Raw genomic sequence first — 72,089 nt, forward strand, 5'->3', positions numbered from 1 at the left:
CTTCCTCCTCGTTCCTCTGCTGCTTGGTCCTGGTTTGGTGGGGAATTCTGTCACAGATTATGTCGTGGTGTTGCAGGGAAGACCAAAATGCAGCGGGTATCTGGATACTCATTCTTTTAATGAAAAAATGTGAAGCATCCACAGAACAAAACACAAAACAATAAACAGTACTCACGATTCACAACAGTGCAGCAGGCTCAATAACGCAGTGCTCACAAACAATTCCCCACAAACACACCCAACTAATATAGGACTTCCAATCAAAGGCAACACCACACAGCTGCCTTCAATTGGAAGTCCACCCCAATTAACACTACATAGAAACACCCAACCTAGACAGAACATAGAAAACACAACTTCTTCTGCCACGCCCTGACCAAAACGTATACACCTACTCCACCTGCTAGTCAGGACGTGACAGTACAGAAGTAGTCTGAATCACAGACATTTGATACATCAGAAAAGATGGTGGCATCTGCAGTTGCATTTCTTACCATGGCAATACTCTCAGGTGAGACTTTATCTGCTGCACTCAATAAAATACAGCCACATATAGGTTAACCCTAAAAGCACCAACAAGGGACAATTTTAAACCCAAGGGGTGAAACATGTCATCATTTCTAAACCCTTTTTTGATCCTTATGACATTTTAGGACTATGATTTCTGTGTTAATGTAATACATTCTTCCCTGTTCCCATCACAGTAGGAATGGTTCTTCAATCAATAGCAGGTTCTTTGTCAATATTCATAGACGTAGTTTCAATGATGTTCATGTCCGTCTCTAAGGTCATACACATTCAATTAAATGTTTAACGGATTGGTGTCAGACCTTGTCAATAGATGGCTTACATGGTATTCTACTAGTCACAATGACTTCCACAGTGGCTTCCAAAATTGTCTTGATTAAATAATAATAATTATTAATAATTATAATAATTATGTTATAAGAGTGTATAAGAACTCATAAAAACTGTCTTTGGTTACAGTATTTTGTTTTTGTTTTGGAGACATGATAATCAAGCCCTGGTATTGTTTCCTCAGTTTATTGTGCTGGTCTAGAAGTGCTTCCACCTGGACCTGTGAATGGTACATTGGGAGGAAATGTGTTTTTCAAAACCAACACCAATCCAACAACACTTAGTGCAATCGCCTGGACTTTTGGTGATCCCCCTGTCATCATTGTTGACTTTCTCAGTTCTGAAGGTTCTGTGACCTGAGTGGGATATGTTGGCAGGATCAGTCTGGACAATAGCACTGGATCTCTGGAGCTCAGGAAACTGACCATTGCTGACAGTGGAGAATACAGAGTGATCCTAAGAGAGTCTGATTTGATGTATTTGTCAAATACTTCACTGAATGTCTATGGTGAGTACCCCCTGAGTTCCAAAAGATGTCACTTAATGTTAAATGTGCATAGATATTGTATTGAGTTATCAACTAATGTGAATTGAATGTACTTCCATACATAAAAACAATACAAAACAAAAAACAGAATGTGCTTGTTGAAATGCAGTTACTCTAGTTTTTTGATGGTGCAGTTATAATTGATTTCATGGATATCTCTTGACACTCTATTACATACATGATCCATGGTCAGAAGCAGAGCTAGTGTGAGGACCAAGGGTGCGACCACCAGTGTTGGGGTCAATTCCATTTAAATTCCAGTCAATTCAAACAGTTAGCCAAACTCCAATTCAAATTTTTACTAATTGAAAACCATGGAAGATAATTGGAATTGGAAATTAAGTGTACTTCCAGAATTTACTGGAATTGAAATTGAATTAACCCCAACCCTGGTGATCACCCCAGGGACCACACACCTAGGGGCACCCTGATCCTGGAGATAAAAGAAAAAAAGAAAGAAAAAATAACCTTTTCGACGATGATGTACCACAAACCAAAGAAAAAACATTTTTGACATTGTAAAACATGGCAAAATGTATATATAATACAATATATAATACAATTTCATTAAATCCTGGAATTGGTCTGAGCTGGTGTTGCTTATTTTATAAAGCAATGTACAGCTGTCTGTCGCTGTACTCCCTTGAGGGCCTGGGACTGGCAGGTGCCTGGGAGGGACCAGGGTCTTCAAACTGATTATTCCTTTATTTATAAGTTTGTTAGTTTAAAACTACTAATAGTCTACTTCATACAGCACCAATACAACATGAAAATTATTTTCCTGAAAATTATTCGACAATAGTATTAAATGAAAACAGATTGTTTAGCCAAGCCTTTTCAATGTTCATATTACATTTTTTTCAATCGTTTCACAACCAAGAGACTATAGGCCATTATTGAACATGCAGCTACTGTAATGAAGCAGGCAATGTATTAGGCTACATCATTTTCAAACATTTTCCAAAATGCAATTAGCAGGAAAACACCTTTCTAAAGGGCAACTGATGCCAGCGGTTTCATGTGACAGAGGTAAAAAATCTCTGTTAGAAACGTAGAATGAGTGGAAATCTAAAGATGCAGGATGGGTTGCTAATATGACTAGACTTATAAAAAAAGTGGCTATCTAAAACCTAATAGGGTAGGATTGTGCCTTTGGCTTCTGGACAATGAAAGAAAGTTGATATAAAAATGGATAGAACAAGAGAGAAATGCTGGTTTCAATGACATGAGGAATATTTCTAAAATGATTCCCTAAACGTTTCTATGGTCGGATTTTTGCTACAGGCTACTTCGAAGCAAGGTTAAACATGCGTCATAATAGGCTATGAAGTAAAACTCTGTTTTCACACGCGATTGTATGTAGAAATGTTGCACAATGACTGGGATTTTAAGAACACATGATCAACGAGCTGTGATCTCTCGCTTTGCTCAAACTAAGCTCTGTATGCGGTGTGCAGTAGCGCGTCTTATAAATAAGTTAGATGACAAAATAACCTACTAACAGCCTAATTTTCTTTTATGATGGGACATATCAGCTATTAATTTTAAAAGATTTGCTAAGGACTTGTCATGTCAAATAGTGTCCCCTGGCCAAATAGTGTCCCCCTCTACGTTATTGATGGGATTCGATCAGTTCTAGCTTCTGTTTCTAGGGCTGTTGCTAGAACTTCAGGTTGGTTTTCACAGCTGTTTCACAAGGTGTTCAATATTGTAAGTTGTAAGGTATCCTTTGATGGTATTTATTTGTTCCACATTATTCATTGTTGTAGCCTAGGACCTACAATAGATACATATACATTCAACCACAAGGGTGCACTAATGAGCTATGTGAGTAAAAAGACAAGCCAGTATATGAATCAAAAGGATTTGCACATGAATGGAGTGGAATTAGCTGACTTCGTGATCTGTAAGGTAAGTCATTTTAATGTCAAGCAGATCACACGTTTTCTTTGCAATTCCCGAAACGTAGCAATGTTTAAGACATGGATTTCTTGTTGTAATGTTAACAAGGTATCCAAAAGTAGTTCTAATAAATTGTTTCATTTTATTAGCTAAACCAAACTTGTCACGGAAATCAACCTCGTTTGCATAGCGATGATGAAAAGAACGTCATTTAGAATGTAACGATCTCCATTTTTTTATCATTAGGTCATCGCACCGTTGATATAGCAATAGACGCTAATAGTTTATCGAATCCCATTGTGACGTAGAGGGGGACACTATTTGGCCGGGAGACATTATTTGGCATGACAGTCCCCTCGAGAGCGCACTACCCCGTCTGTGCTGATACTCAAGCTCCGTGCCTGTCCATGGTAATGTGACACCAGTGGTGTATGTTTTTTAAGTACAAATACTTTAAGTACTACTTACACAGTTTTTTGGAGGTATCTGTACTTTACTTTACTATTTATATTTTTGAGAACTTTTACTTCACTACATTCCTAAATAAAATAATATAATAATAATAAATACTTTTTACTCCCTACATTTTCCCTGGCACCCAAAAGTATGCGTTACATTTCCAATGCTTAGCAGGACAGGAAAATGGTCCAACTCACGCACTTATCAAGAGAACATCCCTAGTAATCCCTACTGCCTCTGACCTGGCAGACTCACTAAACACAAATACTTTGTTTGTAAATTATGTTTGAGTATTGGAGTATGTCTCTGGATATCCGCTAATTAAAATAACAACAAAATCGTGCCGTCTGGTTTGCTTAATATAAGGAATGGGAAATTATGTACTTTTACTTTTGATACATAAGTATATTTTAGCAATTACATCTACTTTTGATATTTAAGTATATTTAACCCCGAAAACTTTTAGACTTTTACTCAAGTAGTATTTTACTGTGACTTTCACTTTTACTTGAGTCATTTTCTACTTCTTCTACCACTGTGCAACATGAAAATAAAACTAACATGTTTCCCCTATTCTTTTTCCCAAACCACAATAATTAGTATTATCTCATCTTGTACTAATTTCACAGAAGCAGTATTTGGTGCTACTATCACAATTACCCCAAACCCACCAATCATCGAGGGGGGCTCTGTCACTTTAACCTGTGATGCAGCTGGCTTCAACATCACCAGAGACTGGATGAAGGATGGTCATCCTGTGTCTTCTGGTGACAATATCATCTTATCTGAGGATAAGAGAGTGCTGTCCATAAAGAAGAGAACAGACAGTGGAGAATACCTGTGTAGAGTCAGCAACCCTGTCAGCTCTGAAAATGTCAGTGACACTGTGAATGTAATCTGTAAGTACTTCCCTATAAACCTGGGGATAAATGTACCAGATAAATGTACCAACAACAGATGCACGTAAAAAGAATATAACAATGAATGAACACACACTTTACACCAACCATTATGACTCTACCATCACACTGATTACAAACTAATAAACTTGTAGCTATGACTAACTGGTGATCTCTGTGTTACAGATGGACCTGATGGTATGGAAATCAAGGGTCCAACTGAAATAGAAGTAGGACAGAAGTTTATATTGACCTGCTCCGCTGACTCCACCCCCCTGCTAGTTACACCTGGATGCTCAATGGAACAGAGATACCTGGACATTCACCTGAGTTCACTAAAGAGAAGAGTGAATACTCTGAAAGTGGGGATTACACCTGTACAGCAACAAATTATGTCACTGGGAACAAAACATCTGTGGTCCATAAACTGTCTGTAAAAGGTCAAGTTAGAAGTTTTAAGGACAATATGAACATAGGAAGTAGATAAAAGTTACATCTAGTCATTTAGCAGATGCTCTTATCCAGAGATACTTACAGTTAGTGCATTAAGATAGCTATGTGGGACAACCAAATATCTCAGTCATAGTAAGGACATTTTTCCTCAATAAAGTAATTATCAGAAAAGTCAGTGCAAGTAGAAGAAAAGTTATACTTATGAAGTTTTGCATCCCAAACTTGTTTTGAAATAGTGCCTTTAGTTGTGTTTGTTGTATTGTAATTGTCACCTAGATGCACTGTAATGTGCAGTACTGCTTGTTCACTGTTTGTAGCCTTTCTCTCATCTCTGTATGGTTCTCTCTCTGGTCTCGGCAGCGGAGGGCTCTCTAACTCCAGATGGGCTGTCTGCTGTTGCCATCACTGGGATTGTGATTATAGTGTTGCTGGTTGTGGAAGTGGTGGTTAGTGTTGCAGTCTATTTCATCAAGAAAATGGGTGAGTTAAGAAACTTTTCATTCAAACAAGTGTATTTTCTATCACTGCAGGCAGTAGACAATATAGGCTCTGTTTTCACATTGATCTAAACTGGTCAGAAAAGGGCCTGATATATTTCAAAAGCACCCTAAACTTTTAAAAACATTGTAAAATTATGATCTTATAACTTCACTGTAAACTGTTAAAAGCAGTGTAATATTATGTTCTTATACATTTTAATGTTTATTTCTTCTTTCATATAGAAGCAATGCTGACTCAATCCATCGAGGAGGTAAGTATACGCTTTATCTCCAATCTCATTATTAATTATGTTTTTCAAACATTTGTTTTCCCTATTTACATTAAAATGGTTATTTAGCAGACACTCTTATCCAGAGTGATTTGCAGTTTCCATGGAAAAATTAAATGGATTCAGACAAATTACATGATAATGTACAGCACCACTATGACGATGCCTAATACTGTAACAATGCTTATGCAGACAAATGCAGACAAGATATCAGAAACTATACAACCACCTCTATTTGTGTATCTCTTAAAGGCTCGCAACAACAACATGTATATGAGAACCCATCACCTGTGTATGAGAACCCATCACCTGTGTATGAGAACCCATCACCTGTGTATGAGAACCCATCACCTGTGCGTGACAACACACAACACAATCAATCTCCACCTCTGCCCCTGACAGTAAGTAAAACATGGCCACCCCTGGGATGTGTCTGTGCACGTCTGTATTCTACTACAGTCTTACTGTAATAAAGAAGATTACTTTGCTTAACAGGATGTACAGTGTGAAAAATAATAAATGCAAAGACTATTTGCCTATTATATTATATAAGTTTACTTTGACTTAATGACAACTATTCAGTCTCGGTCCCTTTCATGTTATTCATTAACATATGTAATAGTTTGTTTAAGACTTTGAGGTTATATATTTTGTCATGGCAACTGTTTACTTGTGCTTTTATCCCAAATTATGAAATGCAGGACTTCAAGAATACCTACAACACTAAGATAATGATAAGTTTGTTCTAGACCACATAGCACCATGTGACTGTAATGCTATAAAAACAATAGATTTCTGTGTTAGGTGTTAAATGGTATTAATGCCCTATTATAGCTGATCATGGAAGTTAATGTTCCTTTCTTTTCTCCCTTACTTTCCTTCTAGCAGTAAGAGGTCAGGAAGAGATCTCCATTCAACCACCATTCTCCAGTGAGTTCCACAATCAACACATAGAAAACCTGCATGATAACACACACCCAGTGTGGATCTGAAATGTAATGTACATAATAAATACATTTATGCTATGTTTTTCTGCTTTATTGTGTAATTTAGTAAAATTGAAAAGAAAATCTTGTTAACGAAAGTAGATAACGCATTACTGTACTGTAATTATATAAATTAGAGCATAATTCATGGCAGTTAATTAAATAAAGGCAAAAATAAATAAAATAATAATCATGATAAAGGTGTCCTCTGGTGGTAGGGTTGGGGACTGTACTGTAAATAACAACTACAATAATTTTGTGTGTACTGTATTGTCAATTGTGGTGTCAAAAAGGCACAGAAGCTGGATACCCAAATTATTTCAATGATGTAAAAACATAATGACTGTCATAAGCGTCATTGAAGGGGGACCAAAACGCAGCGGGTAAAGTGCTCATCTTCTTATTTTATTAAAGAAAAACCACTTAACTTCTCTAGGGTAGGGGACAGTATTTTCACGGCCGGATGAAAAACATACCCAAATTAAACGGCCTACTACTCGGGCCCAGGAACTAGAATATGTATATTTGGATAGAAAACACTCTGAAGTTTCTAAAACTGTTTGAATGATGTCTGTCAGTATAACAGAACTCATATGGCAGGCAAAAACCTGAGAAAAATCTAACCAGGAAATGAGAATTCTGGTGCTTGTAGTCCTTTCAAGTCATTGCCAATCGAACACACAGTGAGTTAGGGTTCATTTTGCACTTCCTAAGGCTTCCACTAGATGTCAACAGTCTTTAGAAAGTTGTTTGAGGCTCCTAGAATGAACAGAGAGCGAACAAGAAGGTGGGAAAGTTGTTGACCCAGGGAAGGACATCAGTTCATTAGCGCACATTTACGTGAGAGTTAGCTGTGTTCCAAAACGTTTTTCAAGACACTGGAATCATCCGGTTGGAATATTACTGAAGTTTCACGTTATAAAGGCCCTAAAGATTGATGCTTTACAACGTTTGACATGTTTGAACGAACGTAAATATAACTTTTTTTTACTTTTCGTCGTGACATTTTCCGCGCTTTCCTACTTGGAGTAGCTAACTGAACGCGCTAACAACAAGGAGCTATTTGGACATAAATGATGGACTTTATCGAACAAAGCAACATTTATTGTGGACCTGGGACCCCTGGAAGTGCCTTCTGATGAAGATCATCAAAGGTAAGTGAATATTTCTAATGCTATTTAATATTTTAGATGACTCCAAAATGGCGGGTATCTGTATTGCCTAGTGTATTTTTCGGAGCGCAGTACTCAGATTATTGCAAAGTGTGCTTTTCTCTTGAAGCTTTTTTGAAATCTGTCACAGCATTAGCATAAAGGAGATGTTCATCTATAATTCTTTGAATGACAGTTTAATATTTTATCAACGTTTATGACGAGTATTTTTGTAAATTGTTTTGCTGGTTCACCGACAGTATTGGAGGCAAAATATTTTCTGAACGTCACGCGCCGATGTAAAATGGGGTTTATGGATATAAATATGAACTTGATCGAACAACAAATGCATGTATTGTGTAACATGATGTCCTAGCATTGTCATTTGATGAAGATCGTCAAAGGTTAGTGCTTCATTTAGCTGTGTTGCTTGGAAAATGGCTGTGTGGTTATTTTTGTCTATGTACTCTCCCAACATAATCTAATGTTTTGCTTTCGCTGTAAAGCCTTTTTGAAATCGGACAACGTGGTTCGATTCAGGAGAAGTGTATCTATAAAATGGTGTAAAATAGTCCTATGTTTGAGAACTTTGAATTATGATATTTTGTGGTGTCACGTCCTGACCAGCAGAGGGCGTAATGGTGTTAGTTTTGGTCAGGATGTGGCAAGGGTTTTGTGTGTGTGAATGGTTGTGTTGGTGATTGGGACTCCCAATTGAAGGCAGGTGTGTTGAGTTGCCTTTGATTGGGAGTCCTATATAGGAGTGTGTGTTTTTCTTTGGGGTTGTGGGTAGTTGTTTGTGAGCACTGCGTTTGTGAGCCTGCTACACTGTTGCCGTCGTGAGTATTGTTTATTGTTTTGACTGTGGATGCTTTACCTAAGTTTATTAACATCTCTAGGGTCGGCGGGACGAAATCATCCCACCTAGTCAACAGCCAGTTGAATCCCGTGGCGCGTTATTCAAATACCTTAGAAATGCTATTACTTCAATTTCTCAAACATATGACCATTTTACACCATTTTAAAGACAAGACTCTCATTAATCTAACCACACTGTCCGATTTCAAAGGCTTTACAACGAAAGCAAAACATTAGATTATGTCAGAAGAGTACCCAGCCAGAAATAATCAGACACCCATTTTTCAAGCTAGCATATAATGTCACATAAACCCAAACCACAGCTAAATGCAGCACTAACCTTTGATCTTCATCAGATGACAACCCTAGGACATTATGTTATACAATACATGCATGTTTTGTTCAATCAAGTTCATATTTATATCAAAAAACAGCTTTTTACATTAGCATGTGACGTTCAGAACTAGCATACCCCCCGCAAACTTCCGGTGAATTTACTAAATTACTCACGATGAACGTTCACAAAAAACATAACAATTATTTTAAGAATTATAGATACAGAACTCCTCTATGCACTCGCTATGTCCGATTTTAAAATAGCTTTTCGGTGAAAGCACATATTGCAATATTCTCAGTAGATAACCCAGCCATCACGGCTAGCTATTTAGACACCCACCAAGTTTAGCACTCACCAAAGTCAGATTTACTATAAGAAAAATGTTATTACCTTTGTTGTTCTTCGTCAGAATGCACTCCCAGGACTTCTACTTCAATAACAAATGTTGGTTTGGTTCAAAATAATCCATAGTTATGTTCAAATATCCTCTGTTTTGTTCGTGCGTTCAAGACACTATCCGAATGGTAAAGAAGGGTGACGCGCACGACGCATTTCGTGACAAACAATTTCTAAATATTCCATTACCGTACTTCGAAGCATGTCAACCGCTGTTTAAAATCCATTTTTATGCCATTTTTCTCGTAAAAAAGCGATAATATTCCGACCGGGGAAGCGTGTTTACGTTCAAAGAGAGAGAAAATAAAAACATGGGATCCCCTCGTGCACGAGCCTCAGTCTGATGGTCCCCTGATAGAGCACTTACCAAAGGCGCTAATGTTTTTCAGCCAGTGGCTGGAATTACATCATTCAGCTTTTTCCCGGGTTCTGAGAGCCTATGGGAGCCGTATGAAGTGTCACGTTACAGAAAAGATCCTCAGTTGTCATTAAAGAGAGCCAAGAAGAACAAGATCTTGTCAGAGAGGTCACTTCCTGTAAGGAATCTTCTCAGGTTTTTGCCTGCCATATGAGTTCTGTTATACTCACAGACACCATTCAAACAGTTTTAGAAACTTTAGGTTGTTTTCTATCCAAAGCCAATAATTATATGCATATTCTAGTTTCTGGGCAGTAGTAATAACCAGATTAAATCGGGTACGTTTTTTATCCGGCCGTGTAAATACTGCCCCCTAGCCCTAACAGGTTAAAATAAACTATGAGTATCCACATTCCCGCTGCGCCTTGGTCCATTCTTGACGACGGTTGTTATATGTGGTTTTGAATTTGGCGCTCTGATTTTTCACTGGCTGTTGAATAGTGTGAACCGTCGGTGGGACGATAGCGTCCCACCTGCCCGAGAGAGGTTAAACAACAAAAATGACGAAAACAGTCCAGTAAGGTGCACAGACTATACTAGAAACAACCACCCACAAACACAAGTGAAAACAAACACAACTAAATATGGCATTAAACAAAAACTCCACAAAACAACCCCAAACTTAAAGGGAGGGAAGGGAGGGTGGCCACCGTCAACGACGGTTCCTGTGCTACACCCCCCCTTCCCAATCCTCCCCCCACGGAGGTGGCTCTTGCTCTGGCCGTAGCTCCCGTTCAGCAAACTCTAGGCTGCAGACCACCGCTGAAGGCTCTGGGTTGCAGACCACCGCTGAAGGCTCTGGGTTGCAGACCACCGCTGAAGGCTCTGGGTTGCAGACCACCGCTGAAGGCTCTGGGTTGCAGACCACCGCTGGAGGCTCTGGGTTGAGAGGCGTCGCTGGAGGCTCTGGGTTGAGAGGCGTCGCTGGAGGCTCCTGGCTGAGGAGCGTCGCTGGAGGCTCCTGGCTGAGGAGCGTCGCTGGAGGTGCGGGGAGCAGGCACAGGACGTACTGGGCTGGGCAGGCGCACTGGAGGCCTGATGCGTGGGGCTGGCTTTGGAGGTGCCAGACCAGTAACATGCACCTCAAGGCTAGTGCGGAGAGCAGGAACAGGACGTACTGGACTGGGCTGACGCACTGGAGGAAGAGTACGATGAGCAGGAACAGGATACACTGGGCCATCTGATGCTTGCTACTTGCATCACCGGTCCTGGCTCGATGCTGGCTCTAGCATGACACCTGTGAGGAGCTTTCACCAAGCGCACCGGGCTGTAGCTGCGCACTGGCGACACCGTGCGTATCTCCGCATAACATGGTGCTTGCTTGATCCGTCGCTCCCCATAGTAAGCACAGGTACTCCTTCGTGCCCTTTCCGCCAGTACCTCTCTCCGGAATCTCGCGTCAAGCTCCTCGCTTGATTCCTTGACTGGCTCCTTTTTTCTCCACGACTCTCTCCTGTACGCCCAGGAAGTAAGGTCAGGGCTCCCCCCTGACTTAGCCCAACTCCCCGTATGCCCCCCCAAAATGTTTTTTTGGGGCTGCCTCCTCACCTCCTGAAATGGAGGATATAATGCCTCATACCTCCGTCGTTCCCTCTTCGCTTCCTCCAGCTCCTCCTTCGGGCGCTGGTACTCCACAGCCTGGCTCCATGGACCCTTGCCATCGAGGATCTCCTCCCATGTCCATGACTCCAAATAGCTCTCCTGCTGCTCCTTCCTCCGCTGCTTGGTCCTGTTGTGGTGGGTGGTTCTGTCATAAGCGTTGTTGAAGGGGGACCAAAACGCAGTGGGTAAAGTGCTCATCTTCTTATTTTATTAAAGAAAAACCACTTAAACAAAAAAAAATACGAAAACAGTCCAGTTAGGGGCACAGACTATACTAGAAACAACCACCCACAAACACAAGTGAAAACAAACACAACTAAATATGGCCTCCAATTAGAGACAACAACAACCAGCTGCCTCTAATTGGAGGCCATATTTAGTTGTGTTTGTTTTCACTTGTGTTTGTGGGTGGTTGTTTCTAGTATAGTCTGTGCACCTAACTGGACTGTTTTCGTATGTTTTTGTTTAACCTGTTGGGTCTAGGGGGCAGCATTTGCACGTCTGGATAAAAAAAATGTACCCGATTTTAATCTGGTTACTAATCCTACCCAGTAACTAGAATATGCATATACTTATTATATATGGATAGAAAACACTCTAAAGTTTCCAAAACTGTTTGAATGGTGTCTGTGAGTATAACAGAACTCATTTGGCAGGCAAAACCCTGAGACATTTTCTGACAGGAAGTGGATACCTGATGTGTTGTATTGACTTTAAACCTCTCCCATTGAAAAACACAGGGGTTTAGGAATATTTTGGCACTTCCTATTGCTTCCACTAGATGTCACCAGCCTTTACAAAGTGTTTTGAGTCTTCTGGAGGGAGATCTGACCGAACAAGAGCCATGGAACGATGATGTCCCATTAGACACCTGGCGCGCGAGTTCATGTTGGGTACCCTCGTTCCAATACGTTATAAAAGAGTATGCATTCGTCCACCTTGAATATTATTCATGTTCTGGTTAAAAAAGGCCCTAATGATTTATGCTATACAACGTTTGACATGTTTGAACGAACGGAAATATATTTTTTCCCCTCGTTCATGACGAGAAGTCCGGCTGGCTTACATCATGTGCTAACGAGACGGAGATTTTTGGACATAAATGATGAGCTTTTTTGAACAAAACTACATTCGTTATGGACCTGTGATACCTGGAAGTGACATCTGATGAAGAGAATCAAAGGTAATGGATTATTTACATAGTATTTTCGATTTTAGATCTCCCCAACATGACGTCTAGTCTGTATCGCAATGCGTATTTTTCTGGGCGCAGTGCTCAGATTATTGCAAAGTGTGATTTCCCAGTAAGGTTATTTTTAAATCTGGCAAGCTGATTGCGTTCAAGAGATGTAAATCTATAATTCTTTAAATGACAATATAATATTTTACCAATGTTTTCTAATTTTAATTATTTAATTTGTCACGCTGACTTGACTGCCGGTTATTGGAGGGAAACGATTTCCTCAACATCAATGCCATAGTAAAACGCTGTTTTTGGATATAAATATGAACTTGATAGAACTAAAAATGCATGCATTGTCTAACATAATGTCCTAGGAGTGTCATCTGATGGAGATTGTAAAAGGTTAGTGCATCATTTTAGCTGGTTTTATGGTTTTGGTGACCCTGTCTTTGACTTGACAAAACATTACACACAACTCTTGTAAATGTACTGTCCTAACATACTCTAAATTTATGCTTTCGCCGTAAAACCTTTTTGAAATCGTAAAACGTGGTTAGATTAAGGAGATGTTTATCTTTCAAATGGTGTAAAATAGTTGTATTTTTGAAAAATTTGAATTTTGACATTTATTTGGATTCAAATTTGCCGCTCTTGAAATGCACCTGCTGTTGATGGAGTGCACCACGGGTGGCACGCTAGCGTCCCACCTAGCCCCAAGAGGTTAAGTGGTTTTTCTTTAATAAAATAAGAAGATGAGCCCCTTTTACTGGTCAGGACGTGACATTGACTAATAAATATTGCCTGCTATTTTCCAACTACTCTGTTGTTCTTTGTGTCAGACCAGTAATTATCAGTTTATAAGATATACAATTGAAGTCGGAGGTTCATATACACTTACGTTGGAGTCATTAAAACTTGTTTTTCAACCACTCCACAAATTTCTTGTTAACAAACTATAGTTTTGGCAAGTCGGTTAGGACATCTACTTTCTACATGACACAAGTAATTTTTCCATCAATTGTTTACAGATAATTTCACATAAGTCACTGTATCACAATTCCAGTGGGTCAGAAGTTTACATGCACTAAGTTGACTGTGCCTTTAAACAGCTTGGAAAATTCCAGAAAATTATGCCATGGCTTTATAAGCTTCTGATAGGCTAATTGACATCATTTGAGTCAATTGGAGGTCTACCTGTGGATGTATTTCAAGGTCTACCTTCAAATTCAGTGCCTCTTTGCTTGACATCATGGGAAAATCAAAATAAATCAGCCAAGACCTCAAAAAAGAAATTGTAAAACCTCCACAAGTCTAGTTCATTCTTTGGAGCAATTTCCAAACGCCTGAAGGTACCACGTTCATCTGTACAAACAATAGTACGCAAGTATAAACACTATGGGACCACGCAGCCGTCATACCGCTCAGGAGAGACGCGTTCTGTCTCCTAGAGATGAACGTACTTTGGTGTGACAAGTGCAAATCAATCCCAGAACAACAGCAATGGACCTTGTGAAGATGCTGGAGGAAACAGGTATTTATATCCACAGTAAAACGAGTCCTATATCGACATAACCTGAAAGTTCGCTCAGCAAGGAAGAAGCCACTGCTCCGAAACCGCCATAAAAAAGCCAGACTACGGTTTGCAATTGCACATGGGGACAAAGATCGTACTTTTTGGAGAAATGTCCTCTGGTCTGATGAAACAAAAATAGAACTGTTTGGCCATAATGACCATCGTTATGTTTGGAGGAAAAAGGGGGAGGCTTGCAAGGCAAAGAACACCATCCCAACCGTGAAGCACAGGGGTGGCAGCATCATGTTGTAGGGTTGCTTTGCTGCAGGAGGGACTGGTGCACTTAACAAAATAGATGGCATCATGAGGTAGGAAAATTATGTGGATATATTGAAGCAACATCTCAAGACATAAGTCAGGAAGTTAAAGCTTGGTCGCAAATGGGTCTTCCAAATGGACAATGACCCCAAGCATATTTCCAAAGTTGTGGCAAAATGGCTTAAGGACAACAAAGTCAAGGTATTGGAGTGGCCAACACAAAGCCCTGACCTCAATCCCATAGAAAATTTGTGGGCAGAACTGAAAAAGCATGTACGAGCAAGGAGGCCTACAAACCTGACTCAGTTACACCAGCTCTGTCAGGAGTAATGGTTCAAAATTCACCCAACTTATTGTGGGAAGCTTGTGGAAGGCTACCTGAAACGTTTGACCCAAATTAAACAATTTAAAGGCAATGTTACCAAATACTAATTGAGTGTATGTTAACTTCTGACCCACTGGGAATGTGATGAAAGAAATAAAAGCTGAAATAAACCATTCTCTCTACTATTATTCTGACATTTCACATTCTTAACATAAAGTGGTGATCCTAACTGACCTAAGACAGGGAATTTTTTCTAGGATTAAATGTCAGTAATTGTAAAAACTGAGTTTAAATGTATTTGGCAAAGGTGTATGTAAACTTCTGACTTCAACTGTATGTACTGAACAAAAATATAAAAGCAACATGTAAAGTGTTGGTCCCATGTTTCATGAGCTTAAATACAAGATCCCAGAAAATGTCCATACACAAAAAAATATGTATCTCAAATTTTGTGCACAAATATGTTTACTTCCCTGTTAGTGAGCATTTCTCTTTGCCAAGATAACCCATCCACCTGACAGGTGTGGCATATTAAGAAGCTGATTAAACAGCATGATTAAAAGGCCACTCTGAAATGTGCAGTTTTGTCACACAACACAATGCCACAAGTTTGGAGGGAGCGTGCAATTGGCAAGCTGACTGCATAAATGTTCACCAGTGCTGCTGCCAGAAAATGTAATGTTAATTTCTCTACCATTTCAGCAGACCACAAGTAACCAAGCCAGCTCAGGACCTCCACATCCATCTTCTTCCCCTGCGGGATCATCTGAGACCAGCCACTCAGATAGCTGATGAAACTGTAGGTTTGCACAACAGAAGAATTTCTGCACAAACTGCCAGAAACCGTCTCAGGGAAGATCATCTGTGTGCTCGTCATCCTCACAAGGGTCTTGACCTGACTGCAGTTAGGTGTCGTAACTGACTTCAGTGGGCAAATGCTCACCTTCGATGGCCACTGGCACGCTGGAGAAGTGTGCTCTTCACGGATGAATCCCGGTTGTATGGCGTTGTGTGGGCAAGCGGTTTGCTGATGTCAACGTTGTGAACAGAGTGCCCCATGTTGGGAGTGGGGTTATGGTATGGACTGGCATAAGCTACGGACATTGAACACAATTACATTTTATCGATGGCAGTTTGAATGCACAGAGATACCGTGACGAAATCCTGGAGGCCCATTGTCATGCCATTCATCCACTGCCATCACCTCATGTTTCACCATGATAATGCACAGCCCCATGTCGCAAGGATCTGTACACAATTCCTGGAAGCTGAAAATGCCCCAGTCATTCCATGGCCTGCATAATCACCAGACATGTCACCCATTGAGCATGTTTGGGATGTTCTGGATCAATGTGTACGACAGCGTGTTCCAGTTCCAGCCAATATCCAGAAACGTTGCCCAGCCATTGAAGAGGAGTGGGACAACATTCCACAGGCCACAATCAACAGCCTGATCAACTCGAATGAGATGGGTCACGCTGCATGAGGCAAACTGTGGTCACACCAGATACTGACAGTTTTTTTTAATCCACGCACCTACCTTTGTTTTTATTGTATCTGTGACCAACAGACACATATCTGTATTCCCAGTCATGTGAAATACATAGATTAGTACCTAATGAATTTATTTTGATTGACTAATTTCTTTATATGAATTGTAACTCAGTAAAATCTTTAAAATTGTTTCATTTTGCATTTATATTTTTGTTCAGTGTACTTTAGTTATACGATTCAGTATTACCATGAAAATGAATATATTATCAACACTTTAGTCATGAATACCTACAATTCTGACAATGTAGATGCATGAGGCTCCTAAACTATTCATGTTTTTTGTTTCTAATATCCAGCTTTTTCTGATATGGTTAATCCTATAATTCTGGATATGCGGTATTACCTACTGACCTTCAGTATTATAAATTCCTACAAAGCTGGGTGTTGGTTCTAAGTGATCATAAAGTGATTATGGCATAGGTTATGGTCATCAAATAACCCAACTCTATATGAGTCCCTGTACTGAACGACACTCCAAGACACAGGACCTTTGGCCCCGCCATGGTAAACTATGGGCAGATTCACTCTTTTTTTCAGACACTTGACACATGAGGAGGCATGAAAGCAGCTGCAGTATTCGTTTTCACCATGGCAGTACTCTCAGGTGAGCTTTTACCTGGTGTTCTCAGCGAATTACAGAGACAAGGAAGTCAAAGAGGGACATTGATTTGTCTTCATAAGGAGGACAATAATCTAAGTCTTCGATGAATTTTCTGTTTCAACTATTGATAAGTGTGATCTTACAATTTGCTTCTGGGTAATGTAATCTTTTAATTGACTTACTTTATGGACTGCTGTTTGAGTCAAATTGTAAAAAGGACACTCTAAGATATTGATATTGTCACACCCTGATCTGTTTCACCTGTCTTTGTGATTGTCTCCACCCCCCCTCCCAGTTGTCACCCATGTTCCCCATTATCCCCTGTGTATTTATACCTGTGTTCTCTGTTTGTCTGTTGCCAGTTTGTTTTGTTTTTTCAAGCCTACCAGCGGTTTTCCCTCTGTTTCTGTAACTCGATTGTTCCTGTTTTCTAGTTTTCCGGGTTTTGACATTTTCTGCCAGCCCTGACCCAGAGCCTGCCTGCCGTCCTGTACCTTTCCCCACCTATCTGGATTACTGACCTCTGCCTGCCCTGAGCCTGTCTGCCATCCTGTACCTTTGCCCCACCTACCTGGATTACTGACCCCTGCCTGCCCTTGACCTGTCTTTTGCCTGCCCCTGTTGGATTAATAAACTGTTGTTACTTCAACGTTGTCTGCATCTGGGTCTTACCTGAAACGTGATAGATCCAATGATTAATATTCATAATTGCCATCATTCAGGCCAGCAGGTCAACATGTGTTTCCCTCTGAACCTGTACACTGAGCTGTAGGAAAGAATGTAAACCACATATCTCATCCATTTACATCAGTAGCCTTGAAAGTTAATGGTACCAATGTAATAACCTGTCCTCTGACACAATTGATCTAGGATACAATGACAGGATTACTCCTGTCATCTACATGTAACATACATTATGAAGAGATACCCAAATCGGTTCTGTTGTTGCCTCTCCAGGGTCTTGTTAGGGATTAGGTGTGTTACCAGACGGCCCCCTAGTTGCGGCGGGAAGGAGGAAATGTGACATTCACCACAACGGTTGATCCAGCAGTCAACATGTCCACAATATTCTGGCGTGCAAATGGCCTCCATATAATCATCGCTACCATCACTCGTGACAGCATCCGGCCTGGATATGAAGACAGGGTCACTCTGGACAGAACCACTGGATCCCTGGAGCTCAGGGACCTGGCCTAGTGGGACGGTGCAAAATACAAAGTATCCCTTTTCCTTAAAGAAGGATCACCACTGAGTGTGGAAACAAGGCTGGAGGTGTATGTTAAGTACTGTTGTTGCAGCACTTCTGATCGAGATTTAGTAAATGGTTTTGCCATAAAGTTAACTTTTCCCTCTGTGGTGAACTCAGAAACATCTATAGAGTAGATGGTATATTTTCAAATCAAATAAATGTTTATTTGTCACATGCTCCTAATACAACCGTCAAATGCTTACTTACGAGCCCTTTGTCACGTCCTGACCAGTAAAGGGGTTATTTGTTATTGTAGTTTGGTCAGGACGTGGCAGGGGGGTGTTTGTTTTATGTGGTTCGGGGTTTGTTGGTATATGTGTTTATGTAGAGTGGTGTTTGTTTAGAGTATTCCGGGGTTTTTGGTTATGTTCTATGTTTGTATTTCTATGCTCCATCTATGTTGTGTATTTCTTTGTGTTGGCCTGGTATGGCTCTCAATCAAGAAAGGCTGTATATCGTTGTTGCTGATTGGGAGTCATATTTAGGTAGCCCTGTTTTCACCTGTCCTTTGTGGGAAGTTGTTTTTTGCACTGCTGTGTGTGTAGCCTGCATTACCGCGCGTTCGTTCGTTCGTTCGTTCGTTCGTTCGCTCGCTCGCTCTCTTGTTTTGTTATTAAGTGTTCTAATAAAAGTTAAAATGAGCACTCAACCCGCTGTGCCTTGGTCCACTGTATATGACGACCGTTACACCCTTTCCCATCAATGCAGAGTTAAAAAGTAAGACAATTAGCAAATAAAAATAGATAGCTGTTCCACAAATGCAGTCAGTTGTCTGGGCACAGTGCCATTTCTCCACTTCATTTGTTTCTAATGATCTCATGAATTTTTGTTAGTAGTGTATGATGAAACAAGATGTTCAGAAGTGGTACATTCTTCAGAAATTGTCATCTAAACAAAATAAAAAGTAGTTATTCTGTTTTTAACCCACAGAGCCAGTATCTAATGTGGTGATAACTCCCAACAACACAGACTTAGTGGAATTCAACAGCTCTGTCAGTCTGTTGTCGTGTCTTTGGCTATGCCGGATTAAGTGATATGACATGCTATTCTATAAAATAATTTCTCTGTAATTAATATTACCTGATTAAGCTAATCAGGTTAATGTAATTAACTACAAAGTCAGGGCACCACTAAATATTGTTTATAGAGCTGTTATCTTCCGAATAAACTCTTAAAGACCTGGTAATCTTTTACATCAATAGCAGTCAATATTTAATCGTCACTTTATTCAGTCTCATCTGAAAGTTGTAAATTCTTGGTTATCTTCACGAACCCTGGCTAACAAGTTGAATCAGCAATACAACATTTGGTTTAATTATTTATTTACTAAATATATAAATATTCACACAGAATTACATCTACACAGAATGGATCATACATTGATTACAAATTATGTCATAAAGAAAACGTCCCTGGTGGACGGAGCCGACATGACGGCTGGTTACACAAAGGAAAGGGGGTTGGGTTTGAATGAAAGCGCGGGAAGACTGAGGAACAAAGGGAGAAGCTATGTCTCTATCGGGCCGTAGGCAGCTATTATATCGTAAATACAGAATCTTATGCAGTCTAAATAACCTCCCATTTGGAAAAGGAAAATGCAATAAATTTACATAAAATAAAGTTTACTCTGAGCTGCGCTTTGATCGGTTGGTACTAGATGGGAGGCCGGGTTGTCCAGCATGGATCTCTGGTCCTCTGAAGACTGTCTAGTGGTGAACTGGAGCGTGGTAGAATGGATACTCTGTCCGTCCTCTCCTAGCCACGTTTAGTGGGCGGAGGGGGTAGCACTTCTTTATGAATAAGAGTTCAAAGTTCATACCAAGTTGCCATACCTTAAGCTCAAGCTATATTCTGGCTGGTATAGTCGAAATTCATCCTTCCGGCATGTAGGTCATCACCTTCACATTGAAATTCGGTGCCAATTTCGTTAGGTTCTTGCTGAGGTTGACTTAGTTCTGTAGGTGGTCTTTGTCCTTTCAAAGTGGGGATGGTAAGTCCTCACGTCCTTGGAACAGAAAGTTACATTTTCGTCAAGGGGCTTATATAGGATTGGGAGAGAGGGCCGTGTTTCATAGTTTCAACCCATGTTTGTTCACTTGGGCGGGGCCGCTGAGTGAGCAGAGTGGTGTTCTTCTGACAAACCGTTCTCTCATTAAGAAGCTCAAAATTACATTTCATCTTTTCACAAATAGTTTCATATTTAAACATTTAAATTGAACAACAATTCCATGTGAATCTGATAACTAGAATGTGTAGATTTTCCAAGATACAGTTTATGTCGTCCTATCATCAGTAATCATGTCTCAGACGCCAACTGAACTGACATCATATTCATTATTAAGTACCAACGCATATTTTCAACTGGTTGGATTACCAAAATATGGTTCCGTTTCCCACCTTTTGATGTCTCCAGAATCTCTATGTTAACAAAGGGCTTTTTCAAGAGTCAACTCTATAGAGTAGATAGAGAGAAATGGGGGGGAGGTATTTCTGGGGGACATAAACCTCCCCATCAAGCCAACGTCATTACACTGTCCTGCTCCTCCTCAGGCTCCTCCCCCTTCTCTTACCGCTGGCTGAATGGCAGCTCTGAAGTCACAGCCAGTGATTGAGTTCAGTTTGGTGATGGGAAAAGCACTCTCACCATAGTCAACGTGACGCGGGGGGTCGTTTAGCTGTAATGTGTTCAACCCCATCAGTAATGGAACCAGCCAGCCTCTAACCCTCACCATCAGCTGTGAGTCCATTTTCATTAAAAAAACTGTATGCATCTGTATGTTTTATCCAATGACTTGTTATTTTTGGCTTTGCAGATAATCCTCAAGTATATTCTACTGGCTCTATGACTTACACTTGTTGACCACTCTAGCTGCTTGACTTTTGCCTCTTGGTCTTGACCATGACATTGATTGGACACTGTTTTACTGGGCTTACAATGGTTTTCAAATATGTTGCAGATGGTCCAGAAAACACAGCAATGAAAGTGACCCCTCTAGATGTACTGTATGGATCAGGGTCAGACCTCACTCTGTCCTGCTCAGCTGAGTCCAGTCCTCCTGCCCAGTTTCAGTGGGCTATGAATAGAACACTGCTGTCCAATATGGGACCAGAACTCAGGCTGGAGAACATCCAGGCCAGTCAGAGTGGTAGCTACAGCTGCTGGGCCCATAATACCAGAACCCTGAGGTACCAGACATCTGAGCTGTCTGACATCACTGTGCTGGGTAAGTGGTAGAGAGGAAATGGAGACAGTCATGGGAGGAGAGAGAGTGGTTCTTAAGGTTTCACAGATCTTAAGGGGTCACAGCTGAACTGGGATGTTGGGTCTCTGGTCCATGTATCGTAAGGTTTCTTTGAACTCCTTTCACAGAATCAATATCTGGTGCTACCTTCAATACTTCCCCAAACCCTCCAATCATCGAGGGTAGTTTTGTCACCTTAACCTATGACGCTTCTGGCTTCAACATCACCAGAGACCGGATGAAGGATGGTCAGCATCTATCTGCTGGTGTCAACATAACCATCTCTGAGGGTAAGAAGACAGCATCTATCAATCCTGTGAATAAAGGTGACGCTGGAAAATACCTATGTAAACTCACCAACCCAGTCAGCTCTGCTGAGGTTGAATACAGTCTGACTGTACACCGTAAGTAGTGTAGTGTTATGATGTCCATACAATGTTTTCACTCCTTTTGTATTCAAATCAAACAAGCACAGAATAAATAGCATGAGTGGTTATGAATGAACAATCTGGCAACACTTCAACATTTCCTGGTTAGTATGTGTAGTCTTTCTGTCATCTCTGGTTCTCTCCCTGGTATCTGCAGCGGAGGGGTATGTGCACCAGGTGAACTGTCTGCTGGTGCCATTGCTGGGATTGTGATTGAAGGGTTGGTGGTTGGGGGAGGGGCAATTGGTGGGGCAGTCTTCATCATCAAGAAAAAGTGGTGAGTAAAATGATGGAACCTAGAACTTTTAATATGTTAATATTTTGTCAACTTTAATCTTTTAAAATTGTATTGTATTAGATAAAGTTTCCATCCTGAACCTTCTTTCAGCTGTATGGGCTCTGCAGTAGCCCTGTATGAGAACAGGCCAGAGACATGGCACAATCTCCACATCTACCCGACTAGGAGATGAAAGTCATTACCGTTCATCTATGTCTATCTATCTTTATCTATATTTCATATAAATGTACTGTATGTGTATCTATGTTTTTTTAATTTAATACACAAAGGTTTATCTTTGTTGTTATATTTTGTTATTACAACTGTTGTAGCTGTTGCCTTATAAATATGCTCTTTATGCTGTATCATTGCTCAAGTATGAAAGTCAAGATTATTTTATTTTCTACCTCCACTTAAATCTACTGTAACAGCAAGAGAAGGAAAGTGGAAAGGAGCCTGTAAAGTGGGAGCAGAAAGGGGACAGCAGTTAGAGTACTCTAATTCTGTTAATAATGTTGTTAAAACTAAATAAGAATTCTTAAAGTTTGCCTTCTATTTTATGATCAACTGTGTCTTTTGTGTCAGACCAGCAATAAATAATAATACATCATTTGGTGGGTGCTTATATTTCTCCTATTTCAAGTGTGTATTGATAGGCATAATGTGAATTGAAAATGTTATTTTTGCACATCCCAACTCTCCCTTTATCAATAGAAGACTGAGGTATGACCAGCCTGTCACACAAACTTTAGTTGTCAGACCCATATACAACTCAAAGTGTTTGGCCTTTCCCCAGACGCTACATATTATCCCCTTCATCAACATTAATGTAGGTGTTATAGCCTCCTAACAGTCTAGATTTTCACACGTCACTGATCTGCACTTGGAGACAGATAGAGGACCTTTGGTCCCTCCATGATGGACTTTGAGCAGATCACCTTCTAGTGGCTTCACAGCTCCTCTGCACGCAGGACTTAGTCTGGGGCTCTGTTCGCAGTCGCTAACTGAGTTCACAGTTTAAGAAGAGAAATAAACAATAACATTTTACTTTCAGGCATACTTGAAAAGTATTTAAAGGGTGTATACGTAATTTATAAGCTATGTGTTTCGACCTCGTATCCCAACCAACTACTCTCCCTGGAGTCCACCCAAAACACAACACAAAACAGTCATACACAGACAGAAGCAACAGCATAGATACGCTAACATTATGACATATTGACCCTAATAAACCAGATAAACTCTACTGTAGATGATTCACTTTAATCAAGCAGCAGACAATGCCTCCTCCACTGGCCAGGAGGGAGTAAGACAGGGGTCAGAGAGGAAGATTTGCCCTGATGGAACGCACCAAGATGTATAGTAAACCTTGTATTGACGTGTCAAGCTTTATATCTTATTCAGTTCCATTATCTACACTTATCAAATTAATGAGGTTGAAAAACAGCCACATATTAAATTCAAACCTCATAATGATGAGAATGAATAGACTGTAAATGGAACATGGCTCCACAAGCTTGGCCAGATACAGTTAAGTTTTTATTTAATTTAAGCCATTTAGCAGACACTCTTAACCAGAGTGACTTACAGGAGAAATTAGGGTTAAGTGCCTTGCTCAAGAGCACATCAACAGACTTTTCACCTAATCTGCTTGGGGATTCGAACCAGCAACCTTTCAGTTACTGGCCCAATGCTTGTAACCGCTAGGCTACCTGCCACCTGCCACCAGTACTGCCTTTACACAAACATACTTCCATACAAAGGATTCAGCCACATTGAACTCACTGTCTGAAGTTGGCAAGTTGTGTGTGTGTGCGTGTGCGTGCGTGCGTGCGTGTGTGTGTGTGTTTAAGGAATGGGCACTAAAAGAAAGATTTTGTTGGTCAGTCCCATTAGACATAGAGTTCTCTGGCCCCATGCTTCCTGTCTATAAAGCTATGTGTGTTGACTTGGTGTGGCCAGTTTCAGTACAGATACACACCTCAGAGTATGTATAGTGACATCAGGGTGGCGCCAAGCCCCCACATAAACCCATGTCAGGAATTAGAGAACCAGCTGACACAGATTACCTGGACAATTTAGACAATGTGTAATTGTGCATTTCTATACAATCACACCTGTTTTGTACCTACATTGCATTCGGAAATTATTCAGACCGCTTGACTTTTTCCACATTTTGTTACATTACAGCCTTATTCTAAAATGGATTAAATAAAAAATGTCCTCCTCAGTCTACACACAATACCCCATCATGACAAAGTTCAGGTGCATCCTGTTTCCATTGATCATCCAGTCGTAAATTCAATTGATTGGGCATGATTTGGAAAGGAACATACCTGTCTATATAAGCTCCCACAGTTGACAATGCACGTCAGAGCAAAACCAAGCAATGAGGTAAAAGTAATTGTCTGTAGAACTCCGAGACAGGATTGTGTTGAGGCACAGATAGATCTGAGGAAGGGTACCAAAAAATGTCTGCATTATTGAAGGTCCCCAAGAAGAGAGTGGCCTCCATCACTCTTAAAATGGAGGAAGTTTGGAACCGCCAAGACTCTTCCTAGAGCTTGCCGCCTGGCCAAACTGAGCAATCGGGAGAGAAGGGCCTTCATCAGAGATGTGACCAAGAACCCGATGGTCACTCTGACAGAGCTCCAGAGTTACTCTGTGGAGATGGGGGAACCTTCCAGAAGGACAACCATCTCTGCAGCACTTCACCAATCAGGCCTTTATGGTAGAGTGGTCGGACGGAAACCACTCCTCAGTAAAAGGAACATGACAGCTTACTTGGAGTTTGCCAAAAGGCACCTAAAGGACTCTCAGACCATGAGAAACAAGATTGTCTGGTCTGATGAAACCAAGATTGGACTCTTTGGCCTGAATGCCAAGCGTCACATCTGGATTAAACCTGGCACCATCCCTACGGTGAAGCATGGTGGTGGCAGCATCATGCTGTAGGGATGTTTTTTAGCGTCAGGGATTGGGAGATTATTCAGGATTGAGGGAAAGATGAAAGGAGCAAAGTACATAGAGATCCTTAATGAAAAACTGCTCCAGAGCGCTCACAACCTCAGACTGGGGTGAAGGTTCACCTTCCATCAGGACAATGACCCTAAGCACACAGCCAAGTCAATGCAGGAGTGGCATCGAGACAAGTTTCTGAATGTGCTTGAGTGACCTAGCCTGTTTTTTATTTTTAGTCAATTTGCAAACATTTCTAAAAACTTTGCTTTGTCATTATGGGGTATTGTGTGTAGATTGATGAGGGCAAAACATTTTTTTAATCAATTTTAGAATAAGGCTGTAATGTAACAAAATGTGGAAAAAGTAAATGGGTCAGAATACTTTCCGAATGCACTGTATGTACAATCACACATGTTATAAAGGATACTTACAGTATGTACAATCTTGCATGTTCCTTTTGAGTGACCACAAGACAGGAGTTAAGCATTTAAGGTTAACTTTGTCATACAGTATCTAAGTTTTGTTTATTGTGTAAAAAATTCTAAATCAGTTTCAATACTCTCTCAAGGGATCCTACCATCAACATTGTTTCCTGGTTTTCGGACATACTGACAAATTTTGCCCAAACCTAACTGGTTTTCATGGTTGTCCAATAGAGAGAGACAAGTGCCTCCTAAATAAATAAGTGGAGTTTTTCTTGGTTGTTTGATGAAGGTTTTCATTCGCTCCGTATTGTGTCACCTGACCTCTGACCCTGTGCATTACCACTAGTCTAGTGTCTTTGATCCTCCTTGCGTTGGAATGCATCACCTGACTGACCCTGCTCAAACACAACTCCCAACAAAATCTTGTAAACCTGGTAAACAGACCACTTCTGTTATATTATTCACTGATTTAGGTAACTCTTGACTGAAATGTGTTTAAAGGCCCAGTGCAGTCAAAAATCTGATTTGTATGTGTTTTATATACACAAAGTGTCCAAAACATGACATAGACTGACCAGGTGAATCCAGGTGAAAGCTATGACACCTTAGTGATGTCACTTGCTAAATCCACTTCAATCAGGGTAAATGAAGAGGAGGATTTTTAAGCCTTGAGACAACTGAGACATGGATTGTGTATGTGTGCCATTCAGAGGGTGAATGGGCAAGACAAAAGACTTAAGTGCCTTTGAACTCGGTATGGTAGTAGGTGGCAGGCGCACCAGTTTGAGTGTGTTAAGAACTGCAATGCTGCTGGGTTGTTCACGCTCAACAGTTTTCTGTGTGTTTCAAGAATGGTCCACCACCCAAAGGACATCCAGCCAACTTGACACAACTGTGGGAAGCATTGAAGTCAACATGGGCAAGCATCCCTGTGGAACGCTTTTGAAAACCTGTGGAGTCCACGCCCTGACGAATTGAGGCTGTTCTGAGGGCAAAAGGGGGTGCAACTCATTATTAGGAAGGTGTTCCAAAACATTTTGTACACTCAGTGTATATTGCCACACTATGAGGTTGGTATAATACTGTGAAATTTTGAAAATGATGATAATGCACTTTTAGTGTAAGAGCTGTTTGAAAAGATCGCCTGAAATGTCAATCTGTTTTGGTGGGATCGAGTTTTGGCCTGCCTGGTGACATCACTAGGTAGTAAATTAGTTAATAGACCAATAAGAAAGAGAGTTCCATATCTCTCTGCCAATAACAGCAAGTTTTCAGTTTTCCCCTCCGCTCTCAGACCACTCCCAGACAGTCCTGGCAAAATACTTACTTGAGAAAGTACTCTCTGCTAAGGAATAATTGTCACGGTTGTCTTCGTCCTCTGATGATATAACGAAATCATCGTTGGAAAATGTGGACCAATACGCAGCAGGTACGTGTATGCTCATCTTGAGAATTTATTAACTTCAAAAAATGAACGTACAAAATCACAAAACAAAAAGAACGAACGAACAACTACAAACAGTCTGGCTAGCATAGGCTCAACACAGAATAATCACCCACAAACACAAACACACCCTAATATATGGGACTCTCAATCAAAGGCAGATAGACAACACCTGCCTTCAACTGAGAGTCCCAACCCCAATTAACCAAACATAGACATACACTCACTAGACTCCACATAGAACTACCTAGACATAAACCAAAACCCGAAAATACTAAACCAAACACCCTTTTAACAAACACACCACCCCGAACCACATAAAACAAATACCCTCTGCCACGCCCTGACCAAACTACAAAACAATTAACTTTATATACTGGCCAGGATGTGACAATAATTTTGTTTCTTTTCGACCATTTTAGTTGAAACCATTAGAGTAAGGTACCTAATTGTTTGCCAGAAATGATTTGATATTGAGATAAAAAGGACTGTATTGGACCATTAACCTGTATCTAAATAAAGTATACTATTTCCATTATATACCAAATATCGCATTTTAGGATTCTATCAAGTATCTTCTTGATATTCAACACCTCTACTCTTTGATCATTATATCAATATTTAGTAGATGCAATAAGAAACAGAATGGTTAATTTCATCTAGTTCCATGTTTGGCTTTATTGAGTTAATTTAATTGTTGAAGCCTCCATTGATCACTCCGATACACCATGGCCAATAGGAAGCAGAATGAATCATCAATGGGATAGGCTATTGTCTCAATGGTAAATGGTACAGATAAAGACCTAAAGAGGAAGTCTCTACAAAGCTATTGTTTGTTATTTTCCACTCATCAACGTGACCTCCAATAACCTCTTAGAATGGAAATTCCCAGAGGGCATTGTAATGTGTGTACACAGCTATATCATAAAGGTAGTTTCTGTTCTGTATCACTGAGTGGGGGGCCGGGCCTTGTCTTCAGAGGGGACAATCAGAGGGGTGTAGGAATATAAAAGGAGTAGGGACATGGTCTGGTCAACACTACAAGTACTTCCATTAGACAGAGCCATCCTTCACCATGGACTTTACACTTTTCACAGCAGCCATTGTGTTTCTAACATCAGGTATGCCTATTGCTACAATTAACATGCAGAACATAATTAGTTTTGAAGGGTGTTATTCAAATAGGTTACCTGCTGAAGCTATTTAACTAGCTATAGTTATACTGGACTAAGAAAAAGAAAATGTTTTTGTGTATTTCACAAGCAAGGTTTTTACATAAGTCTATTTACATTAAAAAAAATATATATATATATATATATATATATATATATATATATTTCAATGTATTGTTTTTCTTTTCATGTATTGTTACGTCTTATGTGTACATTACAACATTTCCTTCCTCCTCCCTCTGTCTCGTCCAGGTCTGTGTGTAGGTCAGAGTGTGTTACCGCCAGGACCATTGACTGGAGCCATAGGAGGGAGAGTGAAGTTCACCACAACCCTCAGTCCACCAGCCAAACCTTTTGTCTCAGTGAGCTGGACCTTCAACAGGGTCAACATCATCACCTCCACTACGGTCAACATAACTAATGCTGACCACAAAGACCGGATCAGTCTGGACAGAACCACTGGCTCTCTAGAGCTGTGGAACCTGGGCCTGAGGGACCAAGGGGAGTACAGAGTCAGCATCATACCAGACGGGGCTCTGGAGCTACAAGGAGCTACCACTCTGGATGTCTATGGTGGGCCACAGTTCTATTCTTGGCAGTCGCATCATCGTATCTTAGACTCACCAAGGCATTTTTTTCAGCTATGAATATGAAAATTGTATACATTAAGACAGATTGTTCAAATGTACTGTACCTGTCTCACTCTCTCCATACTGTTAACCTCTTTACAGTGTTGCTATCTGCTGCCACCATCACTAGCCCCACAGCCACCCTGATAGCTGGCATAAGCTCCACCACCCTGACCTGTGAGGCTGCTGGCAACATCAGCTCCATACAGTGGATCAAAGATGGCCTCCCTCTGTGTCCCAGCAACAATATCACCTTCTCTGTAGACAACAGGACAGTCCATCTCAGTCCTGTTCAGCATATTGACAACGGAGAATATGACTGTTTAGTCAGCAACCCTGTCAGCAACCAGACAGCATCCCACAACCTGACTGTCAACTGTGAGTACTGCTTACTAGATCCTAATTCCAGGAGTGATTGTGATTGTGCTTGGCATCTTTATGTCAATTACCAACTCACTGGATGTTGCCGTTGAAAAAAACAAAACAATGTCTTGCCTTTGCTTTTCAATAGTGTATAGACCCACGGAATAAGTATTTAGTTTATTTAGCATTGATCATTATTTTATTTGACCATGTTGCAGTTGGACCTCAGAACATATCAATAGATGGACCATTAGCAGCATCAACAGGATACAGGGTAAGTCTGAGCTGTTCGGCTGACTCTATCCCTCCTGCTACATTCACCTGGATGTTCAACAGGACAGAGACGGGTGTTAACAACACCCTGTACATCATAGAGAGGATGGAGGCGCTACACATTGGGAACTACACCTGCACTGCCACCAATAACATCACCGGACTGAAAGACTCTGTGGTCCACAAGCTGAGAGGTTAGTTACAGCTCGATGTTGCAGTTAGGAATCATGAAAAAATGAAGTGTATCCAAGATTAAGTACATAACACATATAAGTTAACAAAATAAGTGTATTGTGTAAAGTAAAACAGCTAGAACTTTGTGACTTGGCATTGTACCTTTTACTTTGTATCCATATTCTGAGCCTGGATAATAAGTTGCAAACCTGATATTTCAGTCACTCTAATTTGTGTAAATACAAAGGGTTTATTCGTGCCTTACACTCCTCTGGAATTTCATTGGAATTGCTGGATAAGGTTTATCCCTGAGATCACTGCACTGACCTGATGTAGCTTCATACCAGAGCAGGTGATATGACTTGTTCCCCTCTACAGCCTCCTCTGCTGCCCCCATTTGGTCATTTGCTTTGATGGTGACCAGTGTCCTGGCGGTGGGACTGCTGCAACTGTAGATGTCTGAAAGGAGAGAGAGGGACAAGAAGGGGCTGGTGAAGGGTGAGGATGAATGTGATGTATGCTGTCATAAACATGATGAGTATGTTTAAATGGTTTAATGTTTAAATTTAATTTTTTATTATGATAAGTCTTACATTTATGCAATTGAATAGAGAATGTTATGATATTATTCTGTAATAATATTTCATGAATTTATTGATAAGGAAAACAATTCTATAATAATAGCATATTTGTTGTTGTTGGTATAATAATGGCCATGATTTTGTGTTGGTTACTCTGTGTAAAACATGTTTTGTTGTAAATATTTCTGTAGATTTGTCAACCCCGGAGCCTCTTTGCTGATGAAGGACAATCTTGATTTGGAATCTTCTGGGCAAGAGGATGTTGTATAGAATCAAACCTGTCGTTAGTTTTAATATGTAGAGATGTACTTTAGCCTGTCAAACTGCAATATTATCTGGGCTTTATATCACATTTTATGATTATATATATATATATATATATATATATATATATATATATATATATATATATAAATCAAAGCAATCCATGGTACATGTCATGAAAGATTCCTGTACACAGAGCAAAAACATAAATGCAACATGTTAAGTGTTGGTCCCATGTTTCATGAACTGAAATAAAACATCCCAGCAATTTTCCAGATGCACAAAAAGCTTATTTCTCTACATTTTTGCACATGTTTGTTTACATCCCTGTTAGTGAGCATTTCTCGGCATATCAAGAAGCTGATTAAACAGCACGACCATTACAAATCAAATCAAACTTTATTTGTCACATGCGCCAAATACAACACGTAACACTTACCTTGAAATTATTACTTACAAGCCCTTAATCAACAAAGCAGTTAAAGAAAGAGTTAAGAAAATATTTACTAAATAAACTAAAGTAGAAAATGAAAAGTAACTGTAATGTGATGCGTACTGGCGGCAGAGAAGTCAGGCGCAGGAGAGCAAAACGGATTTACAACGGTTGTGTTTAATAAACATAAACCACCGTCAACAGAACAATACAATAAACGGGTCAAACAAAATCTGGTAAATACCAGCATACCGTGCACAAGCACTACAACAAACAATTACGGACCAGGACATGGGGGGGAACAGAGGGTTAAATACACAACATGTAATTGATGGAATTGGAACCAGGTGTGATGGAAGGCAAGACAAAACCAATGGAAAATGAAAAGTGGATCGGCGATGGCTAGAAGGTCGGTGACGTCGACCACCGAACGCCGCCCGAACAAGGAGAGGGACCAACTTCGGCGGAAGTCGTGACAGTAACACAAGTAAATAACAATAACGAGGCTATATAAAGGGGGTACCGGTACCAAGTCAATGTGTGGGGATACAGGTTAGTCGAGGTAATTTGAACAAGTAGGTATGCATAGGTATGCATATGCATAGATAATAAACAGTGAGTAGCAGCAGTGTAAAAAAAAAAGGGGGGGGGGGGGGTCAATGTAAATAGTCCAGGTGGCCATTTGATTAATTGTTCAGCAGTCTTATGGCTTGGGGGTAGAACCTGTTATGGAGCCTTTTGGTCCTAGACTTGGCGCTCTGGGTGCATGGATGCAGCTTGTGCTGGGGACAATAAAAGGCCACTCTAATGTGCAGTTTTTTCACACAACACAATGCCATTTGTAATTGTAGTTATTATGGATCACCATTAGCTGCTGCTGCTACTGGGGTCCGACAAAATTAAAGCAGTTATAAACCATTTAAAATATTACATGTGTCACGTCCTGACCAGCAGAGGGAGTTGTTGTTTAGTAGTTTGGTCAGGACGTGGCAGAGGGATGTTTGTTTTGTATGGTGGGGGTTTTGTGTGTGTTGTAGAGGGGTGTTTGATTTATGTGTTCGGGGTTATGTTCTAGTTTTTGTAATTCTATGTGGTCTCTAGTCTTTTGTATTTCTATGTCTGGTTTATTGGGGTTGGACTCTCATTTGGAGGCAGGTGTTTTCTAGTTGCCTCTGATTGAGAGTCCTATATATGGGTATGTGTTTGGTTAAGTGTTTGTGGGAGATTGTTGCTTGTTTTGCCTGTGTGAGCATGACAAGACTGTTTTATTGTTTGTGCATTCTTCATTTTGTTGTTTTGGTGTTCTCTTTATTTAAAATAAATATCAAGATGAGCATCCACATTCCTGCTGCGTTTTGGTCCTCCATTCCCGACGACAACCGTTACAACATGACATTGCATTTCATAACACTTTTCACGACACATTGTGTTCCCTCAGGCCACTACTCTACTATCACATATCTACAATACAAAAACCCATGTGTGCATGTTTATAGTGCGTATGTTATCATGTGTGTGTATGCATGTGTCTGTGCCTATGTTTCTGTTACTTCACAGTCCCAGCTGTTCCATAAGGTGTATTTTTACCTGCTTTTTAAATCTGATTCTACTGCTTGCGTCAGTTACCTGATGTGGAATAGAGTTCCATGTAGTCATGGCTCTATGTAGTACTGTGTGCCTCTCATAGTCTGTTCTGGACTTGGGAACTGTAAAGAGACCTCTGGTGGCATGTCTTGTGGGGTATGCATGGGTGTCTGAGCTGGGTGCTAGTATTTTAAACAGACAGCTCAGTACCTTCAGCATATCAACATCTCTTACAAAGACAAATAATGATGAAGTCAATCTCTCTTCCACTTTTGAGCCATGAGAGATTGACATGCATGTAATTAATGATAGCTCGCCATGTACTTTTAAAGGGCCAGCCGTGCTGCCCTGTTCTGAGCCAACTGCAATTATCCCAAGTCCCTCTTTGTGGCAGCTGACCACACGACTGAACACTAGTCCAGGTGCAACAAAACCAGGGCCTGTAGGACCTGCCTTGTTGATAGTGTTGTTAAGGTGTAGAACTTGATGGGTGAAGTCCAGAGCCAACTGAAGATATGCAGTTGAGATCAGCTGTGTCAGGGAGAGAGAGAGAGAGAGAGATTGAGCCCGAGTGTCACGTCCTGACCAGTAAAAGGGGTTATTTGTTATTGTAGTTTGGTCAGGGTGTGGCAGGGGGTGTTTTTCTGTGTGTTTTGGGGTTTTGGGCATTCTATGTCCTTTTTTCTATGTGTTTGTATTTCTTTGTTTTGGCCTGGTATGGCTCTCAATCAGGGACAGCTGTACATCGTTGTCGCTAATTGGGAGCCATACATAGGTAGCCTGTTTTCCTTTGGGTTTTGTGGGTGGTTAATTTCTGTTTAGTGGTTTGTAGACCTGACAGAACTGTTTGGCTGTCGTTTTCGCTTTGTATATTGTGTTCTCAGAATGTATATTAAATGATTAGCACTCACCATGCTGCGCCTTGGTCCTCTTCTTCCAAAGACAGCCGTTACGGAGCCACCCACCTTCAACGGACCAAGCAGCGTGGTATGGAGGAGCAGAGGGTTCAGGACTCCTGGACTTGGGCAGACATACTGGATGGAAAGGGACCCTGGAGACAGGCTGGAGAATATCGCTGCCTGCTGGAGGAGATAGAGGCAGCGAAGGCAGAACAGCGTTTCTGGGAGGATCGGCTGGCACGGCAAGAGGAGGAGAGACAGCCCCAAGATTTTCTTTTGGGGGGGGCACGCGGGATGGTCGGCGGTACCGAGGATGGAACCAGAGCCAGTCGGGGTGAAGTTGGAGGTGAGCGAAGCAGAGACAGTGAAGGAGTTGATGGGGAGATTGGAGGAGAGGCCTCCTGCATGTCTCCCCAGCCTGGTGAGGCCTGCGCTCAGAGCCAGGCCTCCTGCATGTCTCCCCAGCCTGGTGAGTCCTGTGTCTGCGCCCAGAGCCAGGTCTCCTGCAAGTCTCCCCAGCCTGGTGTGTCCGGCGCAGCCAGAGCCGCCCGCCTGTCCGGCGCAGCCAGAGCCGCCCGCCTGTCCGGCGCAGCCAGAGCCGCCCGCCAGTCCGGCGCAGCCAGAGTCGCCCACCTGTCCGGCGGCGAGGAACCCCGCTCTAGAGGTGCCACCTAAGTGGGGTGAGCCAGTGGTGGAGCGGGGTCTGCGTCCTGCTCCTGAGCCACCTCCGTAGGGGGGAGGATTGGGAAGGGGGGGTGTAGCACAAGAACCGTCATTGACGGTGGCCACCCTCCCTTCACTCCCTTTAGTTTGGGGTTATTGTTTTGTGAGTATTTGTATTTGTTTCAGGTGCATTCGGGGTCTGCACCTTTTGGGGGGGGGGGGGGGGGGGGGGGGGGGGTACTACTGTCACGTCCTGACCAGTAAAAGGGGTTATTTGTTATTGTAGTTTGGTCAGGGCATGGCAGGGTTTTTTTTCTGTGTGTTTTGTTTTTTTGGGGGTTTTGGGCATTCTTTTTTCTATGTGTTTGTATTTCTTTGTTTTGGCCTGGTATGGCTCTCAATCAGGGACAGCTGTACATTGTTGTCGCTGATTGGGAGCTATACTTAGGTAGCCTGTTTTCCTTTGGGTTTTGTGGGTGGTTAATTTCTGTTTAGTGGTTTGTAGATCTGACAGAACTGTTTGGCTGTCGTTTTCGCTTTGTATATTGTGTTCTCAGAATATATATTAAATGATGAGCACTCACCACGCTGCGCCTTGGTCCTCTTCTTCCAAAGACAGCCGTTACACCGAGGCAACTAAAAAACAAGTATAATCAAAGGTAATATAAGGATGCAATAAAAAGTACATTTACCACTTTAAACTTTTATTGTCTATGTTGGAGCCCTGGATTTCCCGGGTTAGTAAAGACAGAACGAGACACATTGAGTACGTTTGTGTAAATCGTCTATACCTACTACTGTAGGTAGGTTATTCAGGGATGATGTGGTACATCAAAGGTTGTGTATCGGAGAGTGCTCCTTTTCATCACAGCTATAACAAAATGCTTCAATTCAGTAAGGTGCCAGCAAGGTGCCAGAGGTGCAGTACTACTTACAGTGTCAGTGTTGGTTTGTCTGGTAGGAAGTTTTCCCTGAGAGAGAACAGTAAAGGACTCAGTCACTGAAGTATACTAACAGACCCACAGTCTGTCACAATGCTGCTATCGCTGTAAATAACTCATACAGGACATGGTGGGAACCATAGGTATACAATATCATAATTGTTTTATTTAACTTTGTGGTGGAAACTCATTCTTGAGGTGGTGTTGGAGCTCCAGTTTTCTTATTTCCTACGTACTCATACTTGTGTACACCTGCAGAAGCTGTGTGGGCATGTGGTGGGTAGAGAGAGAGAAACAAAATAGCAGCTGATGAAGTTAATAACGAGAGATTGTTGTCAGCTTGCAAATGTTTGCTAAACTCTATACGCAAACCTCTCTCTGACCTTTGGTTCCTGGTACATGGCTGGTGGCTATAGTATGGCTGGTGCCTGGTTGTGGTTGCTTGCGATCATGGGTTCTTTCCTGGATTTGGGTGGTCAGTTCGTGCCCCTCACGTCCTTTGTCAGGGCTGGACATGGACATATCTTCTGTCCGGGACGATCTGCTCAGTGTGTCTGTATCTGATGGACATCACAGATGATAAAGGACAACTGTGGTCATCAGCTGCAGCACAGAAAGGCTCTCCACTCTCATCTCAGTGCATGTATGAATGATATTTCCATACAGTAATTGATAAACGTGTACTAGACTACAATTATCATGGTTTCTTTTACCTTTCTCTTCATTGGTCTCTTTCTTGTTCCTGAACAACATACAGAAAACATTTACATTTACTGTCAAAATGGTCTGCAGAATATTATAAATATTGTTATTTCCCCACAATTGATGGAAGAAATGTTTTCTATTGAAATCAATGGTTTCCAGTTTTTGTTACACCAGAAGAAAAATGACTTATTGGCATAACCAACCACATTGGTTTCATATACTCAGAAATAGAGACCAAGAGCCACAGCAACCACTACCAACATCACAGCGACTGATATACCTGCTGCTACCTCTGGGCTCAGGGGTGGAGGGGTTTTATCTGCAGTGCACCAACACCAGAACACATTCAATAAACAAAACACAACCTATAGAGCAGATGCTGATGTGATGTTGATCGTTTTCGGCATTCGTTAGCTTTGATGGTCTACGTCTAATGGTGAATGTATCAGAGACCAGTACCTTTAACTGACAGACTATGGCCCATAGAGACATATTTTCCGGTGAGATCCTTCCTAGCATCACATCTGTAGTCCCCGCTGTTGTTGTAGCTGACACTCCTTATGATCTGGTAATCTGGTATTGGGTCTTCTGCTTAAGTAAGCCCATGAACAGAAGACCCTCAGACTGTAGTAGTAAACATAACATGTACAGATGTAGGATCTTAATTTGAGCCAGTATGCTACAGCAGGAGAATAATGAATTATTTATTGTTTTATAATTCAATCAAATTTCAATCAATCAATCAAATGTATTTATAAAACCCTTCTTACATCAGCTGATGTCACAAAGTGCTGTACAGAAACCCAGCCTAAAACCCCAAACAGCAAGCAATGCAGTTGTAGAAGCACGGTGGCTAGGAAAAACTCCCTAGAAAGGCCAGAACCTAGGAAGAAACCTAGAGCGGAACAAGGTTATGAGGGGTGACCAGTCCTCTTCTGGCTGTGCCGGGTGGATATTATAACAGAACATGGCCAAGATGTTCAAATGTTCATAGATGACCAGCAGGGTCAAATAATAATAATCACAGTAGTGGTGGAGGGTGCAACAGGTCAGCACCTCAGGAGTAAATGTCAGTTGGCTTTTCATAGCCGATCATTCAGAATATCTCTACCGAATGGACATCTTCGTAGGAGTTGCTACATTTTTTGTAAAGAAAAACAAGTCTGGAATTTCAAATTGGAAATGACAAACTTCTGAAACCTTTTAAAACCTCAATACACTACACTTTTTACATTTCCTGCGAAGCAGGAAAGTTATCCTTGTCACGATCGTCGTAAGAACTGGACCAAGGCGCAGTGTACCACATCTTTATTATAAAGTGAAACTTCAGCAAAAACAAAACAAACGAACAAACAAAACATGACGTTCTGGAGTGTTCACAGGCAACTACACAAAAGCAAGATCCCACAAAACACAGTGGGGAAATGGCTGCCTAAATATGATCCCCAATCAGAGACAACGATAAACAGCTGCCTCTGATTGGGAACCATACCAGGCCAACATAGAAATAAAACAACCTAGATTACCCACCCTAGTCACACCCCGACCTAACCAAAATAGAGAATAAAAAGGCTCTCTATGGTCAGGGAGTGACAATCCTGCAACACAGTAATCAAATTACGATCCTACAGCTGTATAATGAGGGCCAAGAATTCTTCCTGACCACATGACCTGACCAGGAAAAAAGTGGGCTCTAAGAACTGGGCATTATGAGTGTAATATCTCATAGGGCAGTTTTCCCAGACACAGATTGAAGGTGCACTATGCAGAAATCGCTCCGCCATTTCCTGGTTGCTAAAATTCGAATAGTTTCAGTTTATGTGACAAAACAAGCAAGTATTGTGTAGACAATCATTGAACCTTCTAAACCACTTTTAAATATCTTTTTCACAACCAAAAATCATGTATTTTCAGCAGTTTTAAACTGGTGTACAAAACCGAAAGTAAAAGATGCAAAAATTAGCGCACATAGAACAGATCTACTGCTTCTTAGACTTGCTTTTAATGAGAATGACAGATCTATAACTCACACTTCTATGTGAATTTGGTCGATTTGCCCAAGAAGTTACATATTGCAGCTTTAAGCCTAGTCCAGGATTTAAAATACTTGGAAGCGTGCTTGTTAGTTCAGGACTAGGCTTAATCTGTGTCTGAGAATCCGATCCATAGAGTATTATATTAGTTGTAGACCTTTACTCACAGTTCACTATCACGTTATAGGAGGCAGTAGCAGAGCGGGCAGGGTTGGTGAGTTTACACACATATTCTCCGCTGTCGTGTCTTTCACAGGACTGATGGATACTTTACTGTTTTCCTCTGAGAATAATTTGTCGCCACCAGCAGACGGAGGCTGACCTTCCTTCATCCATTGTATAGTAGTGATGTTACCAGCAGCCTCACAGGTTAAGGTGGCGGAGCTCCAATCTGCAAACAGATGGTTTGGTGGTCCTGTGATGTTGGCATCAGATACATTCGCTGTAAAACAAGACGACATAGCCAAAGACTGAGGAATATCAAAGACACCACAATGATGATGATTTTTATGGTTTTAATGATGATAAGGTCAAATGAATATCTATTTCAAACTTTCCTCATTGTAACTAAACTCTTAAAGCTAGAATCCTTATTGCCACATACATTTTGTTGACTTCTAAATTGATGACATATACCCGTTGATTATTGAATGTAACTTCCCACTGGGCACACGCTGGTTGAATTAATGTTGTTTCCACCTGAAATTACATTGATTTGACGTATGTGCCTCATAATCTTAGTTCAACAGTCATATCCCATCATAACCCAAAATATAAGCTTGTTTTACTCCAATGTTTGTATATATATATATGTATAGCCCCAAAAGATCATTAAAACTATAATGTTGATATCATGGATGGTTAGTGCTTGAATCCATGCCTCTGTCTATGAATTTGAGAATTTTTCCATTTCACCAGGCCCATATCTCAGCTTTTTACCAAAACTGAAGCGGGATGACCGCTTTGTTATTGTTTCATTTAAGGATTTGAGCTTTAACTCTCTTTGTCATGGCACTTGGACTTACCATACACAACCAGTTCAGTTGATTGTTTCTGCTGTAGCTGTTGTTATCACTCTGTATTCTCCATTGTCAGCCAGGGTCAGATTCCTGAGCTCCAGAGATCCAGTAGTTTTGTTCAGAGTGATCCTGTCTCCGTGTCCAGGCCCTATAGAGTCATCACCTGTAGAGGTTATAATATTGACTCCACCAACACTCCTGCATATTGTTATTGTAGTAACTTGACAAGGAATGCCCACACGCATTTCGATATTACTTTCCTTTACTTTCAACCCAAACCTAAAAGTGTATTGCCAGGTACAAACGGTACAAATATAACAGAACTATATAGCCCACTCAACCGGTGGTAGAATCACATTGCACAGAACTCACTCTTAGTGATGACATCATCAACAGGGGAAGGTCATGGTCAATACCAATAATAACCATGTCATTATTTATATAGTGTCCACACTATAACAGTTATGAACGGCTGGGCTGGTGGATTTAGATTTGTGATGAACAACACTGTCCCTTCTTCTGCTCCATTCACAGGGCCTTGTGGTAACACACCCACAGAGACCTGGAGGGAATACAGGGCGGCAGAGAGCATGGCCTCAGACAACATAATTTACATGTAGGTACACACTGTACACTAAAGCGTTCCATCATCCAGGACCGTTCTAAATGACTGACGCAGAGAACCATAGGCCCAGTAACAAGCACACAGCAGTAATAGTCAGACACAGCTAGCTATACGTACACACAACACAGACAGACTGTCTTCCACAAAAAGGGGTGTAGCCAACATTTGTAGTTCAAACACAGGAGAATAGGATGTGGAATCAACATTTTACTAATTTAACGTGGTGTCTGACAAATACATGAATATATCAACTGAATAAGGCATGATCAGTGACAGAGTTTTCTCCCCTACTTTGGTAATCAGAGTGTAATTACTGTACTCTACTGTACACAGTAATCTATAGTACAATAATTTCATTTCAATGAAAGGAAACTGTAGCTGTATGAAATTAGCAACGAGTGTAGTTATTGTGCAGTTAGGGCTACGTGCAATTACAAGGGGGGAAGGAAAACCATTTAATGTAACTAGACTGTAAATGTACAACTCAAAGAGCTGTAAAGCATGGCCTAGGTAACAATGAGGTTTAAAGAGATAAACAAAATATCTGCTTTACCTGTGAGTATGAACAGAGTGAGAGAGATGGCTACTGCAGTTTCCATTGCTGTTGGAATAATTTGTTCTGTTCCAGATTTAGAGAGTGCTTCTAGTACACTCACAATATGATGCTATCCAATAGGCTGAGGTGACAAGGAACTCCCGGTGACAAGGTGACAAGGAAGTTCCCCATTTACCATAAGCCACATTGCAGTGACCTTTGTATCGGTTCAGGTAAGGGCCCTGTAATGTTATTTCGATACAGATATTTATGGTTTACTGTACATGAAGGACAGGAATTTGGTAAACTGGATAATGAACTGCACGGCAGATAAACACACACCTTTTCCTAACATTGTCATTCATTAATGTGATTCGCCATTCAGGATTGGGCCTTGCTGTGGACCATGATCCGGAATGAAGTTAGGACACAAGGATGTTGACCAAAACTACAGCTTTTATTGAATCCGATAAACAAGCTTTAATTTAGTCGTCAACCCAAACATGAACTTGAACTACAAGCAAGATGTGGCTCTTATAACTTTATTCAGTCTTTACCTGGACAGCCACACCCTCAATTAGCCAATTACTCACATTTGTTAGACAATGTTACATTTTTGGTAACATTTCCCTTTATTATAAATACACTGAACAAAAATAGAATGTAACATGCAACAAACAAAGATTTTACTGAGTTTCAGTTCATATAAGGAAATCAGTCAATTGAAATAAATAAATTAGGCTGTAATCTATAGATTTAACATGATTGGGAATACAGATACAGTAAGGGAAAAACATATTTGATCCCCTGCTGATTTTGTACGTTTGCCCACTGACACTGGCTGGAGAGTGAGCTGCGTTCAGGGGATCTACGTGTTTGAGAGTGTGAGTTGGAAGCAGACGTTACATCACGCTGCATGAGGCAAATGGTGATCACACCAGATACTGACTGGTTTTCTGATCCATTCCCCTACTTTTCTTTTTAAAGGTTTCTGTGACCAACAGATGCATACAGTGAGGGAAAAAGTATTTGATCACCTGCTGATTTTGTACGTTTGCCCACTGACAAAGAAATGATCAGTCTATAATTTTAATGGTAGGTTTATTTGAACAGTGAGAGACAGAATAACAACAAAAAAATCCATAAAAACGCATGTCAAAAATGTTACCACGTGCTCTCACCACTGATGTCCCCCAGGGCTCAGTTCTAGGCCCTCTCCTATTCTCACTATACACCAAGTCACTTGGCTCTGTCACATCCTCACATGGTCTCTCCTATCATTGCTACGCAGACGACATACAATTAATCTTCTCCTTTCCCCCTTCTAATAACCAGGTGGCGAATCGCATCTCTGCATGTCTGGCAGACATATCAGTGTGGATGACGGATCACCACCTCAAGCTGAACCTCGGCAAGACGGAGCTGCTCTTCCTCCCGGGGAAGGACTGCCCGTTCCATGATCTCGTCATCACGGTTGACAACTCCATTGTGTCCTCCTCCCAGAGTGCTAAGAGCCTTGGCGTGACCCTGGACAACCCCCTGTCGTTCTCCGCTAACATCAAGGCGGTGACCCAATCCTGTAGGTTCATGCTCGACAACATTCGCAGACTACGACCCTGCCTTACACAGGAAGCGGCGCAGGTCCTAATCCAGGCACTTGTCATCTCCCGTCTGGATTATTGCAACTCGCTGCTGGCGGGGCTCCCTGCCTGTGCCATTAAACCCCTACAACTCATCCAGAACGCCGCAGCCCATCTGGTGTTCAACCTTCCCAAGTTCTCTCACGTCACCCCGCTCCTCCACACACTCCACTGGCTTCCAGTTGAAGCTCGCATCTGCTACAAGACCATGATGCTTGCCTATGGAGCTGTGAGGGGAACGGCACCTCCGTACCTTCAGGCTCTGATCAGTCCCTACACCCAAAGAAGGGCACTGCGTTCATCCACCTCTGGCCTGCTCGCCTCCCTACCTCTGCGGAAGCACAGTTCCCGCTCAGCCCAGTCAAAACTGTTCGCTGCTCTGGCACCCCAATGGTGGAACAAGCTCCCTCACAACGTCAGGACAGCGGAGTCAATCACCACCTTCCGGAGACACCTGAAACCCCACCTCTTTAAGGAATACCTGGGATAGGATAACGTAATCCTTCTAACCCCCCTCCCCCCTACACCTCCCCCCCATCAAAAAAAAAAATATAGATATACTATTGTAAAGTGGTTGTTCCACTGGATATCATAAGGTGAATGCACCAATTTGTAAGTCGCTCTGGATAAGAGTGTCTGCTAAATGACGTCAATGTAAATGTAAATGTTAATGAGGGAAATAAGTATTTGACCCCTCTGCAAAACATGACTTAGAACTTGGTGGCAAAACCCTTGTTGGCAATCACAGAGGTCAGACGTTTCTTGTAGTTGGCCACCAGATTTGCACATATCTCAGGAGGGATTTTGTCCCACTCCTCTTTGCAGATCTTCTCGAACCTTCAGCTCCCTCCACAGATTTTCTATGGGATTAAGGACTGGAGACTGGCTAGGCCACTCCAGGACCTTAATGTGATGCATCTTGAGCCACTCCTTTGTTGCCTTGGCCGTGTGTTTTGGGTCATTGTCATGCTGGAATACCCATCCACGACCCATTTTCAATGCCCTGGCTGAGGGAAGGAGGTTTTCACCCAAGATTTGACGGTACATGGCCCCGTCCATCGTCCCTTTGATGTGGTGAAGTTGTCCTGTCCCCTTAGCAGAAAAACACCCCCAAAGCATAATGTTTCCACCTCCGTGTTTGACGGTGGGGATGGTGTTCTTGGGATCATAGGCAGCATTCCTCCTCCTCCTCCAAACACGGCGAGTTTAGTTGATGCCAAAGAGCTCCATTTTGGTCTCATCTGACCACAACACTTTCACCTAGTTGTCCTCTGAATCATTCAGATGTTCATTGGCAAACTTCAGATGGGCATGTATATGTGCTTTCTTTAGCAGGGGGACATTGCGGGCGCTGCAGGATTTCAGTCCTTCACGGCGTAGTGTGTTACCAATTGTTTTCTTGGTGACTATGGTCCCAGCTGCCTTGAGATCATTGACAAGATCCTCCCGTGTAGTTCTGGGCTGATTCCTCACCGTTCTCATGATCATTGCAACTCCACGAGGTGAGATCTTGCATGGAGCCCCAGGCCGAGGGAGATTGACAGTTCTTTTGTGTTTCTTCCATTTGCGAATAATCGCACCAAATGTTGTCACCTTCTCACCAAACTGCTTGGCGATGGTCTTGTAGCCCATTCCAGCCTTGTGTAGGTCTACAATCTTGTCCCTGACATCCTTGGAGAGCTCTTTGGTCCTGGCCATGGTGGAGAGTTTGGAATCTGATTGATTGATTGCTTCTGTGGACAGGTGTCTTTTATACAGGTAACAAACTGAGATTAGGAGCACTCCCTTTAACCTGTTGGGGCTAGGGGGCAGTATTGAGAATTTTGAAAAGAATATGTGCCCATTTTTAACTGCCACCTACACCAACTCAGAAGCTAGGATATGCATATTATTACCATATTTTGGATAGAAAACACTCTGAATTTTCTAAAACTGTTTGAATGGTGTCTGTAAGTATAACAAAACTCATATGGCAGGCAAAAACCTGAGAAAACCTGAGAGAAAAAAAGAATTTTGTGGCTGTACTATTTTTTTTAATCATTGTTTAATAGATACCACAGTGAGAAAGGATTCATTTCGCAACTCCTACGGCTTTCACTAGATGTCAGCGATCTTTATAAAGTTGTTTGAAGTGTCTATGATCAACAGAGACCGGATGACAAGGAAGGGAAGTTGACCTCCCTGGGATGTTGTCACTTCCATTATTGCCTGCACCTGCTCAATCATGTGACGCGAGACAATTTTCAAAAACGTTTTTCTAGACACAGGAGCGGTCGGGTTGAAACATTACTGATGTTTCACGTTAAAAATGGCTCTAAAGATTGATGCTAAACAACGTTTGACATGTTTGAACGAACGTAAATAGATTATTTTTTAAACTTTTTTAACTTTTCGCCGTGACTTCCCACCCCCCCGCCCGCGCTACTTTTGAGTAGCCACCGAAGCGCTAACAACATGGAACAACTTGGAGTTATTTGGACATCAATTATGAACTTTGTCAAAAGAAACCACATTTGTAGTGGACCTGGGATTCCTGGAAGTGCCAATGGATGAAGATAATCAAAGGTAAGGGATTATTGACGATAGTATTATTGATATTAGATGGTTACAAGATGATGCTAACCTATATAGCCTAGCCTATTGTTCTTAGCACAGCACCCGGTTTATTGCAACTTGTGATTTCCCAGTAAAGTTATTTTGAAATCTGGCAATACAGTAGCATTTACGAAATGTTAAAATATAATTATTTGAATGACAATATTATAATTTACCAATGTTTTCGAATAGTAATTTTGTAAATTGTAACGTTGTTCACCGGAAGCATTTCAGAGAAGAAAAAAATCTGAATTTCACCGCTACTGTAAAATGCTGTTTTTGGATATAAATATGAACTTGATGGAACAAAAAATGCATGTATTGTATAACATAATGTCCTAGGAGTGTCATCTGATGGAGATTGCCAAAGGTTAGTGCATAATTTTATCTGGTTTCTGCTTTTGGTGACGCCTGACCTTGAATTGAAAATGGATGTTTGTACTTTTGTGGCTATGTACTGTCCTAACATAATCTAACTTTATGCTTTTGCCGTAAAGCCTCTTTGAAAATCGAACAATGTGGTTGGAATAAGGAGATGTTTATCTTTTAAATGGTGTAAAATAGTTGATTGTTTGAGAAATTGAAATTATTAGATTTTTGATGTTTTGAATTTCCGACCTTGTTAGCAATCCTGTCTCGGGGTTCATTGCTAACCTGTAGCCCCAACAGGTTAAGAGTGTGCTCCTAATCTCAGCTCGTTACTTGTATAAAAGACACCTGGGAGCCAGAAATATTTCTGATTGAGAGGGGGTCAAATACTTATTTCCCTCATTAAAATGCAAATCAATTTATAACATTTTTGACATGCGTTTATCTGGATTTTTTTGTTGTTATTCTGTCTCTCACTGTTCAAATAAACCTACCATTAAAATTATAGACTGATCATTTCTTTGTCAGTTGGCAAACGTACAAAATCAGCACGGGATCAAATACTTTTTTTCCCTCACTGTATGCATCTGTTGGTCACAGAAACCTTTAAAAAGAAAAGTAGGGGAATGGATCAGAAAACCAGTCAGTATCTGGTGTGTCGTGACGTTGTATTAGTTAATGTGACGACTGTTGCTCATCGAATGATTAACGGTTTATAATTGCGTGATTAAATGAATTAAGCAATGAATCAAGCAATTATTAACTCATCAACCTGGGGCACCATGGGAACAGTATTTTGATTGAGTTTCTATTTCCCAAATTAACTCAAAGGATATCAGAATATCGATTTTACAACAGTCGCTAAATTAATCAATTTCCTCTACAGTCTCATTCTGAACGTCGCATAATCCGGGAATCTGCACGGACCCGGGCTTCACCAATGAGTTTACCACACCAATCTTAGTTGATTATTTATTTACTAGCAAGCTAAAATGATGATAAAAATACACATACACAAAACACAGTCTAGCTATTGATTAGGACTTAGTATAACGGGCCAACACACTATGGCGCGTGTTACCCAAAATGGGGATTTAAAAGAGAGAGAAACCAAGAAAGTACACGAGAGAAATATACATTTGGGTTCATTTGTCAGCCATGCTTATTTAAACCTAGCCTTGCCCCGAACTGCTGCTGTTATGGGTCAGAATATAATGATGTAATTACCTGTTGGAGGTCTCAGGTGGGAAGCTCCGCGTGTGTCGTTTAGGCTTCTCAATGACGCACTTCTCCGGCGCAACTCTCTGGTTCTCCTCACGATGTCAGTGTCCTTCTTGGCTAAGTGGTCTGATCCCTCGCCCTTGATCTGAAAGGGGTCTTCTGAGGACAGACAGCTCTGTAGCTCAGAGCTCACAGCTTCGGACTCGAACGGTGTATATACCATGATTCAATGGAGAGTGGAGGCTGGGTGGTTCGGCTTGAATTCACCCGCTTAGACACAGCTACTCGTCCGTAGCTCGTGTAGAAAAAGATTTCTTTGTCTTCAAGCTTGTGTTTCGTTTTGGGGTTCGTTGACTTTGTTAGACCTTCGCTGCAGCTTGGGGTCAATTAGTCTGATTAAGTTAATTCTTCACTCTCCTGTCTTATACCCTAGGTTCAGAAGTGGGCGTAACCGCCTTTAGGGCAATTCTCTGGGCGGACCAAGTTAAGGGGCAAGGCCTAGATTTGACTAAAATCCTATTTTAGACACTACCTTCACATCTCATCTTTACCAAAACATTCTCTTTGATTTGGATATTTTCCACACAACGTACAATGTATAAACATCAGGCATATACTGGGAAAACTCTTAACCTCTTGGGGCTAGGTGGGACGCTAGCGTGCCACCCGTGGTGCACTCCATCAACAGCAGGTGCATTTCAAGAGCGGCAAATTTGAATCCAAATAAATGTCAAAATTCACATTTTTCAAAAATACAACTATTTTACACCATTTGAAAGATAAACATCTCCTTAATCTAACCACGTTTTACGATTTCAAAAAGGTTTTACGGCGAAAGCATAAATTTAGAGTATGTTAGGACAGTACATTTACAAGAGTTGTGTGTAATGTTTTATCAAGTCAAAGACAGGGTCACCAAAACCATAAAACCAGCTAAAATGATGCACTAACCTTTTACAATCTCCATCAGATGACACTCCTAGGACATTATGTTAGACAATGCATGCATTTTTTGTTCTATCAAGTTCATATTTATATCCAAAAACAGCGTTTTACTATGGCATTGATGTTGAGGAAATCATTTCCCTCCAATAACCGGCAGTCAAGTCAGCGTCACAAATTAAATAATTAAAATTAGAAAACATTGGTAAAATATTATATTGTCATTTAAAGAATTATAGATTTACATCTCTTGAACGCAATCAACTTGCCAGATTTAAAAATAACCTTACTGGGAAATCACACTTTGCAATAATCTGAGCACTGCGCCCAGAAAAATACGCGTTGCGATACAGACTAGACGTCATGTTGGGGAGATCTAAAATCGAAAATACTATGTAAATAATCCATTACCTTTGATTCTCTTCATCAGATGTCACTTCCAGGTATCACAGGTCCATAACGAATGTAGTTTTGTTCAAAAAAGCTCATCATTTATGTCCAAAAATCTCCGTCTCGTTAGCACATGATGTAAGCCAGCCGGACTTCTCGTCATGAACGAGGGGAAAAAATATATTTCCGTTCGTTCAAACATGTCAAACGTAGTATAGCATAAATCATTAGGGCCTTTTTTAACCAGAACATGAATAATATTCAAGGTGGACGAATGCATACTCTTTTATAACGTATTGGAACGAGGGTACCCAACATGAACTCGCGCGCCAGGTGTCTAATGGGACATCATCGTTCCATGGCTCTTGTTCGGTCAGATCTCCCTCCAGAAGACTCAAAACACTTTGTAAAGGCTGGTGACATCTAGTGGAAGCAATAGGAAGTGCCAAAATATTCCTAAGCCCCTGTGTTTTTCAATGGGATAGGTTAAAAGTCAATACAACACATCAGGTATCCACTTCCTGTCAGAAAATGTCTCAGGGTTTTGCCTGCCAAATGAATTCTGTTATACTCACAGACACCATTCAAACAGTTTTAGAAACTTTAGAGTGTTTTCTATCCATATATAATAAGTATATGCATATTCTAGTTACTGGGTAGGATTAGTAACCAGATTAAATCGGGTACATTTTTTTTATCCAGACGTGCAAATGCTGCCCCCTAGCCCCAACAGGTTAAAGGTACAATGTTTTCATAATAACGTCATCTCTTAACCTTTAATAACAATTCAAAAGTTACATACATTTTCATATTCCACCTCTCGTCATGACCACCATTGTGGCTGACGGAAACCCTTGTTCCAAAGTCCCTTTATTGCATGTTTAATGTTCTGAGGCCAGTTCTCCATAGTGAGAGGACAAAGGAATTTCTCAGTGGCCTAAGGTTTATTATGGGCGTGAGGTGTCATAAAACCCCCCACATCTTCAGACCCCTAGATCTCTCCTCCTCTGTTGGGGGTTTGGGAGATAATCTGTAGGGTGGTGGTCTCCTGTACCCTGACCTGATCAGGACGGTCATGACAGTCCCCCTCTGGTAGGTTCAACTTGGAATGATTCTGCATGTTGCAACCCACCATAAGAATGACCATCGGATGTCCTGGTCTGTGGATCATCAGAGCAGCCCCCCCCCTTTGGTGGTTCACCCTGGTAGGCTTTCCGCAAGCTGTGGATCACCACCAGAATGGACCTAGGAGGTCTGGCAGTGGCTCTGTGTTCCGGCCCGTCGTCCGGTTATCCCGGCTAGTGGACCTAGGCAGTAACTTGGCAGAAGTTAATAATGCACAACACTCAGGCAATACATCATTACATTTCCTCCCCAAACGAGCGGCGTCTTGGCTCTAAGCCTTCCTAAGCGTCAAAGGTAATGAAACGAAAAATTTGAATAAAAACATAAAAGTATACAAAATATGTCTACCACACCTTAATCATCTAATATGGACTATGTTCTATATATGTCCAAGGTCTTGGCTAAATAGCTCTATCATGGCATTGTCTCTAATGTCATGTCTAGGGTGATCCTACTTGCAGGTGGGTAGTTAAGGCACTTGGAAAAACTTGGCCCCTGAAGGCCAAAGCTTACATTAGGGACATTACTGGGCTGACCTAGCGAGTTCGGGAGAGGAGGCTGGGACTGGGCCCTGTAAGAGGGTTTCCAGATCCATTGCCAACTTTCCAAAAATCGGGATCGCTTCCGTCCCACGGGTGATTCTAGTATAAGACCTCATTAGGTCTTCCATTGCACGTGTGCGCCTGTGTACCTAGTAGGTGCACACGCCAAGGGAAATGAGACCAAGGATCATAGTCCCAGTCAGGATACTGTTCGGCACCGTCCAAGAGCGGGCGACAGACCAATCTTTTGGTGTGTAGTCAGTCGGGTCGACTAACAGTGCCTCATCCAGTGCGCTAAGATCAACAGTCATGGGTCCCTCGTACTGGATTTGGTATTGAATGGCTTGTGGTAACTCAAGGGAACGTTTAGCAAAAGCGTCCGGCATTTCAATCTCTGTGTCTATCCGGTCGTCGGGAAGGTGGTATAGAGCGAGGTCGTCTACGTGAATAATCGCCCCCTCTGGTACCGTAACAAAAACAGTCTGGTTGGGGAGGTTCAATTGGGTGATGGAGTCATGGCGTTCGTAAGTCATAGTGGCGGACGCGAACGGTGTGTTGACCAACCATCGGTTCCCTACCACCTCCACTTGTGTGGTGGTGGCCCCATCCCTGGCTGTTAGTTTGGCTCTACAGCGTTCTTCGCTGGTGATAGCTTTAATACCACAAAGACGCTCGGTGTTATCCCTGACAAATTGTTTGCTAGGACAAAGGTAGTGGACATCTTTGGTTAGAGTGCACATTAGCAGGTTAGGGGTGAGATAGAAATCTGGGTTGTTTTCCTGGTAAGCTACAACTGGGGGCGTGGCAATCTTTAGGTGGGTACTGTCGCGCCAAAATCCTACATTGAGAACCGTTTTCAATCTATAGATATTCTCCAGTTCAACAACCGGCAGCGTCAGTAGAAAACCCACTTCATTACGATCAACATCAACGTGTATTGGGATGGCCGACCCCAGACTATAGGCCAAATGTGACTGTAACGGCCTTATCGTGGTGGAAGTAGCTGAGGTCAATATGTCGTGCACCTTTGAGAGGGGCACTAGATATGAGGGGATTCTATTCATGGCCAAGTGGTCCATAGAAGAGCTAACTTCACAGAGAAAATCCTCCAGTAACAATCGAACCAATTGGACATGGGCATAGTCATGGTTCATGACCTCTGCTAGCTTTCCTACAGACAGGATAGTTTTGTTCAGGAGAGTAGTGTGTGTGTTGATCACCAGAATAGTGTCCTGGAGAGACTTTCCCACATGTTGCAACCTAAGGGCCTGTGCCTTCATCTGTTGCTGGATAAGTGGCATCTCTTCAGTAATCTCCCTAACATTCCTCTTGACTGTGGCTAGACTGACTGCGTTGACGGCAGTGGTACCTAGGGCAAATAGTGACCCTACGGCTGCCCCTATCGATAGTAGCGCCCCGACGAATCGTTTTTCTCGCCTGGGCTCAGCTAGTTCTGACTGTGTTACTGTGAACTTTTGGAGTTGAGCCAACATATGGGCAGTGTCTAGCTGGGCGTGCTTAATTGCCTGGCTGGTCCAGTCAGCCCCGGCCCAACTCAAATGCGCCGCAGGTGGAATGTGTTGGCGGTACACATTCTCTGCATCTAGGCGGACATATACCCTCCGCGTGTGTACTCTGCAGTTAGTTATGAGGAGTCCTGGATCGTCGCGGAGAACGATTCCCGTAGGGGGTCCGTTCGTGATTACGTCTGCTGGGTTGGTTTTGACCAGGGCGCAGAGTGTCAGGATCATCCAAAGGAACTCCATCCTACAGAAACGCATAATCAGAGATTGTTGGATTATTTCAGTTATTTGTATTCGTAAACAAAAAAAATTTTTACAACTATTTTTCTGTTTTTCTTATTTTTAATCAGTACAGCGCAGGACGATATCACTAGTGACAACAGATGTATATCTGGTAGCTGGGAAGAGAATAAAAGATATTAGGTGCAACGTACTGGTCTCCTGGAAGGGATCAGCTGAGGGTACTTAAGAATTTTCTTAGTACCTCTGGTTTTGCTAGGGTTTATATCTATTCGGTGCTGGCTAGCACCCCTTCTATTCCCATGGGGGGAGTGTACAACTTGATTTGGTTCCAGTGGACCCACTTTAATGTGGCGTTTTGTCGACCTTTGCTGATTTTGATCTGGTAAGCTACAGGTGATAGCTTCACCACAATCTCGTGTGGCCCCGTCCAGTGGGGCAAGAACTTTGTTGCGACGCCCGCGGGTTTGGTGTATATGTAGTACCACACCTTATCTCCGACCTCGAACACCTGGTGTGAGGCTTTTTTGTCGTAATAGGTCTTGTCACCTTCTGCACTTCTTTCCAATTGTCCTTGAGCGTACGCAAAGGTAGTCTGGAGATGGTTCTGCAAGTCGGTCACGTATTGATGAGCCGTGTAGGCGGTGGCTGCGGCGACATCTCCCGGTTGGTACAGGAGATGCAGTGGAAGGGTCATTTGCCGGCCCGTCATCATCTCAAAGGGTGTCATTCCCGTAGACCTGTTGCGTGTGGCTCTGATTGCCATCAGTACCAATGGGAGTTTGAGGTCCCAATCTTTGTGGTTGGCTGCCACATATTTCCTCAAGATTCTGACAATTGATTGGTTGCTCCTTTCTACCCCCCCCCCCCCCCGAGCTCCTAGGGTGGTACGCGATGTGGAGTTTAGCTTTGACTCCCAGGAGTTTCCACAGTTCGGTCATTACAGCTGCCGAAAAGTGGGTTCCTCTGTCGCTGTCCACGGTTTCTCCTGGCAGGCCGAAACGACTGAAAACGTGGTTTAGCAAAAGAACGGCAGTGGTTTCCGCTGTGTCATTGGTCGCCGGCAGGCACTCCACCCACTTTGTGAATGCGCAAGTCACTGTGAGGAGGTACTTGTTGCCTCTGGCCGACCTGGCAACTGGGCCGACCCAGTCGATCTGGATCGAGCTCCAGGGGTAAGACACACCCTTGCGTTGCAGGGGTGCTCTGTGAAGTGGCTTGGTGGGTTGAAACTGGCAGCAAACTAGACACCCCCTCACGTATCGTGCCACGTCTTGTTCCATGTGAGGCCAGTGGGCCACCTGTCGCAATGTTTCACATGTAGCCTTGACCCCCCTATGGCCTCCACATGGCTCGTCGTGGGCATGAGCTATCATTATCCCCCTCTGTGTTTTAGGAACCACCCACCTTCGAGCGGTGTCGGTTTCTGAAACATACACCAATAGGTCATCTACAAGTGTGAGGTGCTGTTTAGTTGCGTACAGCGAACGCAAGTCGTGTGAACCTGCCAAAGCCAGTTCGGACACTGGGTGGTTGACAGGATCCGACAGGAATGCCATCAAAGTGGTGAGGGACTCATCTTGGTGTTGCATTGCTACCAGGTCGCCATTCATGAATGAATGCGTTAGCAGCACATTATGTTCGTGCGAAGACGTTTTCCCTGGTGCTACATGGCTACGCGTTACCGCAGACACCATAGCTTCCTCAGTGGGTTTCTCGTCTCGAGCATCAAACACCCAAGGGGTGCCGTGAATTGCACCAGATTTCGCCATGCTGTCAGCATGGTCGTTGCCAAGTTTGTCACGACCAGGTGATTTGGAGTGTCCCTTGACTTTCTTCCAATACACCTGTATGTCGTGTTTGGTGATGAGGTCATCACAAGCTAGAATGAGCTCTTTGTTTTTCACCTCTTTACCACTTGAAGTAGTCATGTGCTTTTGTTTCCAAAACGGCAAGTGGCATAAGAAGGTGAGTCTCGCATAGTTTGAGTCGGTGCAGATCGCCAGTTCTGCCAATTCGTGTTTTACCGCTGTTTGCAGGGTGATCAGCACGCCAGCCACTTCTGCAAACTGGCTGGTCTTGTTGCCAAGCTGAAATTGAAGTGGTTTGCACGGAATGTCGTTGTGCCATACCAATCCCACCCCAGCTTGCAAGTGGTCTAGATGGCGGTAAGAACAGCCATCTACAAATGCCATCGGCATGTCGAGACACACGTTCTCTTCGAAATAGTGATGGTTCGAAGGCAATGGCGGAGCGATGTCACGCGGGGGTGGTCAGGAGTCGGTTTCATCGTCACCACAGTGTTGACACACCGCCAAAGCACTGCCCAAAGGCAGGTATATCTGAGTATTTGTGTTCGGCGGGGTTGAGTGTTTTGCTCGCGTAAGCAACCACACGTTTGTCTTGGTCGTATTTTTGGTACAACCCAGCGCTAAGGCAGTGCTCTGAGAAACCGACTTCCAAAAAGAATGTCTTGTCTTTGTTGGGGTATACCAGGCAGGGTGCCTCGCAAAGCAGGTTTTTCAAGGAAGCCACCGCTTCGTTACGAATGGGGTGTCCCAAACGAATGGGGTGTCTTTCTGAATAAGGTGAGTCAACGGTTTTGACAAGTCGGCGTAGTTTTCGATGAATTGACGGGAGTAATTACATACTCCCAAGAAGCTGCGCACCTCGTAAAGGTTTGTAGGTGTTTTGATGTTGCGGACTGCTTGGATTCGGTTAGACTGTGGCAGGATGCCCTCGGCACCCACCAGAAGCCCAACGTAGTTTACCTTGGTCCTGCACCATTGTCCTTTCATGATGGCCAACTTAGCCCCTGCAGTCCCGAGTTGGGTGAGAACGTGGTCCATTTCATTGAGGTGATGTGACCAAGTCTCACTTCTCATGAGAACGTCGTCCACGTAAATTATCGTCCCCCTAGAGGCTGCGTCTGGCATCGCCTTGTGCAGGAAGATGTTGAACTCTGAGGGGGAGTTCGCATACCCGAATGGGCAACGATTGAACGTGAAGAGCTTGTTCGAGAAAGAGAAAGCCAACTTGTGTTGGTCACGCGGGTCGACTGTCATGGTCCAGAAATCATTTGCCACGTCGACGGTGGAGAAGTACTTGGCGTTTGCCACCTTTGGCAACTCTTGGTCGAGCTGTGTCATTGGCCAACGAGACAACGGAACCAGTTTGTTGAGTTGTCTATAGTCAATGGTAAGACGCCATTTACCCGTTGGTTTCAGAACGGGCCACACGGGAGCGCTGTACGTACTGTTACATTCCCTGATTATCCGTTTAGCTAATAAGGAATCGATAATCTCTTGTACTGCTGCGTATGCTGCGAGCGGGATTTTGTATTGTCTAACAAACGTAGGAGTTGCTCCGGGTGGCGTAGGAATACGCACCACATGGATACCCGTAACCCCGCAATCCAGCGAGTCTGTCGACCAGATCTCACTCTGTTTATTAAACAATTCTCTCAACTGATGGCGTTCAGTGTCATTGACAAGAGCATCAGCCTCCGACAGTAGTTGTATTACCTGTGCATGGAAACCAGGATATGGTTCGGCGACATTGTACAGGTCTTCATCGGGTGGTGACAGCATGTCACTTTTGGAAGAGTCATCGGTTGTTACCTCACAAGAGTGTACTTCGCATGCCGGAGGAGACGCAATATCATCCTCCGTGACGATGGAGTATATTAACAGGTTGCTGTCAGGATCGACATCCAGCCGGAACGCCGATGTGTCGTCCAGTGGCAATACGGGAGTTAGTGCTATTGCTTTTGACCGACAAGTAAACAGTGTACCTCCCTCGCCATCTAGGTCTAGGGAGGACGGAAGAGGCCCAATCACGGGAACAACTAGTTCAAAATCATGGAAGGCGTAATCGATCAATGTTCCTAGCTGAGTGTGCCGAGGAATGGAAATATCCGCTTGAGTCAGATTTTGCACCAGGAGGTAAGTGGATCTAGCGGTTAGTTCCAACAGTGGGTTGCCATTGATAGTTAGCCCCAAGTCGAATAGTTTTGGAGAGGGTTGGAAGAACGCAGTGGTGCCTTCCATCCGGTATCCGGGCGCCAGGTTCAGTCTTACAGAAACCTCTGTGGTTCTTGCCGGTATCAACATGGCGGACTCAGTTATCGCCTTGCAAGCTTCAGGAATAGTCTGCCCGGAAGCCATTCGCACCGGGTCGAAAGACAAGGCATGTTGGTTTGGCTGCGCCAAAGACCAAAGAACTTGGTGTATGGTATCAAGTTTAACACCCAATCTTACCAAGCTATCCGCTCCCACATAGACTGTATGTGGGAGGTCCGCGACAACCAGTAGATAGTGGGATAATTCCTTGGTTCCAATGCGGATCGATAGCGCACACACCCCTATTGCGGTGAGTGTTGTCTGGGGAGTCGTTCCCAGTGGAAATCTAAACGTTTTCGGCACAAGGGGATGGCAGTTAGCTGTTTTCGAAATTTCGTTGAACATTTCCAAACTGATTGCGGATTTTTCTGACCAGGTGGCCAGCCTGGTATCCTCAGCCATAGTGCCGTTCCTCCTATCAGAGGAGGGCGGTAAGTGTCGGCTGGTGAATCACCCAAGCCGCACAAGAAAACCACATGTTCGGTTAAGTTCCGAGTCGAACTCACATTGTCATTTGCCACAAATGGCTGGCTCATGGCCAAGTTCACCGGGTTTGCGTCAGATGCTGACGTCGGACCCACGTCGTTGCACAATGTATGGCAGGTAGCCTTGGAAGAATGCGGCGAAGTCAACGGAGTTGGCATAGGTATTTGTGACCAGATTTGATTGGTTTTCCAATCCATTAGTGGTACCAAACGGTCAATTAAATCACTCCCAATCAGCATCCGTTCGATTTCGATGCTAGTCACATACACGGGGTGTATCAGTGACACGCTTTCGAAGTTGAGTTTAAGTAGGAGACGTTTGGTTAGGGGCGAGGTAGCTTGAGTGAAACCTCGAAGATTCGTATCGCAATGTTCCGTTTTCAACCAACGTTTTGTTGGGTCCACTGCCCTTTTTAGTTCATCCAGCAAGGTTTCGGATATGAGGGAAATTGTCGAACCCGAATCTATCAGAGCGTGACAGGTCACACAGTCCTCCAGGACTGTTCTAAGGTATGGCCTGTTCGAGTTGGTTTTTCTCGTCATATCCCCAACAAAATGGAGTGGGTTGGGAGAACGGAGCGGTTTGTAATCTGCGTCGATTTCCAAGACAGATAAGTCACCTACGTGACCCAGTGGGACCTCTATCGGAATGGGAGAGGAATCATCTGCTGCAAAGCTGCTTATCTCGTGCATCTCCACCTCCGTGTCCAAGTCTGTAGACAAAACCTGCGGGCTTGTGTCTAGGACGGGCGGTACCTGGACAGGGATTTAAGTGGGGGCGGGGATAATGGAAATGTTTGCGTCCTCTTGAATTGCATGAATTTCGGCGGACTCGGTTTCCAACGATTTTACGCCTAGTCATGAGGACTTATCCTTGTCCTCTTTCTCAAATTTCTTACGATGCAGTACATCTTTTATCAGAGCTTCTATATCATTTCGGTTAGCGTTTAAATCATTGTTGAACACTTTGTTGCCCTTGTTACGCTTGTTACCCTTGTGTCCTGACCCTTTGTGAGAGTTAGGCGGAGGGGCATGTCGGCTAGGTTGATCTCTACGGGACCTGTTAGATTGGGGACGTTCATCGTAGCTATTGTTACGGCAGTGGTTGTCGGGGTGGTGGTTACTTGGTAGCCACCCCTTTGATCGTCATCTTTTACCGCATATGTCCCTGATGCAGCCCCTTCTAATTCGAGTGATGGTTCCCGCCTAAGCTCGAAAGTCGAGGGGTCCGGGCTCTTAGCCTGGCTTGCTTTTGATGCTTCAAAAGCGGTGCTTGCCAGCTCTCGGAGCGTCGAGATTGGCAACCCGACGTGGGCAGTAGGGCCCAAGTAGTTAATGAAGTTGGGAGACATGTTTGACAGAAAAAGTTGTTTGAACGGTAATAGGTCTTCCATTCCTGTTTCAGTGAGCATGCCAAAGTAAGCTGAACGAAGCCGGTGATAGTAGGCTTGTGGGTGTTCATTTCGAGCTTGTCTGATATTGTTAGCCAACGAACTATCGTGTTTGCGAGTCGCAGAACCACTGAATTCTATTTTCAAAACCGTGGCAAGTTTAGCATAGTCGTTTTGCACGTGTTGCTCTTGTAGACGGATGAACCTTGTCACGTGTTTGTTGGACGTTCGCTTCAAAAGATAGAGCCTATCTGCAGTCGTAGTGTTTGGGTAGCCATCCAAGGCGTCCCCTATGTCTGCTAAGAATGTCTCAGTGTCGTTTGGCTTTCCCGGAACGGGGTCGAAGATGCGGAAGTTTTTGACGATTTTGTCAAGGCGATCCCCGCCAAGTGCGCGGGGAGCCTCTGCACTCTCCCGTGGAGAATTGTGGGCCGAGAGGCCAAGAGGAAAAGTCAAGCTGTGCTTGTGTTGGCGAGGAGGCCCCAATTCACTGTGGGCCGAATGGCCAAGAGAAAGGGGCTGAAATCTCCTGTCATCTACCTTCCCTCGTTCTCTTAGCTCCGGATGTGAGCTAGGTTGCTTGGTTTGGTTGTCCCGCGATAGCGCGTGACTGTTCTGGAGTTCCTCCAGATGATACCTAAGGGTGGTGTTATGCTGCATCGCAGAGTCCACCTGGGAGTTGAGGGTGTTTATTTTCGACACGTAGGTGTCGCCCTTGCTTCGCTCGGCCTCATACTTATCTGTCATGGTTTGCAGGGAGAGGTCGCGAGTGTGGAGTGAGAGATCCAGTGATGCGATGTCCTCCTTTTGTTTAGAGGTCACATTTTCCAACTTTCTCACCTGGTCTTTCTCATCCTTCATTAAATCAGCGACTTCAATGAGTTCTGCTGTTTTGTCCTCCAACTTGGTCATTGTGTTCATTAACTGATCGTCTTTGGTCTGCAGCTTTTGGAATAGAGCATTATTGCTTTGAGTGGTTTCATTCACAACCGCTTGCAGGGCATCAATTTGCTCGCCCCGTTTTCTAGCTAGCTCGTCCGATTCATCTAGTTTCGCGTGGACTTCATCGTATTTAGTTTTAGCTAAACCGAGTTGTTCTTTTAGAATACGGACTTGGTCAAGAGTTTGTTCACGTTCTTTGTTATAAGTGTTAGACAGATCTTCCAATTTATCTGTTCTCACACACAGTTCCTCGGCTAGCAGTAGCTTATCTTTTTCGGCTTTCGATGCCAGCTCCCTGGTTCTCTCCACCTGTACCCTGAACTCCCCAGCTTCCTGCTCGTGCCTCTGCTGGGCACTGAGGTACTGGTGCACTGTCCATCTCTGCTGGTGGGCATAGTTGAGGGCTAAACTGGAGAGAACCTTCACAAGGCCTCCGCCTGATGGTCTATTTTGAAGAGCGTCTTTCGCAATGTCTGCATTTTTCTCGCTTATGGCATTGAAATCTAACATTTTCAGCCCCTCGGCATAGTTAGGATTTGCATTGTTGCTGAGGTCCGCGATCAATCTTTCCGTGGGTGAAGGTCCGCTGATTAGAGGGGAAATGGGTGGACACCCATCTGATGGATTGCTCATTATTATGATTGTCAGTTATTTCAATTTACGTAATGTTTGGGTTTTTTAGTTGGAGGCTGCAAACACGATTTAACTCAGTTTTTAAACGTCAATGAATCATCAAGACTGGGTCAGTAATGTGAGTTGGTTATTACTGAACTTGCCAAAACAGGTTTAATTGATGAAATCGATTTTAATGATAAATCTAACCTGTATAGGCTAGTTGGGAATTTTAATTTTAATTCACCTGAAAGCGTTGCTATCTCTAAGTTAACGTTGAGAAGTTTAACTATGTCTCATTGGTTAGAACACATTAGTTTGCGTATTATTCCCATAACCAACCTGGAAAGGTAGTGTATCAATTTAATGTATGTATAAAATTGAACAAGACAATGATATCTAATCAGTTAAGACTGGTTTTATATCCTACAGCGTAACCTGACTTATTTCACGAAAAATGACTGGCGATTCTTCGCCAGAGGTTACGGATAGCCCCAGCTGAGATCTCACAGGATTCCTGCCTAACGCGGGAATTCACAATGAACAAAGAGGAAAACAAAAATGGCTGCTCCCCTTTGTTAGCCTAGCATCGGCGCAATGCTTAGCTTTCCTTGCTCGGGGTTTCCCCCTTGCCGCACAAGGGAAGTTCCCTCCAACAAGGGAACAGGTTTACTTGGTGACGTCTCACGTTCAACACTCGAATTAGAAGGGGTTGCATCATGGACATATGCGGTAAAAGATGACGATCAAAGGGGGTGGCTACCAAGTAACCACCACCCCGACAACCATTGGTTATGGCACATTCGTGTGTGTATTATTCCCATAACCAACCTGGAAAGGTAGTGTATCAATTTAATGTATGTATAAAATTGAACAAGACAATGATATCTAATCAGTTAAGACTGGTTTGATATCCTACAGCGTAACCTGACTTATTTCACGAAAAATGACTGGCGATTCTTCGCCAGAGGTTACGGATAGCCCCAGCTGAGATCTCACAGGATTCCTGCCTAACGCGGGAATTCACAATGAACAAAGAGGAAAACAAAAATGGCTGCTCCCCTTTGTTAGCCTAGCATCTGGCGCAATGCTTAGCTTTCCTTGCGCGGGGTTTCCCCCTCGCCGCACAAGGGAAGTTCCCTCCAACAAGGGAACAGGTTTACTTGGTGACGTCTCACATTCAACCCTTAACCTCTTCCCGTTTACCAAACGCGAGAGGTAGAGAGATAATAACTTCGCTTCGGTCAAACAAATAGATCTACTCTAATTTCCGTAATGGCTGGCTCATATGTCCTCTGCTCTAGGAATTACTTATGACCGAGTCAGATCACTCCTGAAAGCGATCGACAGAAATAACACTACGTTAGGCCCAACGAGTATTATTTCTCAGAATGCCTACATCGGCTGGTACATATGTCCTAGCTCGTAGCATTCAGTAGACCCCCCTTCACACTGCTTTGGTCAGATATACAACAGGGGTCGTTCTATTCCGACCAGTATCTGGGTGAAATGGAACGACACACACACTTCTCTCCCGCACTAGTCCTGCCTATAGCTATTAATGGAATGTATGTATCTTGCTACACAATTGATATGGAATAACCCAACAGTGCGGCCTAGTCCTATTTTAGACGCCTCACACGGGGAGCCATATGTCGTGACGTTGTATTAGTTAATGTGACGACTGTTGCTCATCGAATGATTAACGGTTTATAATTGCGTGATTAAATGAATTAAGCAATGAATCAAGCAATTATTAACTCATCAACCTGGGGCACCATAGGAACAGTATTTTGATTGAGTTTCTATTTCCCAAATTAACTCAAAGGATATCACAATATCGATTTTACAACAGTCGCTAAATTAATCAATTTCCTCTACAGTCTCATTCTGAACGTCGCATAATCCGGGAATCTGCACGGACCCGGGCTTCACCAATGAGTTTACCACACCAATCTTAGTTGATTATTTATTTACTAGCAAGCTAAAATGATGATAAAAATACACATACACAAAACACAGTCTAGCTATTGATTAGGACTTAGTATAACGGGCCAACACACTATGGCGCGTGTTACCCAAAATGGGGATTTAAAAGAGAGAGAAACCAAGAAAGTACACGAGAGAAATATACATTTGGGTTCATTTGTCAGCCATGCTTATTTAAACCTAGCCTTGCCCTGAACTGCCGCTCTTATGGGTCAGAATATAATGATGTAATTACCTGTTGGAGGTCTCAGGTGGGAAGCTCCGCGTGTGTCGTTTAGGCTTCTCAATGACGCACTTCTCCGGCGCAACTCTCTGGTTGTCATCACGATGTCAGTGTCCTTCTTGGCTAAGTGGTCTGATCCCTCGCCCTTGATCTGAAAGGGGTCTTCTGAGGACAGACAGCTCTGTAGCTCAGAGCTCACAGCTTCGGACTCGAACGGTGTATATACCACGATTCAATGGAGAGTGGAGGCTGGGTGGTTCGGCTTGAATTCACCCGCTTAGACACAGCTACTCGTCCGTAGCTCGTGTAGAAAAAGATTTCTTTGTCTTCAACCTTGTGTTTCGTTTTGGGGTTCGTTGACTTTGTTAGACCTTCGCTGCAGCTTGGGGTCAATTAGTCTGATATGTTAATTCTTCACTCTCCTGTCTTATACCCTAGGGTCAGAAGTGGGCGTAACCGCCTTTAGGGCAATTCTCTGGGCGGACCAAGTTAAGGGGCAAGGCCTAGATTTGACTAAAATCCTATTTTAGACACTACCTTCACATCCCATCTTTACCAAAACATTCTCTTTGATTTGGATGTTTTCCACACAACGTACAATGTATAAACATCAGGCATATACTGGGAAAACTCTTAAAGGTACAATGTTTTCATAATAACGTCATGTCTTAACCTTTAATAACAATTCAAAAGTTACATACATTTTCATATTCCACCTCTCGTCATGACCACCATTGTGGCTGACGGAAACCCTTGTTCCAAAGTCCCTTTATTGCATGTTTAATGTTCTGAGGCCAGTTCTCCATAGTGAGAGGACAAAGGAATTTCTCAGTGGCCTAAGGTTTATTATGGGCGTGAGGTGTCATAAAACCCCCCACATCTTCAGACCCCTAGATCTCTCCTCTTCTGTTGGGGGTTTGGGAGATAATCTGTAGGGTGGTGGTCTCCTGTACCCTGACCTGATCAGGACAGTCATGACAGGTGTGACCACCATTTTCCTCATGCAGCGTGATGTAATGTCTGCTTCCAACTCACACTCTCAAACACGTAGATCCCCTGAACGCAGCTCACTCTCCAGCCCACTTTCCAGCTCACACTCTCAAACACATAGATCTCCCTGAACGCAGCTCACTCTCCAGATCATAATCACCTGAATTCTGATCACCTGTTCACACACCTGTATGTCATTATCACACACTATTTAGTTCAGTTCTTTGCACCCTGTCATTGTGAGGTATTGTTTGTTTTGTGACATACTTTTAGTCAAAGTGCTGGTTTCCTGTAATGGAATCCTCCCGTGTATGATAGTTTTTGTCTATTCCCTGCCTGTACTTTAGCAGATCGGATTTCCTGTTATCAAGCTATTGCCTGATCATCCGGACGATGTTACTAGCCTTTTCCCTGCCTGTAGTGTTGTCTTTTTGGACCCCCTGTGTATGACCTCCTGCCTGCCCCTGGACCCAGCTACCTGCCTCCTCCTGTGGTCCTTTACAAATAAACACCCTGCTTTTGAAACCAACTCTGTCTCCCATTGCGTTCATTACACGTGACACATCTCCTTTGCATAGACTTGATCAGGCTGTTTATTGTGGCCTGTGGAATGTTGTCCCACTCGTCTTCAATGGCTGTGTGAATTTGCTGGACATTGGCGGGAACTGGAACAAGCTGTCATACACGTTGATCCAGAGCATCCCAAACAGGCTCAATGGGTGACATGTCTGGTGAGTATGCAGGTCATAGAAGAATTGGGACATTTTCATCTTCCAGAAATTGTGTACAGATCCTTGCAACATGGGGCTGTTCATGCTGAAACATGAGTTGATGGCGGTGGATGAATGACACGACAATGGGACTCTGGATCTTGTCAAGGTATTTCTATGCATTCAAATTATGATCGATAAAATGCAATTGTGTTTGTTGCCCGTATCTTGTTCCTGCCCATACCATAATCCCACTGCCACCATGGGGCACTCTGTTCACAACGTTGACATCAGAAAACCTCTCTCCCACACGACACCATACACACTGTCTGCCATCTGCCAGGAACAGTTGAAGCCGGTATTAATCTGTGAAGAGCACACTTCGCCAGTGGCCATCGACGGTGAGCATTTGCCCACTGAAGCCGGTTACAACGACAAACTGCAGTCTTGGCACGGTACCCTGGTGAGGACAACGAGCACGCAGATGAGCTTCCCTGAGACAGTTTTGTCCTGGGCTGGCATGGTTGTACGTGGTCTGCGGTTGTGAGGCCTCTTGGACGTACTGCCAAATTCTCAAAAATTCTCCAAAGTGGCTTATGGTAGAGAAATTAACATTAGATTCTCTGGCAACAACTCTGGTGGATGTTACTGCAGTCAGCATGCCAATTGCATGCTCCCTCAACTTGAGACATGTATGGCCAGGAGTACGAGTACAGGACATCATAAGGCTGCTTCCGACTGCTCTACAACAGATGCCGGGAGCTGACACTGTCGTAGTCCATGTGGGGTCAAATGACATCAGGATGGCTAGCTCGGAACATCTGAAAATTGATTTTTAAAGAACTGATTTTAGTATTAATCAAATCAAAGTTTATTTGTCACGTGCGCCGAATACAACAGGTGTAGACCTTACAGTGAAATGTTTACTTACATGCTCTAACCAATAGTGCAAGAAAGGTATTAGGTGAACAATAGGTAAGTAAAGAAATAAAACAACAGTAAAAAGACAGGCTATATACAGTAGCGAGGCCATAAAAGTAACGAGGCTACATACAGACACCGATTAGTCAGGCTGATTGAGGTAGTATGTACATGTAGATATGGTTATAGTGACTATGCATATATGATGAACAGAGAGTAGCAGTAGCGTAAAAGAGGGGTTGGCGGGTGGTGGGTGGTGGGACACAATGCAGATAGCCCGGTTAGCCAATGTGTGGGAGCACTGGTTGGTCGGCACGGGTTACTCCAAGCAGTTTAGTCACCTCAATTTGCTCAATTTCCACATTATTCATTACAAGATGTAGTTGAGGTTTAGGGTCTAGGACTAACTTATTCCTTGCTACCCATTCCGAAACCAACTGCAGCTCTTTGTTAAGTGTTGTAGTTATTTCAGGCGCTGTTGTTGCTGACGTGTATAGTGTTGAGTCATCCGCATACATAGACACACTGGCCTTACTCAAAGCCAGTGTCATGTTGTTAGTAAAGATTGAAAAAAGCAATGGGCCTAAACAGCTACCCTGGGAAATTCCTGCTTCTACCTGATTATGTTTGAAGCTTCCATTAAAGAACACCGTCTGTGTTGTGTTAACCTTTATGGGCTAGGTGGGACGCAAGCGTCCCACCAGTGGTGCACTCCATCAACAGCAGATGCATTTCAAGAGCGGCAAATTTGAATCCAAATAAATGTCAAAATTCAAATTTTTCAAACATACAACTATTTTACACCCTTTGAAAGATAAACATCTCCTTAATCTAACCACGTTTTACGATTTCAAAAAGGTTTTACGGCGAAAGCATAAATTTAGAGTATGTTAGGACAGTACATTTACAAGAGTTGTGTGTAATGTTTTGTCAATTCAAAGACAGGGTCACCAAAACCATAAAACCAGCTAAAATGATGCACTAACCTTTTACAATCTCCATCAGATGACACTCCTAGGACATTATGTTAGACAATGCATGCATTTTTAGTTCTATCAAGTTCATATTTATATCCAAAAACAGCGTTTTACTATGGCATTGATGTTGAGGAAATCGTTTCCCTCCAATAACCGGCAGTCAAGTCAGCATCACAAATTAGAAAACATTGGTAAAATATTATATTGTCATTTAAAGAATTATAGATTTACATCTCTTGAACGCAATCAACTTGCCAGATTTAAAAATAACCTTACTGGGAAATCACACTTTGCAATAATCTGAGCACTGCGCCCAGAAAAATACGCGTTGCGATACAGACTAGTCGTCATGTTGGGGAGATCTAAAATCGAAAATACTATGTAAATAATCCATTACCTTTGATTCTCTTCATCAGATGTCACTTCCAGGTATCACAGGTCCATAACGAATGTAGTTTTGTTCAAAAAAGCTCATCATTTATGTTCAAAAATCTCCGTCTTGTTAGCACATGATGTAAGCCCGCCGGACTTCACTTCATGAACGAGGGGAAAAAATATATTTACGTTCGTTCAAACATGTCAAACGTTGTATAGCATAAATCATTAGGGCCTTTTTTAACCAGAACATGAATAATATTCAAGGTGGACGAATGCATACTCTTTTATAACGTATTGGAACGAGGGTACCCAACATGAACTCGCGCGCCAGGTGTCTAATGGGCCATCATCATTCCATGGCTCTTGTTCGGTCAGATCTCCCTCCAGAAGACTCAAAACACTTTGTAAAGGCTGGTGACATCTAGTGGAAGCAATAGGAAGTGCCAAAATATTCCTCAGCCCCTGTGTTTTTCAATGGCATAGGTTTAAAGGTAATACAACACATCAGGTATCCACTTCCTGTCAGAAAATGTCTCAGGGTTTTGCCTGCCAAATGAGTTCTGTTATACTCACAGACACCATTCAAACAGTTTTAGAAACGTTAGAGTGTTTTCTATCCATATATAATAAGTATATGCATATTCTAGCTACTGGGTAGTATTAGTAACCAGATTAAATCGGGTACATTTTTTTTATCCAGCCGTGCAAATACTGCCCCCTAGCCCTAACAGGATAAGGTGAATGCACCAATTTGTAAGTCGATCTGGATAAGAGCGTCTGCTAAATGACGTGAATGTAATGTAAATGTACAGTATGTTCTGGATAGAGGAAGACTCAGTGGAGGCAGGACAGAGTGGTACAGTATGTTCTGGATGGAGGAAGACTCAGTAGAGCAGGACAAAGGGGAACTGTATAATCTGGATGTTGGAAGACAGTGGAAGCAGGACAGAGGGGTACACTATGTTCTGAATGGAGGACGACAGTGGAGGCAGGACAGAGGGGTACAGTACTTCTGGATGGAGGAAGACAGTGGAGGCAGGACAGAGTGGTACAGTATGTTCTGGATGGAGGATGACAGTGGAGGCAGGACAAAGTGGTACAGTAAGTTATGGATAGAGGAAGACTCATTGGAGGCGGGACAGAGTGGTACAGTATGTTCTGGATGGAGGAAGACAGTGGAGGCAGGACAGAGTGGTACAGTTTGTTCTGGATAGAGGAAAGATCAGTGGAGGCAGGACAGGGTGGTAGAGTGTGTCCTGGAGTGAGGAAGACAATGGAGGCAGGACAGAGTGGTAGAGTTTGTCCTGGAGTAAGGAAGACAGTGGAAGCAGGACAGAGTGGTACAGTATGTTCTGGATGGAGGAAGGCTCAGTGGAGGCAGGACAGAGTGGTATAGTATGTTCTAGATGGATGAAGGCTCAGTGGAGGCAGGACAGCGTGGTACAGTATGTTCTGGATGGAGGAAGGCTCGGTGGAGGCAGGACAGAGGGTTCAGTACGTTCTGGATGGAGGAAGACTCAGTGGAGGCAGGACAGAGTGGTACAGTATGTTCTGGATGGAGGAAGACAGTGGAGGCAGGACAGAGTGGTACAGTATGTTGTGGATGGAGGAAGACAGTGGAGGCAGGACAGAGATGTACAGTATGTTCTGGATTGAGGAAGACAGTGGAGGAAGGACAGACGGGTACAGTATGTTCTGGATGGAGGAAGACAGTGGAGGCAGGACAGTGGGGTACAGTATGTTCTGGATGGAGGAAGACAGTTTAGGCAGGACAGAGTGGTACAGTATGTTCTGGATGGAGGAAGACAGTGGAGGCAGGACAGAGGGGTACAGTATGTTCTGGATGGAGGAAGACAGTGGAGGCAGGACAGAGGGGTACAGTATGTTCTGGATAGAGGAAGGCTCAGTGGAGGCAGAACAGAGGGACACAGTATGTTGTGGATGGAGGAAGACAGTGGAGGCAGGACAGAGTGGTACAGTATGTTCTGGATGGAGGAAGACAGTGGAGGCAGGACAGAGGGGTACAGTATGTTCTGGATGGAGGAAGACTCAGTGGAGGCAGGACAGAGGGACACAGTATGTTCTGGATGGAGGATGACAGTGGAGGAAGGACATATGGGTACAGTATGTTCTGGATGGAGGAAGACAGTGGAGGCATGACAGAGTGGTAGAGTATGTTCTGGATGGAGGAAGACAGCGGAGGCAGGACAGAGTTGTAGAGTATTTTCTGGATGGAGAAGACAGTGGAGGCAGGACAGAGTGGTACAGTATGTTCTGATGGAGGAAGACTCAGTAGAGCAGGACAAAGGGGAACTGTATAATCTGGATGTTGGAAGACAGTGGAAGCAGGACAGAGGGGTACAGTATGTTCTGAATGGAGGACGACAGTGGAGGCAGGACAGAGGGGTACAGTACGTTCTGGATGGAGGAAGACAGTGGAGGCAGGACAGAGTGGTACAGTATGTTCTGGATGGAGGATGACAGTGGAGGCAGGACAAAGTGGTACAGTAACTTATGGATAGAGGAAGACTCATTGGAGGCGGGACAGAGTGGTACAGTATGTTCTGGATGGAGGAAGTCTCAGTGGAGGCAGGGCAGAATGGTACAGTATGTTCTGGATGGAGGAAGACAGTGGAGGCAGGACAGAGTGGTACAGTTTGTTCTGGATGGAGGAAAGATCATTGGAGGCAGGACAGAGTGGTAGAGTGTGTCCTGGAGTGAGGAAGACAACGGAGACAGGACAGAGTGGTAGAGTGTGTCCTGGAGTGAGGAAGACAGTGGAGGCAGGACATAGTGGTACAGTATGTTCTGGATGGAGGAAGGCTCAGTGGAGGCAGGACAGAGGGTACAGTATGTTCTGGATGGAGGAAGACAGTGGACGCAGGACAGAGGGTTACAGTATGTTCTGAATGGAGGACGACAGTGGAGGCAGGACAGAGGGGTACAGTACATTCTGGATGGAGGAAGACAGTGGAGGCAGGATAGAGTGGTACAGTATGTTCTGGATGGAGGATGACAGTGGAGGCAGGACAAAGTGGTACAGTAAGTTATGGATAGAGGAAGACAGTGGAGGCGGGACAGAGTGGTACAGTATGTTCTGGATGGAGGAAGTCTCAGTGGAGGCAGGGCAGAATGGTACAGTATGTTCTGGATGGAGGAAGACAGTGGAGGCAGGACAGAGTGGTACAGTTTGTTCTGGATGGAGGAAAGATCAGTGGAGGCAGGACAGAGTGGTAGAGTGTGTCCTGGAGTGAGGAAGACAATGGAGACAGGACAGAGTGGTAGAGTGTGTCCTGGAGTGAGGAAGACAGTGGAGGCAGGACAGAGTGGTACAGTATGTTCTGGATGGATGAAGGCTCAGTGGAGGCAGGACAGCGTGGTACAGTATGTTCTGGATGGAGGACGGCTCAGTGGAGGCAGGACAGAGGGTACAGTATGTTCTGGATGGAGGAAGACTTAGTGGAGGCAGGACAGAGGGGTACAGTATGTTCTGGATGGAGGAAGACAGTGGAGGCAGGACAGAGTGGTACAGTATGTTCTGGATGGAGGAAGACAGTGGAGGCAGGACAGAGAGGTACAGTATGTTCTGGATTGAGGAAGACAGTGGAGGAAGGACAGACGGGTACAGTATTTTCAGGATGGATGAAGGCAGTGGAGGCAGGACAGTGGGGTACATTATGTTCTGGATGGAGGAAGACAGTGGAGGCAGGACAGAGTGGTACAGTATGTTCTGGATGGAGGAAGGCTCAGTGGAGGCAGGACAGAGGGACACAGTATGTTCTGGATTGAGGAAGACAGTGGAGGCAGGACAGAGTGGTACAGTATGTTCTGGATGGAGGAAGACAGTGGAGGCAGGACAGAGGGGTACAGTATGTTCTGGATGGAGGAAGGCTCAGTGGAGGCAGGACAGAGGGACACAGTATGTTCTGGATGGAGGATGACAGTGGAGGAAGGAAATAGGGGTACAGTATGTTCTGGATGGAGGAAGACAGTGGAGGCATGACAGAGTTGTAGAGTATGTTCTGGATGGAGGAAGACAGTGGAGGCAGGACAGAGTTGTAGAGTATTTTCTGGATGGAGGAAGACAGTGGAGGCAGGACAGAGTGGTACAGTATGTTCTGGATGGAGGAAGACAGTGGAGGCAGGACAGAGGGGTACAGTATGTTCTAGATGGAGGAAGAGAGTGGAGGAAGAACAGAGGGGTACAGTATGTTCTGGATGGAGGAAGACAGTGGAGGAAGGACAGAGGGGTACATTATGTTCTGGATGGAGGAAGACAGTGGAGGAAGGACAGAGGGGAACAGTAAGGTCTGAATGGAGGAAAACAGTGGAGGCAGGACAGAGTGGTACAGTATGTTCTGGATGGTGGAAGACAGTGGAGGCAGGACAGAGTGGTGAGTATGTTCTGGAGTGAGGAAGACATTGGAGGCAGGACAGAGTGGTACAGTATGTTCTGGATGGAGGATGACAGTGGAGGCAGGACAGGGTGGTCAGTATGTTCTGGAGTGAGGAAGACATTGGAGGCGGGACAGAGTGGTACAGTATGTTCTGGATGGAGGAAGACAGTGGAGGCAGGACAGAGTGGTACAGTATGTTCTGGATGGAGGAAGACAGTGGAGGCAGGACAGAGAGGTACATTATGTTCTGGATTGAGGAAGACAGTGGAGGAAGGACAGACGGGTACAGTATGTTCAGGATGGAGGAAGACAGTGGAGGCAGGACAGTGGGGTACAGTATGTTCTGGATGGAGGAAGACAGTGGAGGCAGGACAGAGTGGTACAGTATGTTCTGGATGGAGGAAGGCTCAGTGGAGGCAGGACAGAGGGACACAGTATGTTCTGGATTGAGGAAGACAGTGGAGGCAGGACAGAGTGGTACAGTATGTTCTGGATGGAGGAAGACAGTGGAGGCAGGACAGAGGGGTACAGTATGTTCTGGATGGAGGAAGGCTCAGTGGAGGCAGGACAGAGGGACACAGTATGTTCTGGATGGAGGATGACAGTGGAGGAAGGACATAGGGGTACAGTATGTTCTGGATGGAGGAAGACAGTGGAGGCATGACAGAGTTGTAGAGTATGTTCTGGATGGAGGAAGACAGTGGAGGCAGGACAGAGTTGTGGAGTATTTTCTGGATGGAGGAAGACAGTGGAGGCAGGACAGAGTGGTACAGTATGTCCTGGATGGAGGAAGACAGTGGAGGCAGGACAGAGTGGTACAGTATGTTCTGGATGGAGGACGACAGTGGAGGCAGGACAGAGGGGTAAAGTACGTTCTGGATGGAGGAAGACAGTGGAGGCAGGACAGAGTGGTACAGTATGTTCTGGATGGAGGATGACAGTGGAGGCGGGACAGAGTGGTACAGTATGTTCTGGATGGAGGAAGTCTCAGTGGAGGCAGGGCAGAATGGTACAGTATGTTCTGGATGGAGGAAGACAGTGGATGCAGGACAGAGTGGTACAGTTTGTTCTGGATGGAGGAAAGATCAGTGGAGGCAGGACAGAGTGGTAGAGTGTGTCCTGGAGTGAGGAAGACAATGGAGAAAGGACAGAGTGGTAGAGTGTGTCCTGGAGTGAGGAAGACAGTGGAGGCAGGACAGAGTGGTACAGTATGTTCTGGATGGAGGAAGGCTCAGTGGAGGCAGGACAGAGTGGTACAGTATGTTCTGGATTGAGGAAGACAGTGGAGGAAGGACAGACGGGTACAGTATGTTCAGGATGGAGGAAGACAGTGGAGGCAGGACAGTGGGGTACAGTATGTTCTGGATGGAGGAAGACAGTGGAGGCAGGACAGCGTGGTACAGTATGTTCTGGATGGAGGACGGCTCAGTGGAGGCAGGACAGAGGGTACAGTATGTTCTGGATGGAGGAAGACTTAGTGGAGGCAGGACAGAGGGGTACAGTATGTTCTGGATGGAGGAAGACAGTGGAGGCAGGACAGAGTGGTACAGTATGTTCTGGATGGAGGAAGACAGTGGAGGCAGGACAGAGAGGTACAGTATGTTCTGGATTGAGGAAGACAGTGGAGGAAGGACAGACGGGTACAGTATGTTCAGGATGGAGGAAGACAGTGGAGGCAGGACAGTGGGGTACAGTATGTTCTGGATGGAGGAAGACAGTGGAGGCAGGACAGAGTGGTACAGTATGTTCTGGATGGAGGAAGGCTCAGTGGAGGCAGGACAGAGGGACACAGTATGTTCTGGATTGAGGAAGACAGTGGAGGCAGGACAGAGTGGTACAGTATGTTCTGGATGGAGGAAGACAGTGGAGGCAGGACAGAGGGGTACAGTATGTTCTGGATGGAGGAAGGCTCAGTGGAGGCAGGACAGAGGGACACAGTATGTTCTGGATGGAGGATGACAGTGGAGGAAGGAAATAGGGGTACAGTATGTTCTGGATGGAGGAAGACAGTGGAGGCATGACAGAGTTGTAGAGTATGTTCTGGATGGAGGAAGACAGTGGAGGCAGGACAGAGTTGTAGAGTATTTTCTGGATGGAGGAAGACAGTGGAGGCAGGACAGAGTGGTACAGTATGTTCTGGATGGAGGAAGACAGTGGAGGCAGGACAGAGGGGTACAGTAAGTTCTGGATGGAGGAAGGCTCAGTGGAGGCAGGACAGAGGGGTACAGTATGTTCTGGATGGAGGAAGACAGTGGAGGCAGGTCAGAGGGGTACAGTATGTTCTGGATGGAGGAAGACAGTGGAGGCAGGACAGAGTGGTACAGTATGTTCTGGATGGAGGAAGACAGTGGAGGCAGGACAGAGAGGTACAGTATGTTCTGGATTGAGGAAGACAGTGGAGGAAGGACAGACGGGTACAGTATGTTCAGGATGGAGGAAGACAGTGGAGGCAGGACAGTGGGGTACAGTATGTTCTGGATGGAGGAAGACAGTGGAGGCAGGACAGAGTGGTACAGTATGTTCTGGATGGAGGAAGGCTCAGTGGAGGCAGGACAGAGGGACACAGTATGTTCTGGATTGAGGAAGACAGTGGAGGCAGGACAGAGGGGTACAGTATGTTCTGGATGGAGGAAGACAGTGGAGGCAGGACAGAGTGGTACAGTATGTTCTGGATGGAGGAAGACAGTGGAGGCAGGACAGAGAGGTACAGTATGTTCTGGATTGAGGAATACAGCGGAGGAAGGACAGACGGGTACAGTATGTTCAGGATGGAGGAAGACAGTGGAGGCAGGACAGTGGGGTACAGTATGTTCTGGATGGAGGAAGACAGTGGAGGCAGGACAGAGTGGTACAGTATGTTCTGGATGGAGGAAGGCTCAGTGGAGGCAGGACAGAGGGACACAGTATGTTCTGGATTGAGGAAGACAGTGGAGGCAGGACAGAGTGGTACAGTATGTTCTGGATGGAGGAAGACAGTGGAGGCAGGACAGAGGGGTACAGTATGTTCTGGATGGAGGAAGGCTCAGTGGAGGCAGGACAGAGGGACACAGTATGTTCTGGATGGAGGATGACAGTGGAGGAAGGAAATAGGGGTACAGTATGTTCTGGATGGAGGAAGACAGTGGAGGCATGACAGAGTTGTAGAGTATGTTCTGGATGGAGGAAGACAGTGGAGGCAGGACAGAGTTGTAGAGTATTTTCTGGATGGAGGAAGACAGTGGAGGCAGGACAGAGTGGTACAGTATGTTCTGGATGGAGGAAGACAGTGGAGGCAGGACAGAGGGGTACAGTAAGTTCTGGATGGAGGAAGGCTCAGTG

The 72,089-nt window shown here is 43.5% G+C and overlaps 1 protein-coding gene and 2 long non-coding RNA genes across 5 annotated transcripts; 2 read left to right on the forward strand and 1 right to left on the reverse strand.

Annotated features, from left to right (window-relative positions):
* Positions 1 to 4,402: 4,402 nt before the first annotated feature.
* On the forward strand, positions 4,403 to 19,027 carry LOC123743253 (uncharacterized). Its single transcript, XR_006770060.2, has 7 exons — positions 4,403 to 4,665; positions 4,852 to 5,598; positions 5,841 to 5,869; positions 6,140 to 6,288; positions 6,773 to 6,817; positions 15,677 to 17,132; positions 17,564 to 19,027. It is a non-coding gene; the product is annotated as an uncharacterized LOC123743253 (long non-coding RNA).
* A 9,110-nt stretch (positions 19,028 to 28,137) lies between these two features.
* LOC106605569 (HEPACAM family member 2) lies at positions 28,138 to 30,710 on the forward strand. The gene is made up of 6 exons (XM_014201359.3): positions 28,138 to 28,276; positions 28,580 to 28,900; positions 29,059 to 29,334; positions 29,538 to 29,786; positions 30,145 to 30,264; positions 30,539 to 30,710. Exons 1-5 carry the CDS (start codon positions 28,231 to 28,233, stop codon positions 30,219 to 30,221), a joined length of 969 nt encoding a protein of 322 aa, XP_014056834.1. The 5' UTR covers positions 28,138 to 28,230; the 3' UTR covers positions 30,222 to 30,264; positions 30,539 to 30,710.
* A 3,736-nt stretch (positions 30,711 to 34,446) lies between these two features.
* Positions 34,447 to 40,231, reverse strand: LOC123743254 (uncharacterized). Of its 3 annotated transcripts, none has more exons than XR_014392395.1 (8): positions 40,067 to 40,231; positions 39,261 to 39,450; positions 38,895 to 39,036; positions 36,296 to 38,311; positions 35,845 to 35,873; positions 35,515 to 35,691; positions 35,126 to 35,392; positions 34,447 to 34,826 (listed from the first exon to the last, which is right to left on the reverse strand). It is a non-coding gene; the product is annotated as an uncharacterized LOC123743254 (long non-coding RNA). The 3 variants fall into 3 exon arrangements; XR_014392394.1 differs by having other exon boundaries at positions 38,895 to 39,051; XR_006770061.2 differs by having other exon boundaries at positions 38,895 to 39,450.
* Between the last annotated feature and the right edge of the window lie 31,858 nt (positions 40,232 to 72,089).

The sequence above is a fragment of the Salmo salar genome, chromosome 05 (genome assembly GCF_965601325.2).
Source record: "Salmo salar chromosome 05, fSalSal1, whole genome shotgun sequence".
Classification (NCBI taxonomy): Eukaryota; Metazoa; Chordata; class Actinopteri; order Salmoniformes; family Salmonidae; genus Salmo; species Salmo salar.

Coding starts and splice junctions, on each gene's coding strand:
- LOC106605569 (XM_014201359.3), top strand. CDS start 28,231: ATGGACTTTACACTTTTCACAGCAGCCATTGTGTTTCTAACATCAG. Junction 28,277..28,579: donor CATTGTGTTTCTAACATCAG/GTATGCCTATTG, acceptor TGTCTCGTCCAG/GTCTGTGTGTAGGTCAGAGT. Junction 29,335..29,537: donor CCACAACCTGACTGTCAACT/GTGAGTACTGCT, acceptor ACCATGTTGCAG/TTGGACCTCAGAACATATCA.